The sequence below is a fragment of the Mytilus edulis genome, chromosome 2 (genome assembly GCF_963676685.1).
Source record: "Mytilus edulis chromosome 2, xbMytEdul2.2, whole genome shotgun sequence".
NCBI lineage: Eukaryota > Metazoa > Mollusca > Bivalvia > Mytilida > Mytilidae > Mytilus > Mytilus edulis.
In genome coordinates, this window is record NC_092345.1 from 37,700,819 (window position 1) to 37,761,614 (window position 60,796).

The 60,796-nt window shown below is 32.8% G+C and overlaps 3 protein-coding genes and 1 long non-coding RNA gene across 8 annotated transcripts in view; 2 read left to right on the plus strand and 2 right to left on the minus strand.

Moving 5' to 3' along the window:
* Nucleotides 1-7,802, minus strand: part of LOC139512108 (uncharacterized) — an 18,232-nt gene extending 10,430 nt beyond the window's left edge. For all 3 annotated transcript variants that reach the window (XR_011662159.1, XR_011662158.1, XR_011662160.1), the window contains exon 1: nucleotides 7,381-7,802. This is a non-coding gene — a long non-coding RNA (uncharacterized lncRNA). The remainder of the gene's footprint in view (nucleotides 1-7,380) is intronic.
* A 2,661-nt stretch (nucleotides 7,803-10,463) lies between these two features.
* LOC139512109 (D-aspartate oxidase-like) lies at nucleotides 10,464-37,120 on the plus strand. Of its 3 annotated transcripts, none has more exons than XM_071299502.1 (11): nucleotides 10,464-10,614; nucleotides 15,738-15,973; nucleotides 19,131-19,245; nucleotides 20,259-20,344; nucleotides 22,319-22,384; nucleotides 23,008-23,062; nucleotides 24,905-25,006; nucleotides 25,738-25,799; nucleotides 26,908-27,025; nucleotides 28,505-28,603; nucleotides 36,055-37,120. In XM_071299502.1, the coding sequence occupies exons 2-11, from the start codon at nucleotides 15,780-15,782 to the stop codon at nucleotides 36,163-36,165; spliced, it is 1,008 nt and encodes a 335-aa protein (XP_071155603.1). In that variant the 5' UTR covers nucleotides 10,464-10,614; nucleotides 15,738-15,779; the 3' UTR covers nucleotides 36,166-37,120. The 3 variants fall into 3 exon arrangements, with proteins under 3 accessions (XP_071155603.1, XP_071155601.1, XP_071155602.1); XM_071299500.1 differs by having other exon boundaries at nucleotides 10,530-10,586; XM_071299501.1 differs by lacking the exon at nucleotides 10,464-10,614 and adding an exon at nucleotides 11,055-11,174.
* A 481-nt stretch (nucleotides 37,121-37,601) lies between these two features.
* On the minus strand, nucleotides 37,602-39,238 carry LOC139512110 (complement C1q-like protein 2). Its single transcript, XM_071299503.1, has 3 exons — nucleotides 39,091-39,238; nucleotides 38,828-38,968; nucleotides 37,602-38,050 (listed from the first exon to the last, which is right to left on the minus strand). Exons 1-3 carry the CDS (start codon nucleotides 39,194-39,196, stop codon nucleotides 37,641-37,643), a joined length of 657 nt encoding a protein of 218 aa, XP_071155604.1. The 5' UTR covers nucleotides 39,197-39,238; the 3' UTR covers nucleotides 37,602-37,640.
* A 3,510-nt stretch (nucleotides 39,239-42,748) lies between these two features.
* LOC139512111 (L-proline trans-4-hydroxylase-like) lies at nucleotides 42,749-57,481 on the plus strand. The gene is made up of 10 exons (XM_071299504.1): nucleotides 42,749-42,849; nucleotides 43,712-43,746; nucleotides 44,135-44,213; nucleotides 47,923-48,004; nucleotides 48,755-48,865; nucleotides 49,524-49,618; nucleotides 50,044-50,134; nucleotides 51,967-52,096; nucleotides 52,735-52,886; nucleotides 57,137-57,481. The coding sequence occupies exons 2-10, from the start codon at nucleotides 43,734-43,736 to the stop codon at nucleotides 57,245-57,247; spliced, it is 864 nt and encodes a 287-aa protein (XP_071155605.1). The 5' UTR covers nucleotides 42,749-42,849; nucleotides 43,712-43,733; the 3' UTR covers nucleotides 57,248-57,481.
* Nucleotides 57,482-60,796: the final 3,315 nt, after the last annotated feature.

The window sequence follows — 60,796 nt, forward strand, 5'->3', positions numbered from 1 at the left end:
CAGACCTGAAAGCTTTAAGCCTTTAGGAATAAAGATTTGGCCGCTACCTACATGTACCATCCAAAATGTTTTGTAACCAAAAGAATCCAAATCTGATATATATAATTCATCAATATAAAAACGTTTTAGATCTTGGATGGCAGCCAAGTTTAAATATGCCAAAAACAATTAAAGTTTTACCATAGTTATCTGTGGTATAATTTTCACAATTATTCAATGGTTTTGTTGTGTCTGATTTTCGAATAGAAAAATAAAGATGGCAAGACCTGAACGATGCCGCCTAATTTTTTTAAGTAACATATGAACAACAGAGTCAGTGTGGGGCCACTAAGCTAAACTGCCCGCTTTGCACCAGCCAATATAAATGAATGCCTAGGGTGGGAATCGAACCCACATACACCAACTCTGTTGTCCCTATATTTTTTTTAAAAATAAACAAAAAATTGTCAAGAACAAATTTAAAAATATAGCGCTCATAGGTTTGTCTCAATAAAGATTTGCTTAGTTTGCTCATGCAGTATCCCAATATTGCTCTCAATAGTATAAATAGGCTCATGTGTGCTCAAATAACCATTTAGATTAGTCTCAATATTGATATATATCTAACTCAATTGAGTAGATCTAGCTCAAATTTTACTCAACATATAACTGATCATATTTGCTCAATTTAAGATCTCATGGGTGCATTCATAGATGAATTATAGTTAACCCGTACCATTGTTAACTCGTACCAACGTTAACTCATACCACTAAAAAAAAACTCGTACCAATGCAAACTCGTACCAACTTATTTATATATGAAATGGTTCCTAAAATCATCCTCAGCTTAGTCTTTCGTTCGCTATGTTGTCACGGTCTTGTGTGCTATTACTTGCCTGCTTGGCTTTTTATTTATTAGCCATGGCGTTTATTTCATTTTATGAGTTTGACTGTCTATCCGGTAAATTTTTGTTAATTATGGTTCTAATGGTATTGTGAATAGCCAGTAGACGTAATGGTAGTGTTGGCAGCATAATATTTTATGTTTATTTCTATTTATGAGTTACGAGTTTGACAGTCCATCTGTATTGTGAATAATGGTATTGTGAATGGCCAGTTATAGGCTTACAAAGGAATATACATGTAATATTAATTAGCAGGGTAATTAAGAAAATAACGTATTTTTGTCTAAGTTTTCATTAAAATCCAGTATAAAATACCAGTAATTCAACTTTTCATTAAGTTTACAAAGAAAAAACACCATAAAACATTCGTTTTTTTGAAAATATTTTTAATGGTACGACTTCCCAGTGGTACGACTTTTCGTTGGTACGAGTTAACTTTTTTGGTACGAGTTAACATGGTACGAGTTAACTTGCTTCCCTCATAGATAAAGTTAACTGATATTTCTCATCTATAGATATAATTAACTAATCATATTTGCTCAATTCAAGTTCTCATATGCACATATGCATGTATGTGTGAACAAATGTCTAATATAAGTTACTAAAATTTGACATGGATATGGTTACACATTTAAATTAAATAATGCTGTAGAGAATAATAAGCACAAGTATGTCATCAAATTATCATATAATTTTGGCGATACATGTCATATATGGTCAAAATAATACAATACTACAAGCTAAGGAAGACTTAAAAAAACAGGACAGTTAATCTATATTTATATCTCCAAAACTGTAAGGTTTCTCCCAATATATCTATAGTAATTCAGTAAATGTGATTAACCCAAATTCTGACATTTCAGTGTAAAGTAAGACTCTTGATTTTACGAGCAAGAGTCTTTAATATACACTCAAAAAGAGTCCAACTCTATAGGAAGAAGAAAAAGTCTTCTCTGAATATTATATAAACAATAAATTCAACCAATAATTATATATTAGAATTACTTACATAGACAAAGTCATTACAAATTCCGCGTATTTTCCAGTCAAGGGGACATAGTCACATATATACTAATGCAACAAACTAAGTCGGAGAAGGAGCGAAAATCCGAAACAGTATCTTAAAAAACAGAAAATAGTTCCGTGTGTGTGTCCAACTGATCAATCTACTTGTTATTTACGAAGGAAAGAAATTTAACTCAAAAAATTGTTGAGATCTTTATAAAAACAAATTGTTGTTATAAAAAATACACAAATAGTAACCTTATCTTTAAAGGCCTTGCAGGTTCTTGTTACTCCTACCCAATCTGCTGGTATTTTCAAAATGGCTGCGGGGGACGTGACCTGATAATTTATTTTAATATTATGACAGATTAAATTTTCCTGGTTTTGCTACGTTAATATTATAGACAAATATATGCTACAAACGGTTTAAAAAGGTTACTCCAAATCAAATGATTGAAACATAATTACCTTTCTGTGTATAAATGTGTGAATTGATTTCCTCTCGATTTTCTACACACTCGCTCTTGCCCTCTTGCGCACTCGTGGTATTCATCCGCAACAACAATTTTTTGATATTGATGATCGTTTGATTAAAATACAAATATTTCTAACGACAAAACATTTTCATATTATAAATTTTGCATTAAGAAAAATTAAAAAAACTGAGTATCCATTGAAAACATGAATTTAAAAGAAGTGATACGGAATTTTATTCTGCACTATATAGGTCCGCGGGTCTATAATGTCGGTTATTATTCCAAAACTAATTATATATGCATCTCTTTGATCTTTGCGCGAATTGAAAAGTAGGCGATGGCAATACACCCGAGGCCCCTCAGGGGCCTCTGATGTAAAAATCACAGTGGAACTGGAATTCCGTTTCTGGTTTTTGTAATTTACACTATTTCTATGAACGCAAAACTTAAATGCATAGAACCTTTATATATATGTTAATTAAGTTTAAGGTTTGTTATCGGTTTATTTTAGCAAGTTTTCTACATGAATATTTTCTCTTTTTCGAGGAATGATTGATTTTCTAAAAAGGAATAAGTGTCGATGCAATAAAAATAGGTGGTGCTTAACGTTTGTCGGACTGTATATAATCGACAAACATATTTTATTCCGTGCAAACTTTTCGTGCTAATAATATTTAACTTTTGAGTTTTAATGCCGAAGTGTACATACATGTATAGTGACATTAATAAACAATCGACACAGAATCATGAGCACGTGAAACATGAATATGCAATATAGCCATGTTTGTTTTGTTATTGTTTTATTTTTCATGCGTCTCGATCTTTAAATTAAACTTTGTCATAACAGTTGTTTAATGATTTGGTGTAATAAGATATGCTTTTAGAATCAATTGACACTGTTTTACTTCCTCGTGTGTTTAATCTTTTCCTTCATCCCATGTTTCACCTCGCACTTGAATTGTGTGGATGCCAAAGTACCAAAACAAGATGTCTATAGTTGTTAAGGCCGCTGCATACAGAAAAGCTTACATCGAAAAGAGTACGGGAAGACAATAGTTAAATTGCAGTACTTTTGCGGGTTTTTTTTCATATAAGATAAAGAATTTTCTTTTAAAAGTGAGTCTATGTACACGGTCTCTTAGTAAATTTTAGCCTTTCATGTAATTAGATGTATCAAAATCTACCGTAGGAGCATACGTGTATGACTATTTAGCCACTCCACATTGAAAATTGTCAGCTTTACCATATTTGGTTTCATACAATATCTGCAAAAAAAAATTCTATAGAAGAAATGAATAAATTGGTGGATCAAATTAGTTTCGATTTCTGCTCATTTATATTCTAAAATCTATAATCTAAAGGTGTTATTTAGAAAATGTTTTGTGTTGCTTTGTTTTCTTTAATTTTTTCAGTTGTGGACATTGTATTTTTCCGTCATGCTTTTCTCGAGAAAAAAAAATTGTCTGAAAGTTTTAGTTTTACTTGTATCTTTTAATTTCCTTATTCACCATGTTCACCTCGTTATGTCTTGATCTATTTGTGAAATGCGGCGAAATATTACAAAGTTAATTAAAAGGAAGATAACTCCACATTTATCTCTTTGTAATTTCGTTTGTGAGAATAAAGATAATACATCGGCGAAGTAAGATCATGGATTCTATCGGTTACCAAGGTCTTTAAAGTGACCGTAGATGCGACTTAGAAATAATTATTAGTAAATGTAAATTCGCAATGCAAATCGAATCATTTAAGAAAAATTGATAATGAAAGGTGAAATTTCAAATTGAATTTTGAAATAATGGACTGTGCTGAATTGAACCTTGGCAACATGTTCCCAAATCATTTACATGAGAAACTGCGTTATAGATGGAAAGGAAGATTAGATGGATTAATGTTCTAAATTAGTTTATAATAGAGTGACAAAGTTCATCGGTACTGGTGCAGCCTTTAAAATCCGCCCCTGCCATGACCTCTGCTAACAGACAGTCATAACGTGATTTATTGGTGCACTTTTTCTGTTAATCAGCTGGATGTCGTACTGTGGTTAATTAGTTTTATAGACTAGATGTAAATCCAGAAGCCGTTACAGGAGATTATTCTAATAATCCGTTCAAAAAATTATATAATATCATGCAATGATATCCGTAATATGTATTATAATTTTTCGAATAACTTTGATGGTAATTACAAAATTTCAATTCTTGAAATTATCTTTGTTAATCAAAACCAGCAATCATGGTAGGCACATTATCACATATCTATCGAAGTGGTCAACATGGGTAAGTTCTCAGACAAGAAGTATCGAGAGAGATAAAAGGGCTAATTATGAAAGAGCAACCAAAATCAAAGGACTGGTGTACTGAAGATCGGATGACCGCAAGTTCTTGTGGATGGTCCGACAAGCACTTGCCTCACGGAAACAAATCCCACCTCTATACCTGAAAGTGAGGTTAAAGTACAGATATATTGTTTTTATGGGACAAGTTCGTGCATGGATGATAAATAAATGACAGGGAATTCAACCTCATCGTAATGACTATTATATTGTAGTGATACAAATCAGTATACTCTTTTTTATTTTAGTTTCGTGTGTACAATTTGGAGTTTAGTATGGCGTTCATTATCACTGAACTAGTTTATATATTTGTTAAGGGGCCAGCTGAAGGACGCCTCCGGGTGCGGGAATTTCTTGCTGCATATTGAAGACCTGTTGGTGACCTTATGTTATTGTCTGTTCTATGGTCGGGTTGTTGTCTCTTTGACACATTCCCCATTTCCATTCACAATTTTATCTGTTTTATTGTTATATATTATATTAATACTTACATATATTACAGTTGCATGTATATATAATGTACATGCATTTTTATATCATTCTATTATACTATATTAGTAATATTGCAGTGAAAGTGCATGGTGGACACCCTTCTGTAATAATTCAATTTTTCTAATAGAATGGATTTGAGTAGGCATTCGTATTTTCCCGCAAAAAATGTTTAATCATTCATGCAGAGTTATCGTTCCTTGAGATTGCAAACGTTCTTGAGATATTCTTCCGCATGCGTGTGCATAGATATTAATGATTTTTTACTTGTATATACATACAACAAATAGATATAGATCGGTTAAAAACCCAAAACGAATATTACGTAATGGAAATCTAGGAGATAGCAATACACCAGAATGCCCTCACGGTCATCCGCTGTAAAAAAAAAAAAAAAGAAAGAAAAGAATACTAACAAACAAAAGATGAAATCAACATTATCTGAGTGTGCTTTAAGTAAAAATGTCTATAAAAATAGCAAAGATTAAAATATAGAGTTTGTTTTCACATTTCACCCTTATTTGACACTTAGTCAAAAAGAAAAAAAATGTGTCGTTTCATCTTTTGCTCGTGCAATTTCTAATCAGCCTTTTTCAAAATCTTTTGAGTAGCGTTAAATGTATAAAAGATTTGATCGTTAGTTTTCCCGCTTGTATGGTTTTACACTAGTCATTTTTGGGGCCCTTCATATCTTGCTGTTGGGTGTGAGCCAAGGCTCCGTGTTGAAGACTTTGACCTACAATGGTTTACTTTTACAAATTGTGACTTGGATGGATAGTTGTCTCATTGGCACTCATATCACATCTTCTAATATATCGATCTATATAGGAGAAAACAGCAGTATTTTTTCTTCAATGTGCGACACATTCTAAATTTACCACTTCTTATATTTATAGAAAGCTGGACAAAACATGTATGTGTGATATTTTAATTTATTATTCTGTTTTAGGAATTAAAGTCAAATGACATCTTTGAACGAAGTCTGTTTACAGTATCCATAGCCCCCGACATTTTACTTCACATCTATTAAATTGTGGAAGCTTTTTCGAATAATTCTCAAGAAAATATGTCCCTGTGTTTGAGAAAATATATATTGTACATATATACACTGCAGTTGTTCATAAAAACATAAACATATAAATAATACCCTTGTATATATACTACAAGCAAGGTATTCCAACATTGACTTCCTTCACCTGCCTTGGGTACAAAAAAACGTGAGATGTAATACTACAGTCTACTTTCCCTATAACCTTCCGCTAATGAGAAAACATGAATGCGTGAACGGAATATTGTAGACTTGTTTACAGTGCATACGTACTTACTTAACAAAATATCAATATTTTGTAAACTATTGTTAAATCAAGGACACAACGGAACCAGACAACATCTGAGCTATATCACTTAAGGTGAAAGCTATACTGGCTAATAACATTTAATTTAAACTAATTCTAAAACAAATTCTTTGTAAAAAACTTCAAAAATATTTACGTTAGATCACATTTCTTAATGTTGTGTTGGACATTATCTGTAGCAGAAAAAAAAACAAATATTATACAATCATGGTGTTGATTTCAGAAAGATATAAAACTTTTAAAGGCATCGGCACTTTTCAGTTCCTAAATAGAAAAAAAATATTTTAAAACAGTTTTTACTCGAGTTGATCCCAACCTTCGGTAAATATCTTTTCATTATAAAATTTAATATATTAAGTCGGTATAAAAAAAAAAAAAACAATGTAACACGGGCGTAGCAAATATGAGTTCCTTTTTTTAAGATTTTGTTTAAATTTTCTGTAACAAGTCATTTTATTTTTTATTTTATTTTATGTGCTCTTGTTTTTTATAAACAATAACTGTTATTTTATTCTGCAGTCTGCTGCACTTCGACTTATTTTCTTCAAGGTCGAAATTTAAATTTATTACAAAATTTATATTTGCCTGCGTTACATTGATTGCACTATTTTCTTTGAATCAGAAAAATAAGAACAATATGAAATAAGAAAAATTAAATTAAGTCTTACTCTTTCGTTTCTGATGATAGTGTGTGTGTTCATTTTACAAAATGTTTTAGAAAAAAAAAGACATATTAAAACCCTATCAATCTAACCTGTAAAATATATATATTAACAATACAGATAAATATAACTTTACTAAAAATTATTCATGATATTTAAGTCTTTTTATTATACCTTCGTCCTGAATATTCTGAGGCCCAACTCCGGTTGAGGGATTTCCTCGCTGCGTTGAAAACCCATTGGTGGCCTTCAGCTGTTATCCGTTCTTTGGTCGGGTTGTTGTCTCTGACATATTTCCCATTTCCATTCTCAATTTTATGTATGAAATATGTGCCACTGGACGTTATACGAAACTATCAATCAAGCATTTATACACAAATGTACATAAAACAATCATTCATGTCATCACGTCTATTTTGCACTCAAGCATATTTGTATAACATTAAATTTTAGCCATTGAGTCAGTTCCTGGAGCGCATCAACCCCGGGTGCTTAAATCGACACTGAGATATATTAGTTACCAGATTTAAATGATTTCATGTCTGTATAATCTGTACAACCTTGATATAACAATGTTGCACGTATTTCAACTACAGAACATACAGCCCGTAACAGAGTAGTGATCGAATTCGCGTTTCTTTACCGTCAGAATAAGTTACGTTATCGACAAACTTATTTCAGAAGTGACATAATTTAATTTTCTTCATCGACAAAATATTTCATGTCCAACGTGTAAGTTTTCATTGTTCAAGTCGAAGACAAGTTTTTTTAACACAGTAAAACATTTTTTTATAATCAACCTCTGTCATTGGCATTTTCATTTTAACGGTAAAGGATCAAATACGGGATCTCCGAAATTTCTATCATTTGTTACGAAGAAATCATTATTCAATCGAACATATGTCTTTATTCATGACACATATTATGAAATACAAAGGAGTTGAAATGATCAAATACGAGAGAGTTCTTCAATGGGACAGGAATGTTCAATGTTTGATTTATTGGTAATTGTCACAGTGACTAAAAAGAAAATAAAAGCGTTCATATATTCTTTATACCGTCTATAATCTCTATACTTTCGTTTCCATTAAAAGGTAAATACAGCTTACGTTTACATACAACAAGAACGAATTGCACTGTACATGCTGTAGTTTATACATTGTTTCTTTGAAAGTTGTTATAAAGAATTATTTGCATCTCTGTATCCAGGTTCATTTAATTTTAGAAATCACCGATTATTGCCAGTGCGAATCGATTTTATATTTACTACCACAGAAACAATGACTGCGACTCAGATAAATTCATTATGAATTGCATAAATACTCATTGATTGAATGACATTGATCATGACTTTATCGGGGTCGCATCCATCGTTTCTACAATAAACATGACCTCATCGATTTGCTCAATGTAGATATTATATACTGCTTGCACTGTGAATATTTATGGGATTCAACACTGTAATAGTTTTTCTTTCGTCTGATACAGAATACCCCATATCTTTTCTTTTTCATACCTATCTGTTTATTATGTCCCCGGGATTATGTCAATCATACATTGTGGCAATACCGACATGCTTGTACTTTGTCACAGAAAAAACTGAAATAAATTTCCTTCAAATCGAAGTAAAAAATACAAATGTACCCTTTAACATTTGAAATGTTGAAGACAAAATTGCTCTATATCTTAAGTTATTGACGAATATTTGAAATTTAAACCTCTATAAGATGTGATGTACGGCATTTCATTTTATCATTGGTAATGATCCATATCTGACACAGAAGAAATATTCATAATTCTCAGAAAGTTTTCATAAATATTGTTAGATACCACTAATCGTTCCAACAATCAAGACAACAGAGACAAACAGGGAAAAAAATAGGAAAATGAAAAGATATGACTTAAGTGTTAGCATGTTCAGGGAGACGGGACTCAATTTACAAAAAAATAATTGATGTTTTAAGGAACTGTAGAGGTCTCCACAGGTTTTCAACAAGGGTAGAATTCAAAACCTTGAATATGAAAGCCTCGAAATCCATGATACTTTTTCTGTGCGGTAGTCATATCTACAAAATCCAATCATGTACACGACATATAATACATGTATATTCATACATGTATATTTATATATTGGGAATTTATTTTTGTTTCCAAACAGAATTATAAGGTTATGTATAAGTGCCTCCGTTCACTGCACAATTGTAAATTGTCTCCTAAAGTCATAAAAAAAGTCGTATAATTTACGTTATCGAACAAAAAATCAGAAATACGGAATATTATATGTGAATGGTTAGGAAATCCGTTTCCCTACATGTTTTAAAAGTCAAAGAAAAATGTTTTCCCTGATACAAACGTTTTAAGAACCAGCTTTGTGTAACCTATAGACAAATTCGACTGGATATAAGGAAGTTAATATGTTTACTCTGATTTGAAATTAACTTTTAAACTTTTTTTAGTAATTGAGAACCTATGTTGTTTATGGGTAATAGGTGAATATCCCTCAAAATGACAGCAAGCGCAGTTTTCCGGACGATTTTCATTGGTACACTGCTAAAAACTGTCAGGTCCTGGCCATGGTATATTTTGGAGATTTTTTTTTTACTGATTTTTACTAAAAAAAAATATTCTCTGTGTGTGCCATTGCAAGAAATAGTTTTGCTCGTTATTTTGTCATTCTAAAAAAAATTCTCAACAAAATTTTCCCGTTTAAACTGTACTAGAAAAAAGTTTGGCATGTGAAACGGACGAAGACATATTCTAACAGAAGTACAAATACTAGTCCTCCCTTTTGTGTATACATATGAGAAAACATTTCAAAGTTATTGATTGAATTCAAATCCATCACACATAAGGTACACATTGTAGTCCGAAAAAATAAAGGACTTCATTCCTATCAAACACCTTTTTAATTGTTTACCAGTATATTTCTTTTAGTTTTGGGTAAAATTGTAAAGGAAATAATACTATCAAGACGTCCTTCCATAAATCTTTTTTTTCTGTTCTGACTTTGAAGAAATGACTACTTTTCGCCCAATCGAAATGGTGCATGGACATATTTTGTTTCATATTATTAGAATTATTTTCAATATTATCGGTATTAAACTTGATTATCGACACATGAAAGTTTGTCAGCATTGTCAATCTTTTTAACGTTAAAGTACCAATAGTTCGGTCACTACTCAATTAAGTTTGTCGATAACGTAGCTAATTTTGACGGTAAAGAAACATCAATTCGATCACTTCTCTGTTACGGGCTGTAGTTATACGTGTGTCGAACAAATTAAGAAGAAGGTGATTAATGTATTGGCACTTGCAGTAAAGAGTTTTTAGTACTTGATATGATATACATTTTCCTGTGTAAATATTACGTAGTTCTTCAGGTATACACATAGTTAATGAAACTAAACAGTAAGTTTTTTTTTAAATCTGATTTATTTATAGATCTTTATATAGTTTATTTAGTCTTTATCCATCAATACATTATTATATTAATTGAACAGTGGCGGATCCTAGATATTATATAGAGTGTATCTCGGGAGGGTGTTTGCCGCCCTATGATCGTCTGAAAATATATACATATACATATATATCAGTTTTCTAACAATTTATATTGCATTAATTCGTCTAAAATTTTCAGTATCAGTATCTATAACGTTTAATGGAATTACGCCCCTCCCCCTTTTTAAAACTTCTGGATACAACCCGATTAATAATTCCTCTAACTGTTGTATGTAAAGTATGCAAGACTGTTAATTACAAAACTACGTGTCAGATATCACATATTATTCAGTTTAAGCCTTGAAATGGTCGCTGAACCTGACGTGGAAATTTACCTGAACTAAAAATAAACACAATCAATATACATGTGTATGACCATGTTTAAGTAATATTATTTCAAGGGAGATAATAATTTTCATAAGTCGTTCTTTTGAAGGACATTTATATAAACATACTAATAAGGAAATAAGGTAATTTTAAATAAGCAACTATTTACAAATGTATAATTGACAGTTCAAACAAATATTTCATATGTTGTATTATTGTATTGTTCAAGAGGCTGATTATCTTGTTGTCTGTACGTAATTGATAACAGTATTTATTGTTTGTATGTCATATTTATAAACAGCTATAGATGTGAAACCCTTGACAAAGTGAGGCGTCCAATTGGCTTTGTGGGAACTTTTTACATCCGACGTCCCGTAAAGATACAGCATCACACTCTCGATCTACATTTTATCAAAAGGACATTGTACCAACTCTTTGACGTCACGGGTTTCTAATTTCTTATCTCAATCCACTATAGATGCACCCACATTTTCCTGATGCATTTCAATTTCATCTACCTTCATCCCGAACGTCCTTAATTAAGGATCAATTATACCTGATGTATTTTAAAATTGTTCATTTGACATCGTCCTGAACATACATAAACTATTTTTTACTTGACATTTACAAAATTTACAAATGACAAACGTATGCATGAACTTATTAATTGCAATAACTCTTTAAATGCCTTGCATTACGGTATGCCTTACAATATCTATTTTAGTATTGTACTTCCAAAATAATTAATATTTGAATGCTTCATTGCTTCTTATACGTCTAAATCTACTAGTGTGTTGATTGATTCATTGTGTTTGGATACTGTCCAATGGCAAATAATGTTTCAAGAATTTGCAGACCGAGATCAGAGTGAAAGTTTCCACTGAAATTTGTGATGAGTGTACACAAGGTCAGAAATATGTCGTTACAGAAGTCACGAAAGAATCGAGACAATATCCTTTAACGACAACGGGGTGTTGCTAAATGGCAGAAACGAAATACAGAACGAAAACGGAAAACGTTTTAAACGGGGTGTTGCTAAAAAGCCCTCTAAAGTTAAACAGGACTTCAAACGAAGCTGCGTATTTATATAAACCGAACAGCTAAGTGGAAATCATTCTTAATTCAGTATGTGTTTTATTGCAGGAAGTGGAAAATTTATAAATGACCACATTGAATACCCATCTCAACATGTCAAGTTAATATCAACATGATTTTGATGCATTGATGGAAAAAAAGAAGTCGAAAAATTATATGTTATGACATTAAAATTCTAGAACTATGTGTGGCGATGTGCATATGTATCATATCTCTCATGTTTGCAATGCAGTCGTGTTGGAGGATGATGATTGATTGTTAATTACTGAATGTTCAGTAGCAAATAGTTCATGCATATTCAGGACGAACGTGTTGGAGGAGAATTTAGACATAAACAAATACTGGAAATGATTATAAGTTATTATAGATGAATTAATCTCATATGCCTGAAAGTATATGTACACAGGTCTTGAAGTACATCATGTATAATATATTGTGTATTAAAAATAATAAATAAATGGCAATCAATCAGTTATGAATGTGTTTAGGTATGCATATATAAAACACATGAATAAATGTTCATAACAGACAAAATAATTTAACTAAATTAATTTTAAATAAACCTTAAAATATAGCATTAAACCCTTTTAATGAGCACATTTGCATGGCAAATATAATCTCTTAAGAAGTAAACATGTCTATTTCTAAGTTGGTTCTCTATGTTTGTGTGTTTGTCATGACGTCTTAGATTTCGATGAATCGCTATACATTTTCATTGCTTAAAAAAAATTGATATCACAAGTTTTTCTAAAATTTGTGATCACTATTATAGAGATTTATTAAGGCTCTGAAGTAATAATACCCCAGTAAAATGCTATACATGTATAAAGTTGTTCTTGGGAAATCGTTTTACAAAGTCAAATGTGACGTCACTTTGTGCTGGCTTTGGCTAACTCGGCTGTGCATTTTTATGTGCTGGTATTTAGGTTGCTTTATAAAATGTATCCGATTTTATTCTGTAAGTGGTCACCACTTTGGTTTTATCATGTATATCTATTATATATTCATTTTATAAAATTTACTGTTTGCAAAAGTATGAATTATTCTAAATAATAAGGATGTTCTTATCCCAGGCATATAACCCTAGCTGTATTGTTCACAACTTTTTGAAACTTTTGGTCCTCAGTGCTCTTCAAATTTGCACTTGTTTGGCTTTCAAATTTTTTTTATCTGAGCGTCACTGGTTGTGTGGACGAAACGCACGTCTGGCGTATTAAATTTCAAACCTGGTACCTTTTGTTAGCTATTGTTCGTGTGTTTCTCTGTCCTATATTTTCTACCATTTATTTTCATTGTAGTCCTGTCATGTAATGTTGTCATTTTAATTTTATATTTAACATTGTCATTAAAGCGGGAGGTTTGGCATGCCACAAAACCAGGTTCAACCCACCATTTTTTCTTCTTAAAATGTCCTCTACCAAGTCAGAAAAATGGCCATTGTTATATTATAGTTCGTTTCTGTGTGTGTTATATTTTAATGTTGTGTTTCTGTTCTGTCGTAGTTCTCTGATATTTGATGTGTTTCCCTCAGTTTTAGTTTGTAACCCGGATTTGTTTTTTTTTCTCAATCGATTTATGAATTTCGAACAGCGGCATACTACTGTTGCCTTTATTTACTTTGCACATTTCTTATTGGCTTTATAGTCTTATTGTTAAAGGTTATGATTATTGTTGTTGATCAATCATTGCATCAGGTTTATTTTTTGGGATGCACACCTATTCGCTTATTGGCAGTTTTAAAAGAGACCAAACTTTTTCTTGTTTTTCTTCATTGTTTCCTATATTTTTTCTGATCGTTGTACATGGTTGTCTTCCTGTGATGTTTATAAAGTTTCTGAATGAAATCCGCTGTTATGAAGTGCAATCACTGATATAAGCGTGTCAGTAGATCACACTAAGGCCAAGACCGTGAGCGGTGAATAAAAGTGTTATCCCTTTGGTCTTCTCTCGACCTGCAGTAAAGCCTTTCCCATTACGTCAGTTAATGTGCGGGATGTATAAGTACGCAGCCACGTCTTGGAACCAGAATATGGACGTTAAATCCAATACCTCGTGAAGAGATAGTGCCATGGTCTCTGCACCTCACAAACTCTTGTTACAACTCTTTAAGGGGTCCGTAGGTGGTCTGCTGCAATGTAGCAATGTAAAATTTCTGCTCTATCCAACATAACATTATTTTTCATGATCAATGGCAGTCCAAATTTTCCGCTATCATCCCAGACGGCCATTATTACAGAGCCTATATATTGTATTGACTTTTTAGTTTTTTATCGGCATGAACATGTATGAAACATTTTCCATTGGACGTGTAACAGACATTATTCAATCAAAAAATACTTTGAGCAGGTTGAAGGGAAGTACACCACTAATTCATGGTCCCATTGCTTTCTATGTTAAATTCGTCCATTTCAAGCAGGCACACCTCTTTTGTTTTAAGTTCAAATAAAGTGACAATCATTGCATGTCAAAGCAACATTTTGTTGTGACTTGTACTCAAAAAAATCAACAATGGCATATAAGAAAGAACTGGTTCCCGGAAGTTCGGATGTACCAAAACAGGTACTTCAGATCTGACAAACAAACAAAATGTACCCTCTTTTTAAAAAGTGGTGCAGTTTTTTTAATATTCAAAATTAAAAGTAAAGAAATGCTCAACAATGATCAACAGTCCTTTATCCTTCATTTGAAACCAAAAATACCTAAATATTCTACATGTTTTGAAAGTTACACTCATGCGTAGGAACTATTTTGTGTTAAATGTGTTCTTCTTTCTGTGTGCTTTCTGGCCGGGCCTGAATTAGTGGTGTTACATCTTAAATGTTATTTTCGCGACGTCAAACTGTGACATATCGGGAAAATATGCATTTTTCGACTGATTTTTATCATTCAAACTTATTTAACTTTTCAAAGAGTTCATGGACCCCTCTGTTTTAAATGACATTCGGTTTGATTACGTTAACTATGAAGATTATTTGTACCAAATTTCATGAAAAAGTCAATTATGCAAAAAAAAATTAAATATATGTGCAAAAAAATGACGGTTTTTTTTCTACATTCTTGAACATTTGATAAATTTTAGTTATTTCTAAACAAAATATTTTATAAATTTATAGGATTCTTGTATAAAAGACAACTTATCAATAATTTAACAAAAAACAGCTTGTGTTTATCTTTTAAAACAAAACAGTTATGCATTTCTGTCGGGAGGAAAAAATACGTCCGCAAATCCGAATTTTGAGCAAATGTCTGAAACGACCTCAATTTACTCAAGAAGAACCACTTGAATGTATATTTTTTTTATTACATATTTGATTTAAGCAGGTAAAAATAGCCTAAGTATATATCTTAAAGGAATAAATTCTCACCGTCAGAGATTTTTTTATACTTGTGTATTTGTTATTTATCATATCGTACTTAATTTAAACTAACGTACCTTCTTTTCCAGTATTAGTTGTTTAATGCATCTTTTTTTTTTACAAAAATGTGTGGAAACTTGAAATGCACAAAGTTCAGATCTCAGTGAAGTTTACGATTAAGATTAATTTCAGTAAACTGTTATTGATCAATTTTGATGGAAAAATATAATTAATATGTGCATAATTTCATTGTAGAATATTGCAAACCCGTTGAAATTAAACATTCATAGCAGAAAAATGACGAATATTGCTGTTCTTGGTGCTGGGGTTGTCGGACTATCTACTGCAATCAATATAAAGAGAACCCTTCCACATGTATGTGTCACAATTATAGCCGATAAGTTTGGAACTGAAACGACGAGTCACGGTGCAGGAGGTATATTCAAACCAACAGCAAAACTACTTCCCGGTGTACCAGAAAGCATTGCAAGGTAGTGATGTTTATTTTCCAAGTAACGCAAACCAGTGTTAAAGTTATTTATTGATAATATACCATAGTGCATTATCTTTCTAAAACTCCACTTGAAAATTTGAAACATTGTGATAAGATCCTAGAATAAAAACATTAAAATTGTACACTTTATGCTAGTGCCCTAGAATTGTTTTCTGTTTGTTTCTATAGGATATTACTATGCGTAAGCTTTATTTCTGTATTGGTATTGTCATCAGATAAAGTCATGCCGATTATAAGATGTATAATAGTTTTCTCTGCTTTCAAAATCTTTCTGTTTGAACCCGTCGACCTGGAACTTATCAATTATTGGTAATATTAATTATTTGGAAAACAAAAGGGCCTGGAATGGAGTATTTATTAATCAACAGCATTGTCCTATATGAGTTATAAATAAAGTTGAATTCTTTGATTCTCTGTTTTACGTCATTCCGGCTAACAAATCTGAGGCATTTTTAAACATTGAAAATTTTTAAGTCCAGATTTTTAGTATTCGTATTGTCATCTTAGGCAGTCATACTGATTTAAATACTACAATAGTGAACAATGTGACAATGATTGAATTTAGTAGTGTGATTATAACCCGTGTATATAGCAAAATCCTAAATACACCGTTTGGTGGTGCGCCTGTTAGATGCGGAACGTACATGCAGATAATGTAATAGGTAACAGGTGAATAGACCACTTTCGAGTTCATCCGTCACCGGAAAAAACTCGTCAATTATACACGCCTTTATGACGTCATTTACCAGATCGAGGGGCTCGCCTGTATCCCTGCACTATTTACGTTCATCAAGCGTCTTAGTGATCGTCACTGTGAAGGATAAACTAGAAATAATGGTTGTTCTGTAGGTACTTATTGCCAATTCCCTAATGACAGCAGTGCTGGTTGTCAATTTTGAGAATTCAATTTGCCGAATAATTCGTACAATATAGAATTATAGTTTTCCAACCACTCGCTCAACATTGGAATGGAAGTGACGACGCCCCTAAACGCACAAATGACGGTGATAAAGGCGCGTATAATTGACGAGTTTTTTCCGGTGACGGATGAACTCGAAAGTGGTCTATTAGGAGATAACTGTATTGTATTTTAAGCTCCGACGGCATCAATTGGGGATTTGATCGTCGCAAATAAAGTTTACTGGCGACGCGTTAACGGAGACAGTAAACGGGTATTTACGACCATCAAATCCCAAATTAATGCCGTCGGAGCTTAAAATACAATATTCGTTATCTCCATTCTAATGAAACTGACAGAAAACAACGTTAAAACATGTATTTAAAATCTGGTATATGCCGTCTGCGCTTGCGCGTACGTCCGATAGAATCAATTGTCAATTGGTGCCATGTAAATAAGTGACGTTATCCAATCAAAATGAATGTTACAAACGTTGTTGCATTAGAATATACTATTGATATCGGTATCGGATTCGACCCAGAACACTGTCATGTTAATTATTGCCAATATTTAATTATGTGGAAAACAAAAGGGTCTGGAGTGCTGTAATTTTTAATCAACATCATTGTCCTATATTAGCTTTATATAAAGCTAGTTGAATTCTTTGATTTGTCGTTTTTACCCATGACGGCTGACAAATTGGACCTCGTTATTTTAGTATTATAGATGATTTAAATCCGTTATAGCACATTTTACCGGATGATAATTTTTAAGTCTTCCTGTCATTTAAAATACACAAATCTACATTTAAATCTCAATTATGTACACAGGCACATAAACTAACAAAAAACAACTAATAGTATGCAAGATTAATATTATTAGATATTTATGATGTTTAACTTATTTCAATACTTAAAATGTTGCCAAACTTGAAAATACGGTCATGATTTTTGCCAGAATGCACCGAATTGTTAGGAAGTGAACATAACATATATGGACGTCTTCCGACATACTGTAAGAAATAAACACATGCTGATGGTCATTTAGGATAGTGTTTATTTTGTGAGCGAGATCATTCTGGTCTCTTCTGTAGACCTATCAAAGAAGATATTATTAAAAACAAACTATCCATTTTCTCTGAACTAGTACTTATTTTAGTTTAAAGACCCGCTAATATAATAAGAACATGTGATATGAGTGCCAATAAGACAACTCTTTCATCCTCCTCGGGTGCTGGATTTTCCCGCTATGTACATAAGAAGACCTATAGTGCTCAGGCAAAGTTGGCTTTAGATTGATTTGGCTTTTTAAAGGTCCGGCATTTTGGTCATATATAATACCTCTTCAACTCGGTTCTCATACATCATTGGCTTTCAAATATTCGGCTGTGATCGTTCCTGCATGATGAAGGTTAAGAAACAGACATATCTTTTCTTTGAAAAGGGTTCTTTCGGTAACGACTTCAAGATGAATTTTTGGAGTTGCATAAATTTTGAGTTGCTATCCCGTATTCATATATCAAGACAGAATTATTATAAATGTACAATTTATTATGTAAATAGATATAAGGAGATGTGGTATGAGTGACAATGAGACAACTCTCCATCCAAATAACAATTTATAAAAGTAAACCAGTATTGGTCAATGTACGGCCTTCAACACGGAGCCTTGGCTCACACCGAACAACAAGCTATAAAGGGCCCCAAAAATTACTAGTGTAAAACCATTCAAACGGAAAAACCAACGGTCTAATCTATATAAAAAACGAGAAACGAGAAACACGTATAAATTACATAAACAAACGACAACTACTGTACATTAGATTCCTGACTTAGGACAGGTGCAAATATTTGCAGCGGGATTAAACGTTTAACTGGTACCAAACCTTCTCTCTTTTCTGACACAATTGTATAACATTACAACATAGAAATACACACGATAAAATATCAATTGGAAGGCTTAACTCAATCAAAAAACGTAAATTAAGACATTATGAACGAATACATTTGATCTGCGTTACCTGAATGCAAATACAAAGTTAATAAAATTATTAGGGATAAATAATTAAGGTCAAAATTAAATAAACATGTTTAAATAAAGTTAAAGTAAGATACCAAGTTGTGAAATATAAGATGGCTGTATGTTGATAATCATTGATGAATACTGTACTCATACGTCTCTTTATCAAGAATTTCTAATATAAACCTTTAATGATCATTATTCATTCTTTTTAAAGAAAATGGACGGTTGATTCCTGGAAATGGTTTTCTGGTTTAACATTATCGTCACAAGCTGGTATCTCCGGAAATCAAATGGTAGCTGGATACTATTTTAGTAACGAAGAAGTTAAAGTAAGACCATATCGACTTATTTTTATTTTTATTCCTAGTTTTGTCTTTTTAATTTTCATTGAACACTTGTCATATTACAAATATTGATTCTTAATTATTTATTTTTTTAATTGAAAGACGTAAATGTTGACTTACTTTTTACCTTTACTCATCTTGATCTGATCGTCCTTTGGAATCAAAACATTTTGTGTCTTCTTTTTTTCTTATGTTTCAACCCTCTAGATATCTTTTTCTTTAACATAAATCTCCTGTTTTTATACGCGAGCGATTTAGAGCTTGACTAGTTGTACATGCACTCAATTATTGTTGGGACTCGTATGTTGACCTCTAGATTTCGAAGTCGTTGCGTAGCTGTGTCACTGTCATATATCCCGCATTTCTTTTTTCATTTAGAAGTCAACTAGAATCACAACCCCTCCCCCTCCCCTAAAAAAAGAAGATAAGTTCATTTTTTTTCTAACAGTATTGTCAAATACAACATTAGTGTAGGTCAAATAAAAATTAATAAAAAAAAAGAAGAAAAAGGCCTATAAGGCGTCAAGTCGAAGAGAAACTTGCGAAACCATGGCAATCAAAACGAAAGGCGACGAAAGGACAATTAAGTCAACAAAACACTGCATACAACGATTAGATATGTTAAGAATACTTCTATGATGGTCTGAAAGGGGTTTACAGAAAAGATAATTTTAGAGAAAACATGCAGAATGGGCAAAAAGTATAATGAATTAAAACAAATAAGCCACAAAAAAAGAGAAAAACGGTGCTAAAACATAAAGAATGGAGAATACCAAGAAATAATTATAAAGGATAGAGAAAAATGACTGAAATTACTAAAGAAGGAATACAGAATTGAAGCACCGACCCCATCTAGATCCTCTTTTATGTTATATTGCAAAAATAAGGCAACGACAGAAAAATAAAATTATTATTGAAAGTATATAAAGTAAGTTTTCACATCCTATTATTGTTTTCTTTTAAATAAGTATTTTATTTTTTTCTATATCATCTTTTAGAATCCATTGTACGCAGACTATGTATATACATTTTCAAGAATGACGGACGATGAATTAAGAAGTTTGAATATGTATAACAATTATAAGTAAGTGGTAAATAGCAAGGATTATTTTTTTATAATTCTTATATGATTTGCATACATTGTATCTATAAATACTTGAATAAATTGGATTGGTCAATAAGAATTTTTCTCTAAGTTTACACTTCGATAAACCATGTTTCCGAAACTACTTTTGTAATCTATTCATGTGCGATACACAAGTTTGCAGTGATACCGGGATTTTCAGCAAATTGAGATATAAAAACAATTGCATAACAGTTGTGACTATCCTAGTGCATATATAACCCAAAAAAAAGAAATCTCTTACTCACAAACTCAACATAAAAGTCCGAAGACTTTTATTCAGTTTGTGAGTAAATCGCCCCGATTTACACATCAATAACCTCTAGAAAAAATGTGTTTAATCCTATAATGTAAAGATAAGAACTCTTATCGTTGTAATGCGTAGTTTTTGAAACGTTAACACTGCAAAAGTTCATATCTTTCAAAACGGTTTCTATTCATCTTACTCGTATTTTGTTATCTTTATTAATATCGTTGAGGGAATCTTTATATTTAGAGTGCATTTCTTTCTAACCAAAATTAGGTAAACGTTGTGTGGCGTTAGTTGTTGTTTTCGAAACGCTACAAAAGTAGAAACAAATACATCGTTTAATTAGTGTTTACTGACCCTGTTTGAACTTTCAATAATGCATGCACATGTTGTTGGTAAACAAATTTTTTACAAACGTAGAAACAAATACATCGATTAATCAGGTTGAAGTTAGAAACAAATGTAGTGTTTGACTAACAAACGATCTACAACAAACTGTAGAGGGGGTCTCATTGGGGGTTCCGATCCCGGATCCCGCTTACCGTTTTTTCAGATTCCCGTATCCCGCTTACACTATGTAACTAAGCAATTTTCATTTTTTTTCATTTCCCGGGTCCCGCAAGACCTCATTTCCCGTTTTCACGACACAATAATTTGACTTTCACGTGTCGCGCTTACAAAAAATCGGCAATCCCGTTTCACGCTTAGACCCCAATGAGCCCCACTGTAGACGCATTTCTAGCGAGTGCATAGATTGTCAAAGTTTATGTAAACTTTGCAAATGTATGTCAAAAAACAAATGATCAAAACATGTGCGCGCTTAGCCGTTTGCATCGTTTGTGTTAGAAAAAAAATGCACTCTAAATATTATGTTAACGTGACCGAACTTCAAAAGAACGGCGTTTTGAACAGGCATTTGGTATGTCGCTTTACTTTTAATAGTCATTTGAAAATTACAATTTGAAAAAAATGAATAATGTTTGATATACTTGTTCGTTCTTATGTTGTACTGTTATACCACTGTACCAGGTTAGGGGGAGGGTTGGGATCCCGTTAACATGTTTAACCCCGCCACATTATTTATGTATGTGTCTGTCCCAAGTCAGGAACCTGTAATTCAGTGGTTATCGTTTGTTTATGTGTTACCTATTTTGTTTTTCGTTCATTATTTTTATATAAATAAGGCCGTTAGTTTTTTCGTTTGAATTGTTTTACATTGTCTTATCGGGGCCTTTTATAGCTGACTATGCGGTATGGGCTTTGCTCATTGTCGAAGGCCGTACGGTGACCTATAGTTGTTAATGTCTGTGCCATTTTTGTCTCTTGTGGACAGTTGTCTCATTGGCAATCATACCACATCTTCTTTTTTTTATATTGAATGGCTATTTTTTACAATAAAAGAATTGTAAGTGAACTTTCTTGTAAATTATCAAAATCTTCATAAATGTATAAATGCTATTGAATTATTTTCTTCCCCTACCTTATTCAATTATTTCGATAACATTATAATTACAAGTATATATATATAGCTTTTTTACGAGCTCCATCGTATCCCTTATTAAAAGCACAACAGAAATGTAGGTACTTCAAACCATTGAAGACACAAAAACAAACTGACCTACGAATTGAATTAAAAAAATTTAAAATATATAAGTGTGTTTCACAGTACTGATATTTATTTGTAGGTATGGTTACCATATAACAACAGTGATAACATATGTAAAGAAATATCTTCCATGGTTAACAAAACTGTAAGTTGAAGCAAAAAGTACCGGACACAAAAAGGTCACGACCTTTTGACATTTGTTATGACTTATAATCGTTTGTTTTAAGTTTCATTAGACTTTAGCTTGAAAAAAAATGACAGGAGATAATAGATCAGAAAATCAATCCGTCTTATTGCCGCACTATTCAGTTAGATCTCGTACGTTTGATGTGAAATCGAATGAAGTCTATATCCGGAATAAGATTTAGAAATTATAAGCCTTAAACAATAAATCAGGAGTTGCGCAGGCGGATTAGGAAAATAAATGACCTGGCTTTGAAAGAACTAACTGGAATAAATATTCTGCATCACAAAATGCAGGATACAAATTTGTACAATAAATAGTAAAAAAAATCTGCTTCGCGAAGCCTCGAATAAGAAACAATTCGTAGCAATATATGAAAAAAATATTCAATCCGGACAAAATTACCAGGAGTGTAAAAGAATTATCACATTATCACATTATTTTTCACTTCTAAATTTTTACTGTCTTATTAAATCAAATGCAGGGGAGGTTGGCCTTTCATCCACAACCTTAATTTAAAAGAATCCCTTGATGCACACATTTAAACGTGATATTTACTGAATGAAATGAAATTATATTTTTAGATATTTAGATGATGGAGGAAAATTTGAAGGAAGGCGAGTAGAAAATTTAAACGAGGTATTATTAAAAAGTTTCTTTACAAATCACTTACACTTTATTTTCGCATTAAATTAAGAGTTGAATACTTCTTTTTGTAAATTTATTGGGGTTTGAAAATGTGCGTAAGCGCTTTATTCTGAACATGTGCACATGCACGGTCAACGGCTTTTACAACCCCATAAAATTACTAAAAGAAGCATGCAATACTAATAATTACATTTTCTTGCTCAAATCATGAAAACACGATTTTATAAAGTTTTCTTTTATTTACCTGCTCATTTTATTGTGGAAGCTCGTGTCATCATGAATGTTACATTTCATTTTGAAAGAAATGAAGGTTAATTTCAGAATGATGCGAGATTGCTGTTAGCCAATCAAAATAACGTATCATAAAGAAACATACATGCAATGTAATTATTAAATCATAAGAATTCGTACTTTTGATTTGCCAAAATCTATAGCGAGGCATCATATTTTATTTCTCAATAATATTTAATATTCCAACACGTGCTTCTCATGATATCTCCAATACAATGCATACAAAAACAAACGAACAATTTGCTATTATTCTTAATTTCGGGGTTGTAGCATAAAAATGTAATCATGATAATTGAATGTGTATTTGTTATTTTGAAATGTTGTAAAAGCGTTGATTGTGCGCGCGTTCTGTGTTTCGATCATCCCGTTGGACAAGTATGGTGCGTTGTGTAAAGTAATGCTGCATTTTATGTTATAATTGTCTTCCTTTACTTACCGAAAATTAAATATGGTTTACTGTATAACGTTACACACATTATATTACTGACAGATGGAAAGATGAAAAAAATTGTATGTCGTATAAGAGGGTCTGGATGGGCTTTACAGAAAAGAGAATATTCGGTACCGTAACTAGTGTAGAATAAAGGGCAACAAATAAAATGAAAAGAGAAAAATAGGCAAAAAATACAGAAAGAGAATAATAGAGTCACTGTGATAAAAAATAGAAAATAACAGGCAAATTTTATAAAGAATATATAGAGTAAAATGGCATAGAAAATTAAAGACTACAGAAATAAAACACCCCCTTCAAGTTTAAACTGAACAAACTCCAATGACTCCATAAACACATAATATATTAAATCATCAAGGGATCCCTTCATGTAGACAAACTAACTTGGTACAGACAATATTCCATGTAAATCTGAACTAAGTCTTGTCATAAAACTTAAGGCTCGATAGAGTTATGTTTCTATAGACTTTTTTTTATTATTGAACATCTTCATGTAGCTTTCTTTTCTAACTTAAAAGGGAGACTTTTTTGCAACTTGTATCTATGATGTATTAGTATACGTATACTGCAATCTTTCTAATCGCGCAGTCAACATGGTCAATATAGTTTTACTATATTTTATATGTGATATACAGGCAATGACCGTATATGACCTTAAGCTGAGATCAGTCGCATGCGTTCAACAGAGCCTCTAACTTCATCGCTTCTAAGCCTAGTTGTCGTGTGGTGAAAAGTTTTTGTCTCCTTTGCAATCATACCATATCCTCTTATTTTTATAGATATTTTTCTAAAAGATTATTCTATATTTTTTGAAAAATTAAGTGAATACACAGTCTGTCAGCTTTTCTTTAGGATATTACCATATCCCATGGGGTTTGTTTTTCATATCTCAAAGTAAGCATGGTGTAAACTGAAATATGTTTTTTATGAGTAAAAGTCATACGGCCTACTTCTATAACAAAGATATTTTTAAAGGAATCCAAGCGTAAATAAATCAAGCATACATGTATAGTTTGAATATATACGGATATGTTTGGAAAAGTAAATAACCGTAAAAGAAAATAAAAGAAAACATTATAATTATTTAACAGCTTGTAGGTAAATACGATGTTGTGGTGAACTGTACTGGACTAGGAAGTAGGAAACTATGTAACGACGACAAGATACATGCAGTCAGAGGTCAGTTGATAAAGGTATGATCATACTAGTTAAAACAACCCTAGTGTATCAATGGGCCGTGGACGCAGCGAGAGGTCAGTTAATAAAGGTATGATCCTGCTAGTTAAAACAGCCCAAGCTTACCAATGTGCCGTGAACTCTGAGGGAGGCAGGCTTCAGCTGGCTTCTACACACTAATGTATAGTAGTACAGCATAATGGACGCCACACTGAACTCCGAAACATACAAATGATCCCAAATTTTGAATAACACAAGACTAACAAAAAATATATGCTCTTGCTTTGGTACAGGCGCAAAAATGTGGAGGGATTAAATGTTTCGGGAGATCTCAACCCTCCCCTATACATGTAGCCAATGTGTAATGTCTGACTGATTAAAAAACATACAAGACTAACTAAGGTTTCTGAATTAGAACAGGCGCAAAAAAAAAATAGTACAGAAAAGAATCATTTTTCACAAGCACATAACGGACTGGAACAAACTACCTGATAGCATCATAAATTGCACAACAGTAGACGCTTTCAGATCATCAATCTCAAAGCATCAATATGAAATTCAGCTATTCTCATCAAACTTATTACATACATTAAATATTTGCAATATTTCTTTTTCTTTTTTTTTTTATTATATAAATAAAATTAACCTATTATAAACGTCTTGTAAATTATCACGAAGGCGCTCACTATATATGGTAGATGTATACGTACAAAAGTGTATATGTAAACAGTTGTTGTTGTTTTAACAGCTGCGAGCTGATTGGATAAAATACTGGATGTATACAGACGATGGAAAGTACATATTACCAAAGTATGTATCAAAAGATATAAGTAATGTATAATACAAAAATTGTGTGCAACAAGCATTTGAAAATTAAAACTTTTGGAGGAATAACTTTTTGATAGATTTTTTTTATAATATGTATTTAAAATGCATGTCAAACTATACAAAAATATATCTCAGAAATAATAAGCAATGATTGTGTGTAATAATAACTTCCGTATATGTTTCATGGTCTTAAATATACATGGAAAAAAAATACCCTGTAAAAAAAAACAATCAACATTCTAACAACACAAAAATATGAAATATAGGAACTTGTCAATTTAGCACTAATGGTACACATAGTAAAAAAAATAAGACACTGTGTCAGGTATTTGAATTTGGAAAGTTTTTATATTGAGTGCCTGTAGAATCACAACAAGTACTAGGATCAGCCCATTTTGTTCCCACTTATATTATAAGTTTTTATTCATTCCATTCCTCAAATAATTTGCTACGTGCTACTCGAACAGATTGGTTTAGCATCGAATGTTTAGTTCAGAAACTTTCAATTAGTCTAGAAGGGAACATAAGGGTACAAATCAAAGCTCATCTTATGTGACCACTCAAGACTAGTTGCACTTGCAAAGAACACATTCTCATTGGCATTTCTGTTTGTAAACCTATCCTATTGGGTTTTGGTGGATATATTATTTACCAAGCAATGCAAAATAGAAAAGGGAAGTGGGAAATGTGTCAAAGAGGCAACAACCTTATCAAAGAGCAGAAACCAGCAGAAGGCCAACAATGTGTCTTCAACACAGCGAGAAAATCCCGCATCATGAGTTGGGCTTCAGCTAAGCAAAATGTGTACTTGTTCAATGAAAATTGTCGCATTGTTTTGTAAAAAGTGTGAAATTTGCAAATGTTAAAATCTAAAAAACAAAAAATCTCAGACTGAAAATTTATGTAAATGTTCTATTTTACAGTCATTTCAAAATCTTAGAGAGACTTCAATTTACAGAAAAGATTTGTTCGCTCGAAATTATATAAAATGGAAAATACACTAAGGAGATAGGTTTCAATTGGTACTTGTACTTACTTGTATATATAGGTACTAAAAGCATTATACTAATTTTGAATTTATCCTTTATAGTGGAGATTTGACGATAATTGGTGGCGTCAGACAAGCTGATAATTACAGTCTAGAATTAGACGAACAAGATAAGCAGGAAATTCAACAAAAATGTTATAAGTTTTGGCCTCCACTTCAGGTAAAAACGAAAATTATTCAGTACAATTGTTCCTTTAGAGTTATAGTCCTTGAATGATTGTTTTTTTATTTTTAAGTGATCTTTTTCGTTTTACATTTTGTAACAACACATGTACAGACTGTTGCACATTTTCTGTTGATCTGATATTTATACAGTGATGATGGAAAATTTCTTTTAATAATAAAATAATGCAAAAGATATTTCCACATTTTGAGATTTAAACATGATAAATGGTGTGGCATGCCAAATACGGAGTGTCTATTCGTCCGGCTAGCCGGACGAATAGTTAAAAATCTCTATTCGTCCGGCCATCCGTCTGCGGATGTGCAAATATTCAATATCAATAAAAGTGTCATGTGACGCGGAAAGTGTCCCGGATGAGGTGTCGGATAACAAAGTTAACGCGCGTATGCAATGGACGTTTTGAGAATCATATTCAGATACATACTATATATCTTTATTTACCAAAGTCATAACAACTATAGGCATAGGATATCGTGATTTATATTTAAAGGTGTCATAAAGAAAACAAGAGAGAATGTGATTGCTTTAAACAAATTTATATAGGAGTGATTCCAGAACAATAGCGTATACATGTTAACTGTAAGGAATAAATCAAAGTGAAATTGATAATTTACCCCCATTTACTTTATGGAGGCAAAACCGTATTCGGAAAAAATACTATGTCAAACTTGCTTGGATGCATTTTTTTTAAGTTATACTACAACGGAGATCTATGAACATGCACTGATATTCCTGGACTGGGAATATGACACCACGGGTTGGGATATCCCCCCTTTTTTTCTGTTGTAACTTATATACATTGTACATTTGTTTCTAAAAAAAAATCTATCGAAAACACAATCCTACTTTTGGGGGCAGGTTACACGTGCCTACCCTTTTCTCTAATTTCCTATGAATTAAAAATCGCCGAACAAATTAAATCGTGCATAAGCATTTGAGGACCGTCTTACTTTAACCAAACTTCACATAATCAATAAATTCAGGATCTTTTGGATCATAGATGTCGAATGAAGCCAATAATCATTGGCCTGACTATTTTCCTAACAGGAAATTCATAGGCAGAACAACAAAAGAGAGAATCATTTTTGCGATGTTATATCTTCATCATTATATTTTTGGTCGGACAAATAGCGAAAAACCGTAAAAATGCTATTTGTCTGGCTTGCCGGATGAATAGACATTTTTTACTATTTGTCCGGCTTGCCGAACGAATAGTCACTGCCTTCAAAATATTACAGCAAGACACTAATAAAACTTTCAGATTTATCAAAAACATTGCAAAGACTTTTTGAATAACCTATGCAAAAAAGCTATAAATAATATTAAATTTACAAATATATTTACTCCATGTTTTGTAAGCGAGAGATTCTGGCACTTAGCAGCTTCTTGTTATTTGTGACACTAAGTTCTTTAGCTCAATACAACGTAATGCAAAGTTTAATTTTCCTGTTTTAGGGGGCGCAAATAGACAGTGAATGGGTAGGTCTGCGCCCATCAAGGAGTCCATTACGTTTAGAACCTGAAATAATGAACTTGTCAACTGGAAAATTAAAGGTATGATTGTAAAATTTCAAATAATGATATTTAGTCGTTTTATAGCTTTCTTCTGTTCAATTATGTATACAATGTACTCTCGTATGTTAATAAATGACAATAGGAGCACATTTTCTATTCTATTCTATTTTATTCTACAATATAGTGACCGCTTTCAACAAATTGAAGATTATGTCACAGGAGGAAACTCACAAGACATAGATTGAAAAATGTACATTTTTTTAAAAATACGAAAAATAAAAAAAATAAAATGTTTTGTATAATAAAGTAAGATGTTGTAATTGAGTTAATATTGATGCTTTGAAATTGAAGATTTGAAAGAGTCTACTGAAGTGCAATTTACAATGTTATCCGGTAGTTTGTTCCAGTCGGTAATAGTTCTTGGAAAATAGGATTCTTTTCTGTACTGTGTTATGCAGGATGGAATTTGGAAGCTGTTCGAGTTAGAATGTCTTGTTTGTCTTTTTTGTGGAATTAATTTATTATTTTTAGGAATTGCAACCTTTTCGTGTTCAATTTTGTAAAGCATTATCAATCTGGAGTCTTTTCTTCTGTCAGAGAGACTGCTCCATTCAAGATGTTGTAACATGTTACCAACGCTTGAGGTGTTTCTGTATTTGTTGGTAACAAAATCAACTGGTTAAATGAAGAATCGTGCATAATCATTTAAGGACCGTCTTACTTTAACCAAACTTCACAGAATCAATAAATTCAGGATCTTTTGGATCATAGATGTCGAATGAAGCCTTCTCTGAAGCTATGAAATATTGTTTCACTCCCCATTACCAGTATTATATCATTAAAGTGTTCAATTCAGAACACTGTTCTTGAACATATGCGTTAAAAGACCAAACACGATAAATTGGAACGCGCCAGGACGCCGCAATATTTACGGTGTACATGAACGCCAATTCACAAGATTTTTAAAGCAATGTTATCATTGATTTTAATCATTTAATTACATGAAATAAAGCAGCATATACTTTAACCCAAATAATGTCAGTTGTTATATTTAGTCGAACTCCGATTGCTACAGACCGATAGAGGGCGCAGAACACAACGAATTAATGAAACATTTTCTATGAAAACATAATGTTTAACTATTTTTCGTATATCAATTTCACCGACAATTGACAAATGTGAATAGCACATATTGCCTAATTTTGTTTGTTTAATACAAAAATGTATTAATGACAATGCTATAAAACTAATTGGATATATCTTCTTTGTATAGTCAAAATTTTACATACTCAAGTACAGAATTTACTTTACATGTTCAACTGGCGTGTATATCTAACTTTTAAAATCTTATGATATTAACTTTGAAGTTTCTAAGACTATAATTTTTTTAAGTCAGTAAGATGTCTTGTGACTATAAGAACGCGGCAAATTTTCAACATCTTGATATTGAAAATTTTGACTTCTGTGAAATTTATGTTTTCTTCTTTAAACCTCCATCTTCTTTTTCTTTTTACATTAAAACTGTAGTAAATTTTCCTTCTAGTATCTCATAATTTCTATGCTGCAAAACATGGATTTTGATTGCATAAAAAAACAGCAAAACTTGTTAGTTATATTACATTAGAATTGAGAATTGTCACAAGGAGTTAACAACCCGACCAAAGAGCAGAAAACAAGAAAAGGCCACCAATTGGCCATCAAGACAGCGAGAAAATTCCTTATCTAATTAAAAACCAATTTCTCATCGATCCCGTTTTCAGATATGTCGCTCCAGGAGTGACAAGTTAAGTTCGTTTCTGTGTGTGCTGCATTATTGTTTGTTTTTGTTCACGTCAGTGTTTCTGTTGTTTCGTTGTTTTCTTTTTATAGTCAATGTGTTCCCCTCGGTTTCAGTTTGTAACCCGGATTTGTTTTTGTCTCCATCGATTGATGAATTTCGAACAGCAGTATACTACTGTTGCGTTTATTAAATTATATTGAAAAATTCTGCACCCATTTAGTCTAGATTAAAGGATCTTTAAAAAGTCAAAAGGTTTTTAAAAGTTTTTTTAATTGTTTTAAGGAACACGTTCTCATCTAAAATTAGAAATTCTCATTAACGGTAATTTGTCATAATTCGTACTCAAATAGGTCGAATTATTGCTCATAAGACAAACTTATGCAAAAAGAGAAAAATAAAGGAAAAAACACATTTTTATTTTATCGAGCACTTGGAAATCGTGAATCTGGCATATTTAACACCTGGTGTATGCTGAACTGAATTGTAATAAATTAACTTGCATTTCTCAGGCCTGTATGCTAGCATACGTACCTGGTGTATGCTAATGTCTACATTTAATTAATACATTGTATTTCTCAGGTATGTATGCTAGCATACGCACCTGGTGTATGCAGAACAGCAAATATTGAATCAGATGTTGTATTTCACAGGTCTGTATGATAGCATACGAACCTGGGTGTTTAAAAAAATCCTTTACGTCAGTATAGTTGTGGTTTTACTTTATTGCCGATTTCAAGTTTTTTTTTTTTAAACTAGGCTACCACTGACCTTTTTATTTTCTCCCGTTGGTAAACAGAAAAGCGCCGGTTAATTTGCAAGGCAAACCGGTAAAGCGTTCACTGTTGTAAATCTATAAATGAAAACCAATTCTTAAGTTCCATGACTATGATCGATTTATTGACCTAGCAGTTATCGGTTTTGTTTGCAAATTAAAATTACGGAAAAATGAGGCGATCATAATTTGTACAAGGTTCCAAGTTCGAAGTTGTTGACAAAAATTTATATGACGTCAGGGACCTTCTGACGTGAGGCGGAGGGATTTAGACGGATAGCCTTGACTTACACAAGTTACTTAGCAGTACTGATGTTAGAATAATAGCAATTGATTACAAAACAACCTGTTTTGTTTATACTTGGTATTGGTAATTATTAAAAAGTCAAAGAAAAAAGGACTATTTATCTGCGGAGTCACGCACTCCATCTAGATGACGTCATTTATAAATGTAAACAATTTGAATGATCAATGAAGGAGTTACCCTCACGGAGAAGAAAATGGACAAAAATACGCTCTATTATCTTGATTTGAATAAACCAGAAGCAAAACAGAATGTCGGATATATTTATGGTAAGTAAACCTAGCTGTTTTTGTACATTTTTCACGATTTCATTTAACCGTTGTGGTTATTTTTATACATTATTATTTCTTATTTTTCATGTTGGGTCCCATAGCATAGGCGGATACAAAAGGTACCTGTCCCCCTTTTGTGGGAAAAATTTGGTTGATTATATAGGAATTACTGAACCTTGGCTGGAACCCCCTCCCCCTTTATGAAAATATCTTAATCCGCCACTAGACTGTTTAAATCAATAGACATTAATACTGTAACGGGGTAATTTATGAAGATCTTTTTGAAGATATTTCAGATACTTTATTTCACTAATACATAGGCGTAGCAGGCCCATAAGTAATGGTACGTTTTTTGGCAAATTAGACATGGGGACACGGAAGTGTTCCGCCAGCGTCTTACGGCAGAGGGTATGGGGGCCGCTCAAGGCCCCCAGAAGCTCTGGGGTTCATAGCGTTAAAATCCTGCATTCTGCGCGTTTCCTGGCACTAAAGATCGTTTCTGAAAAGCAGCATTTTTTACTCGACAATTTGAAAAAAATTAAGTATATTAATGTCTGTGTCTTGCAGGTTTTGCAGTTTGTTTCCATTTTTGTGTCATTTACAAAGCATGCAATTATTGCGCAAAATTCATTATAAGAAAAAAAAAGGCCAGAGGTTCCTTGCTACAAGTTAGGACAGGCGCAAAATTGCTGTAATGTGGAATTTTAAGACAACCACTTCGTCAGTAGGGTGTCGTCTTGGCCTTGTAAGTTATTTTTTTTTTTGAAAATCATGCAGCGACTGTCAAGATGAAGTACTTAAATAAATCACTGACTATGTTCTTGCAATAATTTGCATCTTGTCTATTTGTCAAGAGTGTTTAAATTGGAAAAATGAATGTTACTAAGGAAATGACATATTTCATTGATCTTCAATCAATCACATGCATGGCGACAATTTGTTTTTCAAGGGAACGAGTTCAATTCAACCACTATAAAGAACCCTTAGTTCATATAAACTTTAAAATCAGTAATTGTGATATAAATGTAACGCTAAACGGGTCTTTGTTCTGTGTATTTTGGACAGTCATTATTTTGGATATATATATCTGGGATCTAATCCTTCTTGCCCGTTTACATAAGGAAATAGCTATTAAATATTTCACCAAATATATATATAGACACACTACCGTCTATATACTAGTAACGAAGTCTGTTTAATGTTCACATGTTTAATCACATGTACATGTATATACGATATATTTAACAGGTTCACAGCCCAGGTTCACAGTTATAAATTCCAATACAAAACGTTACTTAGTTCCAACTCTATAAAACAACATGTTACTTCATTATAATCTATATCGCAACTTAATTGATACTTCAAGCTACTACACCAATATAAGTGATCAATGCAAAAAGTTTCTTACAAAATCGTGCTATGAACCACTGTCCTTAAATTACATTAAACCTTGCTTTGATAAACGTCCAAATGTTATTACAATTCTACTGTGCAACTAATGTACCGTACATGCAAACTGTCACATTTAATAATCAAGATAAAAGATCATTCAACAAATTAAGTATAATTGACCATCAAATCTTTGATGTAGTTGACCACGCCACATCAATGTTAAATTTGTGAAGTGTAAAATATTTACTCGCATATGTATATATATGTATATAATATGTAGTTTCCATTTCTCGTTTCAGCATTTTTCAAACATTGGCTATACCTTTCATGTAACTATTTATGTGTTGCTTATGAATTTAATTGTAACACTTCTTAGTGACTGGATAGGTTAAACCAATGCCTTCCTAGAAAACTATGACACCAATGAACAACACCAGTCTTTTTGCTGTTCCTGCTAATAATGTATGCATGGCTTCACTAGAAAAGGCATCAATTCTTTGGCTTTCCTGGTTGAAGGATTTGTTTTTACAACTCCAGTGTATACACAATTGTTACCATAGTATATAGTTGTTTGACCGTTATGGAATAACCGTTTCACAGATGATATCGGATATATGTTTCTCACGTCATAACTACAATGCCCTTCTCTTTTCATGAATTTGACTTACTGTATAAAGCTAGTTATCAGATTTGTAAAAACATGAGCAACCCGACGGTGCCACTGTTGGACATTTGGAGCAGTATCTGCGTACCCTTCTGGAGCACCTGAGATCATCCCCAGTTTTAGGTTAGGGTTCGTGTTGCTCAGACTGTGTTTGTTTTCTATGCTGTTTTTTTGTGTACTTTAATTTGTATATTTCATGTCATGGTGTTGTCAGTTTATTTTCGATTTATGAGTTTGACTGTTCATCTGGTATCTTTCGCCCCTCTTGAAGTCTATAACTTAGAGAATGATGAAAAATGATAGTTTTGCAATTCAAAATATGAATACAATATAAGGCTGGTTAGAATGCAAACCATTCAGCTTGCGTAATATCTAATAAGTGCCACCAAATATGCAGACATTTAAGACAGGGGCAAACCATACACAAGCTTACTGAACACCAGCTTGGTTTGACAATACTAGAATGTATGTAAAACTGCAATTCAATAAAACATAGATTGGTATACAAGCAATCAATAAAAGCTTGTATGTATCCATGCAAGAAAAATAAGCTTTCACCGTACACCAGTGTTGTATGCAAGAATACCGTGAACTGAAAATGTCAAACAAATATGCAAACTTTAATGTTCCAATGTGTATAGAATTATATGTTGGTATGCCGACAATCAAATCCATAAACTCCATTGTTTTACAAGAGTTTATTGAAAAGCGGGTTAGTATACGGGAATAAACCCCTGAGTGTTGCAGTTAAGAATTAAGAGCTTTCTTTCAAATTCAAATGAAGTTGAAGGCTATACATAAGTAATTCCTTACATCCATGTAATTCGACCTTTTCATTTCACAATCATACACATCTCCTTATTTTCTAAGGGAGGTATGCAAACATAATTAAATAAGAAATGTTACTACTCAATAAATACTTAGCATTCAGGCATACAGACTTGCCAATACAAACATGAATCCAGAATAAAATTTTAGAATCCATGCAGGCATACAAGTACCTAGCAGAAAAAAAACACCAAAATAAATTGGTTTACATATCCCAGGTTCGTATACAGGCATACAGACCTTAACTATGCCAAAATAAATATATTAAAGGTTCTAAATACACCAGATTTGTATGCAGGAATACAGACCTGACAAATACTTATATACGCAGAAAGTTAGAGTTCAACATACACCAGGTCGGTATGCTAGCATACAGACCTGACAAATACTAGTATATAACTCATAATAAGGATAGATTGAGAGTTTAACATACACCCGGTCGGTATGCTAGCATACAGACCTGAAAAATGCTAGTATATGCATAGAGTGAAAGTTTAGCATTAACCAGGTCGGTATGCTAGCATACATACCTGAAAACTACTAGTATATGGATAGAGTGAGAGTTTAACTTACACCAGGTCGGTATGCTAGCATACAGACCTGACAAATACTAGTATATATGCATAGAGTGAGAGTTTAACATACACCAGGTCGGTATGCTAGCATACAGACCTGACAAATACTATAGGATGTGCATAGAGTGAGAGTTTAGCATTAACCAGGTCGGTATGCTAGCATACAGACATGAAAAATGCTGGTATATGCATAGAGTGAGAGTTTAGCATTAACCAGGTTGGTATGCTAGCATACAGACCTGAAAAATACGTTTATATGCATAGAGTGAGAGTTTAGCATTAACCAGGTCGGTATGCTGGCATACAGACCTGACAAATTCTAGTATACACATACAGTGAGGTTTTAGCATACACCAGAGTTGTATGCAGGCATACAGACCTGACAAATACAAGTAAGAGAAAAAAGACTTAATTTAGCATACTTTTTATTGAAACATCTGAAATAAAGATGGGTAAATGCTACGTTATGTATATATTTAAAAAATGACATAAAAGTATAACAAAAATGCAGAATGAGTATCTTTTTAAGGTTTATTTACTTGAACTATTTCCTTGGTGTTAAAATAGTTCATTCTAGCATCCTATGAAAAAGGTTTATGATAAAATGATGAAATTTTGGTTCGCATTTACAAAGAAAGATCACAAATCTTGCCAAAAGATGACAAACAAATATTGTTAATGCTAAACAGTGAGTTTTTAACGCGAAATATATCAATAATCCCAAATGTTGTAGCCTTTTCACACAAAAATAAGTTAAGTGGCATATGAGAATTTCTAATTTTAGATGAGAACGTGTTAAGTATACGCTTCCGAATATTTAATACAAAAATGTGTGAAAATAATCATAAAAAATTATGAAATATGATAAATATATCTTAACATAATTTATAATACTTGTTCCAGGTCGTTCATAACTACGGACATGGTGGCGTTGGGATTGCTATGAGTTGGGGAACCAGTTTACATGCCACCGAACTGGTTAAGGACATGTTGCAGTCACATTCACATTTATGATGTTAACCAAATTTATAAATTTATTGATTTGCGATAATGTAACAATGCATATTGAGATTAGCTTTTATCTTCTATATATAATATATTAGCTAACCACACAGTATTCAAACTGCTTGTTCGGTCTCTGTATGTACACAATTGCAGTCAAATAACTATAGTTGATGTTCTAGAAATTCAATTACATTTTGTAACCACACATGTACAGACTGTTGCAATAGTTTCGTTGGTCTGATATTTATACAGTGTTACTCTATGATGTAAAATTTCATTTTATAATAAAATAATGCAAAAGATATTTCCACATTTTGAGATTCAAAAATGTTTAATGGTGTGGCATTTAAAATATTATAGACATTAATAAAACTTTCAGATTTATCAAATACATTGCAATGATTTTCTGTGGAATCACTTGACATTTTGTATTAAGATTTCGATATTGTTTTGCAATCCAAATCAGAGAGGATTTTCTCCATGGATCAAAGTTAACAATTAAAGGATCCTTTGAAAAAATGCATACACATTGCTTTTTTCAGAAACAATCACCCACATTTACAAAATCTTGCACTAAAATAATAGAATTTTCTCGTTTTTTATATAGATTATACCGTTGGTTTTCCCGTTTGAATGGTTTTACACTAGTAATTTTGGGGGCCCTTTATAGCTTGCTGTTAGATGTGAGCATATTATAGGTTTCTTTTTGTCAAACCAAAATAAGTATAAATTACCACTATGTTGCAACATAGTAGAATTGTATAGAAAACAATTTATAAAGCATCTCAAACATTAAAACCAAGTGATGCACGTGTATATTTCAGGAATCAAAGATTGACACCATCAGTGGAGAACAATATTTAAGTAGAACCATTATATTGGAAATACATAAAATTGGTTGCTTTTTTTTAACTGTATATTTATATACATTTATTTAAATCTTGAATAAATGATTTGAGGGTGATCATAGTTATATTAATTTAAAGAATTTGATGTCAAGTTGTCACTATGGAACACAGTTAAACACAGAACCCAATGAGAAAAAGAATCGAACCATATCATGCACATGTGATATCATGGTGAACACATAATAGCTACAAAATTTAATTGTAGTTATGCCAAGAAATTCAATTTTAAATTATATGTAAGTTCGGCTAAAAGGGATCAAATATAGTTAAAACCACTAGACTCAAGCTGTCTGCATGAGTTTAGTGTTAAAACCTTCTAAATATTACCTTTTTTATCATGTTAAAAGGCCGTACGGTGACCTATAGTTGTTAATTCCTGTGTTATTTTGTCTTTTGTGGAGAGATGCTCATTGGCAATCATACCACATCTTCTTTTTTATTCATCATTCTAAATTCAGCATGAAGGTTCCAAAGAACCGTTACGCCAACAAAAATTTTACTATCCACTCTAATCAGTTATTAGAACAAAGAAAAACAAAATGATCAATTTGTATTTGTATGAGATGCAAATTGATCCTACATTTCAAAAAGAAGTACTCCAGAAAATGTGTTGTATGGTTCGTTTGGTTTTCCAAGAATAGTAGCTGATCCTCCAAAAAGTCTTCTTACCCAAACTTTGTCACCTGTCTCAAGCAAAACTACAATAGTTTGACTCGCCATACTGTAGTCGTCATCATCGGAGTACATGGCAACCAACTGCACGCCATTTCGTACTATTTCCGTGTGCTCTGAGTGACCCTCAACGTTCATTATTGAAACAGACATGAGATACAATCCCCTGATAGGAGCAATAAAATGACCATCACTTGAATCGTATGCATTTCCTACATTGGTGAGTATTCTATCGAATTCAATAGGTGTATGGTACCCCAAAACTGCGTTGTGTGTTAAGGTTACAGAAAATGCTACTCTTTGAGAATCTGGACCTGAATAAGAACGGTGCTGCGTATATCAATAGTATCTTATAGATACATTTGTTTTTAACATATGGATATATGCAATAAGAAAATAAACTACATGTAGATATACATCATAAAAAACAATACATGTATATGAAACCACATCAAGAAAGCATCGTTTGCCATTTAATAATGCAAATTAAATGCATTATAAGATAATTAGTTTACTGTATACGTTTTACTAATCCAAACTAAGGCATCCGAATAATAACTAGCAAGAATAGATCATATATTTATAGATATATATTTATTTATCCATAATTAATGAAAAAAATAAAATATGTAAATCTGAATTCAATTTATAAAAAAAAAATATACGCTCTGCAACAATCATACTGTAAATGTTACATAACAAATATGAATGAGATTAACGGACTCAATTATTGGCACCAGACCACGAATGTCTTTACGTAATACTATATCTTTGAAATCGTGTCGAATAATGAAGAAGACCGTTGTCGTACGTAGGTTTTTTTTATTTTGGCGTATGAACTTTGTTGTTATATTTCATGACCGACGCGTTGGCCTTTAAAACTGGGTTAAAGGATCAGTTCCGTTTGAAGGTCAAGACAGTTTTATATATTTGACCCATGTTTTATATTTTGCATGCTCTGTTCTTGCCTTTTCGAAAGTAAAATGTTTACCTTTCAAATCCTGATATTAAATTGGCGTTTAGTATACTAATATTTTTTTTATCTCAGCTCTTGAGAGCCTCTTGTTTTATCATATTCTGTAAAGAATTACCTGCTAGGAGAATACGTTTGCGGGTATCTGTCATCTGCTGTTTATCTTTGGGTCGTAAACACTCCCTTTTTAGGTTCTCAAACTCATCCCTAAGATAGGTGTTTTCTTTCTGCATCATCGTCAGTCTATCATTAAGGTTGTCTAAAAACAGAAAAAGGGCTTTTTACTGTATACATCAAAAGTTTCGTCCTTCAAAAAATGTCAAACGACGTAACCATCAATCAATTATATTTAATTGGTTATTAACAAGTTTAGTTTTATACCCAACATTTCCATAACGTATTGTTCGGGATACTGGTAAGCACACAAACATTCGCGATACCATAGTTCCAGAATAACCACAATATAAACAAATTTATGAAATGCCATATCTTATGAATAAGTTTCGTCTTCTTATTGCGGTCAAATGTCTTGAAGGTTATCTCTAACACTGATAGATAGATAAAGTTTTGTCTATAGATCAGAGACGGAACAAAAACAATGCTTTATAACATGTGCGATACGTTTGTGTTGTTGTTGTCTTTTACCATTTAGCGTCCGATTGAACTTCTTTACTCCTGCATGACACGCATTCCTATCTATATAATTGTATGTACTCATATTACAAATTAAAGGGGCACTAGCTGTCAAATTCATGTTCACCGTTTTGACTCAAATTCTAATATTTGATTAATAACCATGTAAAACATTTATCAAAATTAAAAAAAAAAAGTCTTAAAATCAACAATTTACAGGGCATGGACTCGATAAAATGTAGCTTCCTTTCCTGTGTATTTTAGTCTTGACTATCAAGTTGTTCTCCGAAGACCTCCGATGGTCATATAAGAGATATAAACTGTAGGTATGAATAGAAAGCGCAACTCGTACAGTTGAATTTTTCTTTGTTTAATTTCATAATATTGATTAAAAGTATATGGTAACCATCCTATTTTACCGGTGCTAGTATGATTTTTTTTTTGTGGATCGAGTCAGTTAATAAAATGATTTACCTTTGTTTCACTTTCAATGTTGGTATTCCTTTCCCTTGAAATAACTGAACACGCACAATTCGTGCATAATCTATCTCTAGCTAAATGGTTTAATTGAAATTCACAGGAATACGGATTCAATGAGGTCGCATTATTCACTTGAAAGTGAATAATTTATCATCAATGTTTCTTAGCTTAATTTGACAAAATTGAACCATAGTGGTTGCTAAAATTGAATTGTTATTTCACTTTTTCACTTTCATTAATGATTGAACAAAAAAAATCATACTGTAGATTTTTTTTATATAATTTTTATCTCGTAGCTGAAAAATATAAGTCTGTAGTGCAGGGCGGGATATGTATTGTCCTCGGCTACACCATAAATGGACGTGTAATAATGTTTATTGCCGGGCCGAACTTTTTTGCTCCGAATTTGAAAATGCTTAATTTCATATTCAATAGGGAAATTTTCCCTGGTTTTTGGACAGAAGGAATCCTTATAACAGTTCCAAAAAGTGGAGACTTATCCGACCCAAATAATTACCGTCCTATAATTCTAGTAAGTGTGATGTCAATAATTTTTACATCTATTTTGACTAACAGATTGATCAATTGAGCTGATGACGAAGAAAAGCTTATTGACAATAAGTTCGGATTTCGACCAGGCCGGTCAACTGTTGATGTCATATTCATTTTACATTGAATCATATCACACATACTACACCAGAAGTCTAAAGTTTATTGTGCTTTTGTCGATTTCCGCAAAGCCTTTGATAAGGTAATTCGGAGAATTCTCTGGTACAAGTTAACTACAAAGTGGAGTCAGTGGGAAATTTAGAACAATTATTAAAGCAGTATATGAAACCGTGCGTCTACGAATTAGAACGAAAGACGACTTATCTGATGCGTTTGTAAATTTTCTTGGAGTGAAACAAGGGGAACCACTCTTTCCTCTCCTGTTCCTATTTTTTCATTAACGATATAATCAGTGATATACAAGTGGATAATAATGGTGACATATTCGAACTTAATGGTTACCTTATATATTTGATATTATTTGCTGACGATACAGTTCTGCTAGCAAAGTCTCCCGATGCATTGCAAATTTTATTAGATAAACTTTCATTCTACTGTAGGAGATGTAATATAACTGTAAATACGGACAAAACAAAAATTGTTGTATTTCGAAATGGTTGGAAGCCCGTAACTGACCATTTTTATTTCGAAGGCCGAGAACTTGAAATCGTCAAATCATATATATACCTTGGTATGCTGCTATATTTCAATGGTAAATTTGTTCAAACTCAAAAAAGAATGCCACAACAAGGAGCTAAAGCTCTATCATCTTTAATCAACTCGATGAAAAGAGAATTCATTGGGACAAGTCAACAGTGTTTTTTATTCAATAGTATGGTTGGATCCGTTCTGAACTATGCGTCCGAGGTGTGGGGATTTCATCGGGCCTACGATGTAGAATCTGTCCATAATCGTTTTTGTCGATATATACTCAACTTGGGTAAAACTGTACCAATTTTGTTTTTATGTGGTGAACTCGGACACTTCCCGATGTGTATTTCAAGAAAATATAGATTTGTTAAATATTGGTTGCATTTAATTAAGGACCAACCAAATATTGTGTATGATGTATATAAAGTTTTATGTATTGATGCTTCTAATGGCAAAACAAATTTGGCATCCAATGTAAGAGACCTTTTGTTTAGTTTAGGTTTGAATTATATATGGATTAACCATAATCATAAAATCATATATGGCGCGTGCCTTACACCGGCGTCACACATCAACGTATAGCTCTGACGTTCACCGGGCGTGTTAAAAAATCATGTACGCTGCCAATACGCTAGTAATTTTGGATGCATTCAACCTGTCAATCATATCTGTAACGTGTGCACAACGAGCTTTAAGCGTGTATTGGGCGTACGAGAAGCGTACCTAAGCGTTTATCAGCGTTCAAGAACCGTATGGTTGCGTATGCCTGGCGTTTGTCTAACGTTTAGATGGAATGCACGCTACGAAGAAAAAAAGTTTCTTGAACGTATTTGAGACGGGTCCCGGTCGTATCTTGGACGTTCTATTATGGGGTGGTTTTTTATACACACCCGCATAAGTTTTAGTTAAAGTCGAACGACCTTAAAGCGTATACAACGTGCCCTAAACGTGTCTCAAACTTATCTGTAGCGCGTTAAACGATTGCTTAGCGTTCCTCAGGCGTGCAACTTACGTATACCGACTTTGTCATTTTTCTCTGTACGTTTGGTGCACGCCGGTCTATACGCCAATGTGTGACGCCGCCATTAACTCTTGTTGGCATTTGAATCACTATTCTTGCGTTTCCAAATGTTTTAAAGGAGTTCAGACTAAATGGAGCGATGTGATCGTATAATGTCTGTTTCGACGAATTGGTATACAGAGTACTTTTTTCAAGGACCGACTGCAACCTGCCTGTTGTGTGTGACCTTTATGTCTCCATTTCTCGATCGCCATTTACAACTGCATTGTCATTTCAGAGTCATTCGTATCTTTGGTTGATTTTGAACCACTCACTTCCCTGGTTGAGTGGAACACTTACTTCCCTTGTTTGGTGAAACATTTCAACAATACATTTGGATAAAAATTGCTTTTTTTTGTCTTTCTTCCTGTCGGTCTTATTGTACATTTCATTAAATGTCCGTACATCTTGTTGACATCAAGAAATCTATGATGTTTAATTTAACAAAACAATGTCAAAATAAAAGTTCTCTCGGCTCGCCGAACGATTTCAATCTACGTCTTTTCCAAGAATACTGGATCCTCCACTGCAATCACGCGTTTCGTCAAATAGACGCTCGAGTTAAGCAAAATAGTTAAAACGGCAAAATAAAAAATACGAAGTTATAGTGACTTAGTTTATTTATATCATTTTCTGTAAGTTCATATGAATGATATATCTGATATCTAGTTGTTATCTAGAACAGATAACACATTATCAACACAGTGGATTACAAATAAAAAGTGCACTGGTCCAAGAGATAGAAAATGTGTTGATCCGAACTATATGTAAGTATATTATTAAAATACCAATAAAAAGAAGCAAAAATCTTTAGATTTAAGATTCGTACAATCATTTGACAGATTCAAATATCATACCATTTTATTTTTTTCGAACTTAATTTTACATCTAGTGGTATACGTGACGAGTACGTTTTTACTTTTATGGCGGACTTAGACAAAATATTGTCTTCAATCCCGATAGGCATTCAATTTGCATGAAAATGTGTCAAATCTTTCATAAATATTCCAATGGTAGATTTAATTTTAGCATAGGTCAGTTATGGATGATATACATGTACAAAGTGAATTGATGGCTTACAGGACAAAAACAAATTGATGTGGTTTGAGTGCCAATGAGACAACTCTCCATCCAAATAACAAATATGTAAAAAGTTCACAATTATATGTCAAAGTAGGACCATCAATACGGAGCATTGCCCAACACCGAACAGAAAACTATAAAGGACCCCAAAATGACTAGTGTAATACAATTTCAACAGAAAAAACAATTTTCTAATTAATATAAAAAAAATGAAGAAGAAAAACACTCACGAACCACATCAACAAACGACAACCACTGAAGAACAGGCTTATGACTTACTTGCGACAGTTGCAAACAAATGCAAAGGGTTTGGAGAGCATTTTGGAGTTCGATACACGAAGGTTAGACAATATATACTTATAGGTCGACAGCTTGTCGGTAAGTGAGATGTGAGAGTCAACAAGCAAGCCATGCACAAATAGAGGATACAAACCAGTAAACATCTTAGCAGTGTGTCCGATTTTTATAGCAAATCCCAAATCCCAAATGTCATATTTACCTGCAATAAATTTCACACTATACCACACATATCATCTGTTATTTCAGTAAACATAAACCTTTAAGCAACATGACAAACCCTGGTGAGTATTTTAATATATTAAGAGTTCGTCTGCATGGTGACCTTGCTTTCAAGTCACTGTCAGTCACGGTCTTTTTTTTATTTTCATAATAAACCACATTAATTATTTTAAAGAAAACTGGTTGAAAATACCATAAATTAGTAAAAATATACCTTTTTTTTTTATTCTGTGAATTTTTTGTTATATTTTGTGACTTGTCATAATTGAATACTAATTCAATCAGAGGGGCTTTATTTTCTTTTTCAGTTCTCTGTTTTAACGTAAAACAAGATATGAATATAATTTTATAGATGTATGGTATGATTGCAAATGAGTCCAAAGTGGATTGTAGCAATTTTATCAGTTTACATATTTTCAAATGAAGTTATTATTTTTTTAATTTTGCTAGAATATAAATATACCGAGACATTTGATATAACACCAGAGGTGCGAGCAGCCTATAACGACCATGGATACATCATTGTCAGGTAATTTTTCGAATACAATTATGAGGAAGTCAAGTATACTGCAGTGTAAACAAGAGTGAATTCTTAGACAGTCAGCCTTAATGCATAAAAGCATGATAAAATGCTAATAAACATTGACAGTTTCATTTTAGGTACTTGCATTTAAACGAAACTACCGGGTTTTTTTTTCACTTTTTAAGATGGTGTTATCAATGGTTAACGATTATTTATGAGAGCAGGGCCGTAACTACATTGAGGCAAATGAGGCAAATGCCTCATGTTGGAAATTTCCAAAAAAAAAAAAAAAAAAAAAAAAAAAGAAACAGGATTGTCCTTATATCAACTTGAATTGTTTTTCACGGAAAGTGTCTTGCAAGTCTCTCTGATGTCTCCCGTGCATGTTTTTCGAGATCCATGTTTCTATTTTACTTTTAGTTTTCAGAGTTGATGGTCTATTGTTTGTACTTCTGTGTCCCGGGTTTGTCTTTTGTTCATTTATTGTCCTACTTTATAACTATAGTCTGCAGAGTGTTGATTTTCATTCGTAAACTGTGGTTTTGCCATGTTGCATGTCCACCGATGTCCAGACATTGTACGAGAAACTATTTTAAGAATATACGATGCTACTGGACATAAAAAAAAATTGTCGTTTCTGCATGGAGAATTGAACTTTATATCAAATAAAATTGAGAATGGAAATGGGGAATGTGTCAAAGAGACAACAACCCGCCCAAATAAAAAACAACAGCAGAGGGTCACCAACAGGTCTTCAATGTAGCGAGAAATTCCCGCACCCGGAGGCGTCCTTCAGCTGGCCCCTAAACAAATATATACTAGTCCAGTGATAATGAACGCCATACTAATTTCCAAATTGTACACAAGAAACTAAAATTAAAATAATACAAGACTAACAAAGGCCAGAGGCTCCTGACTTGGGACAGGCGCAAAAATGCGGCGGGGTTAAACATGTTTGTGAGATCTCAATCCTCCCCCTATACCTCTAACCAATGTAGTAAAGTAAACGCATAACAATACGCACATTAAAATTCAGTTCAAGAGAAATCCGAGTCTGATGTCAGAAGATGTAACCAAAGAAAATAAACAAAATGACAATAATACATAAATAACAACAGACTACTAGACATGCCAGCTCCAGACTTCAACTAAACTGACTGAAAGATTATGATTTCATCATATGAACATCAGGCACAATCCTTCCCGTTAGGGGTTTAGTCTCTTTTTGTAGATGAAACTAGATAGCTGACATGGTTTAAATTAAAGTAAGACCACCAATTTCCCGGTATCAAATCATCTTTAAAAAAAGTCAATGTATTGCCATATGACCTTTTACATTGAAGGATTAAACTTGCACGAAGTCGTGTTAAGACTCTTAAACAGAAAAAAGGAATATGGAGTAAACGTGCACAGGACCTTATCTCACACGAAGTCAATGCATAGAAAAAATACGAAAGATCAATGGCCAAAGTTTTTTTTCCCTATTCTTCATCTTGATAGTTGATGGAGGGTCTTCAACAATAAAAGAATCATTAATACCATAAAACAAGGTCAAGATGGTCCTTAGTGTCGACTTAAGCAGTTCTAGTACTTAAAATATAATACTGCACTGTCACTCTATTTCAATCTAGCCATAAAAAAATCACCAAAGTCTGAATTAAGCACAATACAAGACAAGTACAGACAGACACAATGATTATGAGAATTTCGGTTTTTGCTTTATTCTACATATCCGTCTACTTTAAATGTTGTCCCCGTAAAACCTAAAAGTCTTAAATTACAAAGAGTTTTTGCTTTGAGACAAGAATATTGTTAAAAGAAATAGCTTAAAATTAATAGCGTTTCAATGTAAGAAAGAGTCCGGGAAACGCTCAGAATGCACGATCTTGAGTTATTTTTCTCAGAGCTTCTGGAGCCTGAAGCGGCCCCGAGACCCCACGCAATTTTTTTTTCACATCGCTACGCTCGGCGAATATATTTTGCCTCAATATTATAAGAGGCTAGTTACGGCCCTGGAGAGTGAATTGATTGCGAGCGAAACGCTTCTGAATAAAGCCTCTAAGAATAGAATGAGACCGTAGTCTTCATTTATAAAAAAAAATTAGAAGTTTGTATGGAAATTAAAAGTCTTATAAAGAGTGCAACTTATCTCGTTTAACGTCAAATTTTACACACGTAAATTAGACCCGTATACATTTGCACAAAATTGAACGATCATTATTCGAATCAACCTTTAATAAAAAGACCAAAGAGAATGTAAATGCGTTTGAAAATGATGCATTTAGAATTTATTGGCTCAAAAGATTGATGCAAATCCGGCGGAACCAATTTCTTTATTTTATTCTAAGGGAGCTACCATTTGATTTTTATGGGGGGGGGACAATTTAGGTAAAAAAAGTCAGGATAAACGAAAAAAAAAAGGCAGGACCGATTAGAGTGAAAAATAAAAAGGCAGGACAGAGATTACATCTAAAAAAAATGCAGGACAAAATTTTTCATCCTAGCCCCCCATAAAAATCAAATGGTAGCTCCCTAAAAGTGATTGGTCGATCTTTTTTGTCCGATAAAATATCAAATTTTTCGTTAACATTATAGTACTGCAACCAGAGTTCTTTTTTTAAAACTTTAATGTTCCGGAAGAACACACGTCTAAATCATATATCGATAGAAAGAGGAAAACGTGTACAATAAGAAAAATTTGACCGTAAAAATCCAGAGTGGTCACATTTTTGTAAAATTGAGGTCAAAGGTCAGACCTAAAAATATCAATTGTTCAACGACAAGGACAAAAAGGAGAAATTTTCTGACATATATTCAATAGAATGCTACAAAAACGGTTTAATCATTAGAATATGCTATAAACGATGTTAAAATGACAAATTTGACTACTTATATGAAGAGCTGCCATTACAAAGTGGCGTTGATCTGGAACCTTCTGATTTTGTTTCCATTTATGACATAGCAAAAGAAGAGGTGGCCTTGACATTTTCATATCCATAAACTTTCATATTGTTTATACTTTTTCACTACAGTATATTACAAAATTATTTTCTAAACTTTAAAACACCAGTTTATCAAATTATTTCAATTTTTTTTTCTGTCTTTGAAAAAAACAAAATTCAAGCACTGAAACAGTGTTTTTAAAAGGTTGTGTATTTTGTGAAAATTAGCATCTAGTTATAGATAAGTACATATTGTGTATTTGCAAAGTCTGGACAGATCAGTTATAACACCAAAAAATACCAAAGTCAACCGAGGCGAATGCGAGGTTTAAAAAAAAATCATGTTTGACTTGCATTGAGTAAGCGTTTGTCCGAGTGTAAAAAAAGTCAGTTTGGTGCATGAACATTGTCTTAGTTGAATTATCTGTGTAAAAAAGTGTAGGCTTATCAATTTTTTTAGAGAAGTGATGGAAAAGAATACAATGTTATGCCAATTTGCTAATGTTGTAATTTAAAATCAGTCTTACCTCTGAATAGGAAACATAAAAGACATGCGAGTACAAAGTTTCTATCAATAGTCGTGACCCATATTCCCATATTCATGATATAACTGCACGGTCAATCCCAAATGTAATGGGGCGAATGTTGATACAGAAACGATTTCTTTTGTAATAGTCATATATTTACGAATTGTTGTTATCTTTCAGTATATGATAAATGTTCCGTAACGATTCTAGTTATAGTCTTTATGTTGCTTTACTTATATCTTTCAGGAATATGTTTGACAAAGAGGAACTGACTAATGTGAAGAGGGTTTTAGAAGATAGCGATATTATTGAGAAACATGGTTACGGCGTATGGTCAACTTTTTCACTTATCTTACAATATTATATAATTATCTTAATTAACTTTTGTAATATTTATGAAAATAATGACATTCAGAAATAAATTGTGCATATATTTGATTCATGGTCTATATGTGTTTATGTGACTAAAAAAATAATACATACATCGTACCAAAATTGCATTATCTTAAAAAAGTTCATTTTTGTCATGTTTACAGAGTAATGGTGTGTTCAAAATTTTCACAAAAAAAACTTCATTCAACATTCTTACCTCATTAAAGTGAAAATATACACCAGAGCCTTTCAATCAACATTTAGCTAAATTGTTTTAAGGATGTACTTAGGTGAAGTTTGGGAATTTGTATCAAATGTTCGGACTCCTTGGTGTTTTTCCATACAATACAATGTAAAATATTTTGCCCCATAACACCCATTTATTTTTTCATATAAGACTTAATATCTCATGAAAGGTCATTTACCAAAATTGTAGAAGATTCTTGATTTTCTTTCTTTTGTTTTGAGACACAAATGATACCGATGCAATTATAAGGTAAAAGTCCGAGTCAGTCTTTTCCCGCCATATTTTAAATCTCAAATATCTCGAAAAGGAGGTCCATGACCTATTAAAATTTTTAGCTTATCTTTATCCTTAATTGATGCTCTACCAGTTTATAGTATCAATTTTAATTTCTTAATTTCCTTAATTTTTACCAAATATCACCTAAGTACATCCTTAAGAGTGCATTTTCGAACATTTTAGATTCCCGATGGAAAGGGAAAAAACGCCAAACTTGTAATATGGAGTCATCCAGGAAATGACGTCACAGGTATTGTGGCGAGAAGTAGAAAGGTTGTAGACTCCTGTCAGAAGGTAAAATCATTCACTAGCTATTGGTTAGGGTGGGGAGACATATGATAGCGTGCTGAAAGTTTAATATCCAAACGAAATGCAGATTTTGTATTACATGTAGCAAAATGAATTATAAAAAGAATATATGTGTCCGCAGGATCATCTAATGATACGAATACTAATAGTACGCATATTAGGTTGAAAAAAAGCAAGATTTGGAATAGTCCGTGATTACTCTGACCTCCAACGGCTGTGAAAGTAAATAAGATAGGACTAGATATGAATTTTGAAAATATTTTTTAATGTTATCCGTGATTACTCTGACGTCCAACGGCTGTGAAATTAAATAAGATAGGACTAGTCTAAGATATGAATTTTGAAAATAGTTTTTAATGTTATCAGAAAATGTCAACAATACGTTTCAAGCAAAACTGTCCACATTTAGAAAAAGGTCGGTTGTTAATTCATTTTGTTTATCTACCACACATCTGATAGATCATAGATTGACAATCGATTTTTAGAGTTCAGTTGTAAATAGTTCATGCATATTCAAGACAGGTAAGAACAAATTCAAAAAGTCAGTTCCGCAAAATGAGTTTGACGTCTGGATTATCCTGACTATGCCAAGATACAACCATTTGTAATTCTATGTGCAATTACATATGCTTTACATTTCCAGTTGCTTGGTGGTGGTGAAGTTTACCATTATCACGCTAAGTTTATCCGCAAGGACGCATTTACAGGCGGAAGTCATTTATGGCATCAGGATTATGGGTATAATAAAATCAAAATATTAGTATGAACAAGATATTAAAGATATTTCTTACTTTACAATTCCTTGGTATGAAAATAAGATGTTTTTTTATGTAATGAAAAGGGGCGAAAAATTTATCAAGATCAATTCTAAATAACTAAAATTCAAGAAGCAAGAAAAGTTTTTAAATAGCTGTGCTTTCTAACGCTTTTATCAATCTTGAGACTTGTCGAGACTATATATGTATATTCAATTGCGATTCAATAGCATTTTTTATAATTACTAAAGTACTTAAAACACAAAGTATTGGCCAAACTGGAAATTTATAAAACGACATCAATTGTTTAAAATCATGTTACCAAAATGTAGTACGACGACAAAAAATAGTCACATGGCAAGTAACATTATTGTTATCTCTGTTATTTATCATTGGAAATCATTTTAGCTACTGGTACAAAAATGGATGTCTATTTCCCCAAATCAACACTATATTCATAGCAGTCGACAAGTGTGAACCATCCAATGGTTGTCTTCAGGTAACTGCTTCGGCTATCTTCACTCTGCATGTACTGCAAGTTAAGCCATCAGGTCTAAACATAATACAATTACGATTGATAGTAGTGCCAATCATACATTATCTTATATTTTATGATAAATTGAAACTGATGGTTTTAAATGTTTAATAGTCATAATTTGCATTCACATGATAAAGTTTAAAACCTTAAGCATCAAGATGTAACAATATGTATTCATGCAGTTAACACCATATTAAATATGTACTTTTCAAGATGACTGAGAAACATTATTAGTTACATAGTGTGTTAATGACCTTATATGATATATACGGGGTCAGTAAATTCCATGTGGGGTGAGGGCGAAGTCAGTCACTAGCACACACTATGTAACGAATTTATCTTACCGACTATCTTTATTTGGTGAATTTAGACTAGAGTTGTCTCATTTGCTATCATAAAACATCTTCTTACTACTAACCGTGTATTTAATTAAGCCCCGCCTCCCTGCTAACCTAATATTGAATATACACGGTATCAACGCGGACGCCTTAACCAATCATATTCCTAGAAATGTATAGGAGGTAAAATAAATTATAGTACGGATCAAAGTAATATATCTGTGCAAAATAACTCGTAGCCGATCCAATTATACAGTATATCGCCAAAAACTGATATCTGGTAACTGGCTTTCTGATTTCCTCAAGTGTAAGAATATCGAAGCCTTGCACGGTCCCTCCCCAACTGTGTGTGGTAGAAAAAGTCCTATTGCAGGGCCGTAACTACCTATGAGGCAGTTCAGGGAGGCAACTGCCTCCCCTGAATTTTCTACACCAATTGTTTTTTAGAAGTAATAAAATGAAATATTGACAAGATGCACACAAAGAACTCGAATTTGTATTATAAACAACACAAGTTTACAGTTTTAACAGTTATCATGATACATGATATATCCGTCATTTTCAGGTTGTTTTTAACCATTTCAGTATTTGTTTTAGATTTTTTTTTCGTGTGGCCATCTATCTGTCATTCAGTATTTCCTATGTCGTACGAGAACGCATATGAAACTTTGCTTTCAACAATTTTAAATAAAAATTCAATAATTACATTTATGCAGGGGCTCAAGCAGAGGAGCTTTAGTTCCCTTTGTATTGTGAATCTTTAATGAAATCGGAAATTTGTAACCGGCTGAATCAGCTGTTCGATAATTTGTTATAGTGTCTAGTCGGACAACTACGTCTCACGATGATATGAGAACGTTATGGTCAATGCCTTAGTAGTTGAACACTCCTATCCATTGTAGTACTATACATGTCTGTTCAGCTTTCAACAAGATTGAAATTCAAGGTCCTCGATAAAAATAAAATATCTTACGTTCTACTATCTTGCTTTATATGTTTTTTTTTCTAACTTACCAGTTTGATTTCTAACAAAAATATCTTTATATACAGATAATAATTGTTTGCAAAACAAATTGCTTCCCGGTTCAAGCATTACTGATGAGTCTTAAATTAAGGAAATCTTCGGAGTCTTAAAGTAAAGAAATCGAAGAAAATCTGGTCATTTTAATCGTAATTGAAGGAAAACCGGTCATCGTTTATATAAGCTTTGGATTTCAAATATTTTGGCCACGAGCATCACTGAAGAGACATGTATTGTCGAAATGCGCATCTGGTGCAGGAAAATTTTTACCGTTAATTTTATTAAACCATTTTACTTAGGGAAAAAAGTCGGCGGCCCAAAAACCCTGCCTCCCCTGAATTCGAACCCTAGTTACGGCCTTGTATTGTCATGTATCAAGTTTAACTTTTTTATTGTTATTTAAAGATTTGATAGTCAATTTGGAAGTTTTTCAGATTTTACCAGGATCCCAAAAATGTGGTAGAATAGATCATTTTCCAGTGGCAGGGCAAACAATGGCTGACATAGAAAGAATCAATGAGATAAAGAAAAGACATCCACTAAAACATGTAGAGCTTGATCCCGGTATTACTTTCAATACTGTTATTTTATGTAAAAAGTAAAATCACTAAAAATACTCTGAGGAAAATTCAAAACGGAAAGTCCCTCATCAAATTGCAAAATCAAAACAAATTTTAATCCTCAAACACATCACATGAATGGATAACAACTGTCATATTCCTGACTTAGTACAGGCATTTACTTATGTAGAAAAAGATGGATTGAACTAGCTAAACATCTCACTTGTATGACAGTTGCATCAAATTCCATTATATTGACAACGATGCTTGAAGAAAACAAAAAGAAATAATAGGTAAAATGTCAAAAATATCTTTCGAAAACTCAAGGTTTGACGAATTTCTTGTTCATGTATGTACAATGAGCAAATAGATCCAACTACTGGCGATTTTATCTTTATACACGAAATTTGCACATAAAAAAGACTAAGTATAGTTGTTTACGAGCTTTGGATTTCAAATATGTTGGCCACGAGCATCACTGAAGAGACATGTATTGTCGAAATGCGCATCTGGTGCAGGAAAATTGGTACCGTTAATTTAATTGAATCATTACAAACTTATTTGTTATTGGTAATGAAACTTAATATTTACATGTATCTTTACTTTAATGTACTAAAACTTTTTGAACTTTTGTTATGACAGGCGATGCCTTGATATTTGACGCAAACTTGATTCATACAAGTGGACCAAATAACAGCCCTCATCGACGCTGGGCACTCTTGTATTCTTATTGTCTCAAGTCTAATAATCCAGTCTACAAACACCACCATCCTAACTATACACCTTTAGAAAAGGTTTGTTTAGCGTTAATGCAGATACATCCTTCGTTTTATTAAATATCAAGAGCTAACCATAACAACTATCTTAACGATGTTCGCTCCTCTTGGTTTTTTTGGGATACGATTGCTTTCAAGCAATCTGTAGACTTATACCGGTGGCTCAGAGCAATTTCTCTAACGTCAATAGTTTTATTCTAAACATTAAGGAACATCTCAGATTCTTATGATTGTATTGCTTTAAAAGGTAAAAACAAACAAAGGGATTGAACTTAATCAACTTTCCTATAATGTTCTTTTCATAATCTTCATGTTTGATAATTCCCTTGACTTCGATGCGTGTTTTTAACAACACAGAAAATCAGAATTAAGCAATATTTATATTTTAACTTAGTGTAGTTATAAATTTAGAAACACGTCAGAGGGAATTCCCAGTTTTGATAAAATGCGAGAGTTCTCTGAATACCGATAAATCTATTTCTGTCATATAAGAACTGAAGTGGAGTTTTTCTTATATGTTACCGTTATGAAACTGATATTTGAGATTGTACTTCCATAAAGAAATTGAGAACCATCTAGGTCGTTTAATAAGCATTTAATATATCTTCCCAGGGTTTGATTTGGAAATTATGCGCATGCGTATAGTTTTTTAAGGGGTTTTAGATTGAATGGTTGCTCTGGATTCCCCACTCAATTAATTAATTTATAACCCATGGGATCTTTTCTATGTATGTCTGCTATTGAGGGTTATTGTTGTTGCCAGTGGCGTAGCTAGGTCATTTTTACGTGTACGCCCGAACCTCGGTGCGGGGCCTGAAGGCCCAAGCGGGTCCAGGCCAAAGAACCTGCTGGTAGTGGATTAGCAGAGGCGAATCCTCCTGAAGTTTAAGAGTTATCGAGAATGACATAGCATTCCTCTCATTGAAAACTGATCAATAACAACATTCTTTAGATTCAAAATGGTTTATTTTTTATGTTTAATCTATTCATTGTGTTTATTTAGAATCTAATGACTCTCATTGGCTTAACTTGGAGTAAACGTCCAAACCAGTCACTTTAAAATATGATTGAAGGGAACCGTGGGGTAAAGCACCCAATCCACAAAGCACATTTTTATGTGTAAATGTCGTAAATGAACATGAAATAATTAATTTTCTGAGTTGTTCAGGTGCAATACTAAAAGGAGAAGGCCCAGTTAGACCCCTTTTTGGTCCCAAAATATAGCAGTTTTACAAAATTGTTAAAATATAATTTTTTTAGCTGTTAAATGGCAAGTAGAATACTTCTGTTACATAAATATTGGTTGTTTTTGAGCATACAATGCACATTTATCGGGTACTAGCATAATTAATTCATAGCGCTAAATTACCAAAAGGCATAACAAGGACTAATTAAGTAAGTAAATTACCAAATCGTCGAAATCTTGATATTTTGTTTATTTTTTAGACGGTTTCCGTCTGAAATGGAAGTGACCTCATTTGTGTTCATTCTTTATAATATTTGATAGATTTTTCATATTTAAGCTTGAGTTTGAGAGTCTTTAATGGCTAAATGAGTTCAAATCTTTCACATAAACTAATTGAATCGACTGAAGTAGACACTTTAAGTGTTTAAAAAGTGTTCAAATCTTTCATCAAATGAACCTGCATTTTGAGGCCAAAATCTGTCTTTACCCTACTCCCTTGTAAAGAGTTCTTAATGGAACCCTGGTTCTCGCCTTGGATTTCTCCCCGCGAAAAGTATATTCATTTATCAGTCTATTACAGGATTTAAACAAATGAAATATTATCTTTAGATATTTTTTCTTGGTCTGGAATATTAATTTCTGCACTAGTTTCATGACAAAATATGGAGGTTTATAAATTTATCATGTAAATTAAATCATCATAGATACAAGGATTGAATTTCGCCCTTGTGCTAGACGCGCGTTTCGTCTACAAAACACACACCAATGTCGCTCGAAACAAACGTTTCAAACATTCCAGATCGTCTGATTTAAATTGCGTATAGAAAGCACAGAATAATACCGAAAAATGAACGAAAATAATTTTGCTTCAGAAATTAACCATGAAAAAAAAATCAAGAAAGTTTAATTAAATTCGACGAAGGTTTAACAAAGTAATTGATAGGTAACAAATTCTAACCATATGATAAACTGTAAATGTAAAAAAATCCCTTTATCCATAAAATATGGATTTCATCATTATGACCATAAACAGTTTTTGTACAGCTAGCGTAAAATTTTACGAAGGTTTGATAAAGTTATTGATATCTTAAAACTTTAACCACATACTGAACATATATGTACATACATAGTTGGCACCGCCGACGAGATTTAGGATCGAAATGTCTCGCTTTCGCGACATATTTCAATGGCTCGACAAAAAATGTAAACCACATATCGAATCTTAGCACATAATGAATTGCTTGAAAAAGGAAAGTGAGTAAAGATTTCACGAGACAGAAAATTAAAAAAAATTATAATATGATACTAATTTTCGTCACTCTTATTTGCAATTACAAGCCATTGAAGAAAGGTTGATGTACTGTGAACCAATTCTTTTAATTTAATTAGATGAAAATATTTTTTTTTTACCAAATTCAAGTGTACGCCCGGGCGTTTTGACGTACACGTAGCTACGCGCATGGTTGCATAATTTTAAATCATATGCATCATTTAGATTAAAATAAATATATTCCACATCGTAGAACACCCCTTCAGGCGAAATGGAGTCTTCCATATTATCGTTTCGAGTTGTCTCCCTTCCGGCAGTAACTTCCGTGAATTCTGAATATAAACAAGACGTCGAGTATTAGCGCGTTCTGTCAATAAACGTCGTATTATATTAAAAACGAATGCAATTTAAACCGATAAATGTGTACGGAAAGGAGCCATGATGACTGACCCAAAGGAAATTAAATATTTAAAGAGTTAGGAATGGGGTTCCTCCTAGAATTAACATAGGAAAAAAGGTGATAAGATACGAATTGAAATCTACATCTACATCTACATCATACGACGATCCATCAGCACATTGATGACTATACGTCGGCGCATCGCTAACAGACACTTAATAAAATATAATAACCAATGATTGAAATAAAATACCTTCTCTGACATCTCTCACTCTGAGTCAGTCAGTGACTGCTGTGGAAAGTAAACTTGGTATTGATAGTACAAAAATAAAACACAATAGACCTAATTACATTGTTCATACACTTTTATCCGGGTTTGGCTATTTTGTAACTATTTTACATGTCTGTTTGTCATTTGAATTAGTTTTGAAAATAATATTATCCAGCTACATGCATACATGTGTCAATGACAATCGTATCCCTCAGAGCAATCTGCTCTTTGATTAGCTCACCTAGCCCGAAGGGCCAAATGAGGTTTTTTTTATCACTGGCGTCCGTCGTCGTTAACTTTTACAAATATTCTCCGTTGAAACTACTGGGCCAAATTTAACCAAACTTGGCCACAATCATCATAAGGGTTAAAAGGTTGGTTTTTTTTAAACGTAGAAGCGAACATCCTGGTTATAATGAATTTAGTGCATATCGATACCGGAGTACTTCTGACTGTTACTTTAACTTCCTTGGTGGTATCGTGGTAGAGTGTTCGTCGCTACACGTACGGGAGGTGGTGGGTTCGAATCCCGGCATAGTCAAACCCAAAACAAACTTGTATTTGATGCTTCTCCGCTCAGCACGCAGCATTAAGAATAAAAAGTATTTTAGGAGTAAGAAGATTTAACTTGTCACTGGACATTTAAAAAACATCCATCAACATCATCTTCATGCATCTTATTCATTGGATAAGTTTTACAATTAAGGTAAAACAAGCTGTTTTCATGAATTCATTATGTCGGGTCATTCGGCATACGACATTTGAACTGTGAATTTGGCATCAAATACAATGTAGCAGTCATATTCATGTTTTGGCATGTTTTTGCGTATATTTGTTTTCTTACCGTAATTGGCATAATCTATTATAATATATGTACCTGCAATACCGGAGCTGACACAATAAAAAATGTCCGATCATTGGAGAAAAGAGTCAGTATTAATTAAAGAAAAGAATAGAAACTTTATCATTTTCATTCATTTAAAACTCTCTTGGGTATTGGTCGTATTAAGAGAAATGTAATAACTCAAGTATTCCAATAAACATAACCCTCCCCCAACCCCAACCGACAAAATAAAGTTAATTAAAAAAAGTCATTATATTCATGTTTTGTTTACTAATGCAATATTTTTGTATTTAATAGGTTCCCAATTCTGCAATTAAAGACTGCAAAAATTATACCGATTTCTCTGGTAAAGATTTCATGGACCCTGGTGTGGATAAAACCGTGAAAGCAGATACTCTGGATAAGTAAAATGCAGTTGAACTGTCAGCAAGGGAGACAACCAGACTTTTACAACTAGTCCTCTTCGACACATTTTGTAAACGGTCGTTAGTAGAATAGTGTTTAAACAATTACACTGTAAACACTTAAATTTTTAACATAATGATAGTTTCCATGAATAAAGTTTATATTTACTTCATTGTCTCATGCTCTTGAATGATATTTGTCTCATTAGTTTATAGCATACCACATCTTCGTATTTGTTTTAAGATTTTTATTCTATTTCAATCTACAAATGGCTTAAGTTAAAATAATAATGTCCAAGCCCTTACATCATTGTCTATGATTCTTTCTGTCTAGTGAGCGGAATACAATGACTAGATAAGTCCCTCTAAATACAACTAGATTAAAATTTTTGATAGCTTGAAGAAATTAACTTACCTCAAGTCTAATGAAACAACGCAAATATCTTCATATTTAAGACGAAAAAATAGGTATATTGGCCACAAGTAACACCATACTGCATGGAGCTTTACAACTTAAAACAAAAACAAATCAGGCCGCCGAGTATACAAGACAACTCAGACCTCCTACATAAAACTAAGCCAGGCCGGTGTTTTGACAGATATATAGACAAGTAGGTCAACTTACGTACAATGACCAGTATTTGGTCGATTTGGGGAAATATAATTGTCAAAGACAACTCTAAACAAACTTAACCAAGTCGGGTCCCATTTTAAAACAACTCGGACCGTCTATATCTGATAGATATCTCTGACGGTTCAACTTACAATGTTGGCTTAATGTTTTATTGAATTGAAGAGAAATATTAAATAGAATAGAGATGGCAACATGACACTTGTAAAACAGACAACAACCCGACCAAAGAGCAGAAAAGAGACTATGGATGCACATGGGACCGTCTAGACAATTCAGTTCGTTTGGCATTCCTCAATGAGACTCTTCTTGCAAAATGCACCGATATAATAGATTAGCAGTTACTGAACATAATTTCAAAGCTTATAACAACTAACAAATAAGTCATGTTTTACCAAACTTAAAAATCAGTCAGTTCAAATGGAATGAAGACGTCATACTATGTCTGAGTCGAATAAAGCCAATTATGATTATTGCAATGCCAATACTTTAAAAGTATTGACATGGTATAGACAAATAAGACTTAGTGTTCAAAACTGAAAAGCAATGCACACTAAGATATTTATTTATTAAACAAAACTTATTATAACTTGCCCTACATCAACCCAATTATTTATCTTTCTTAATTATGAAGCTGTGCGATTGCTTTAAAATATAGAGACGACATTATAATAAAACTAGCAGATAAAGGCATCAGTGTTGTATAGTTGAGGACACATATGATTACATTCAAGAGGTAGAACGTCATCTTTCTAATGAGAGAAATTAGACTCGGACCCAACCCCTCAATTCAACAAAGAGGTTACCACCAACTTGAAAATAATGTGTGACCAGATCATATTAATGAAGACATAGTTTTAAATACCAAACCTGAAAAATCAAAACCGGGGTTTTTCTATCTTCTGTCAAACATACACAAAGTCAATAATCCTGGGAGACCTATTGTTTCTGCCAATGACCACCCTACAGAGGAAATATCAGAATTCATTAATTTTCATATAAGACCACTAAGATACAACACACTATTTTTAAAAATGGAATCCTTGATAATGCTTGTCTCGCTTGATGTGACCTCTCTCCACACTAACATCCGCAATAATCTCTTTACCAACATCACCCATGAACATGGTTTATTTCATATCGGTTGAGAATATTAAGATTCTCTTATTGGTTTAAAAGGGGTCACATGACATTCATTATTCTTCAATAATAAATTCCATCGGTCATTAAGAGAAAAAAACGGACCAGAAAACCGGTCGTTAACGAACTTTACATGATAATGACCGGTGGGGCGTGGTTTCCGTCTGATAATGACCGTTGGTGCGTGGTTTTCGTCTGATAATGACCGTTGGGGCGTGATTTCTCTGTTAATGATCGATGGGGCGTGGTTTCTCTGTTTAAAGAGATGTACCTTTTATAAAACATGTTCCTGGTTTTAATATTAATATATTTATGTTGTTGAATGGTTTATTATATGTTTTCATAGACATATCATAGATACCATGATTGATTTTTTTTTATTTGCTAAGTTTACCAACCAAAATATCACACCTTATCCCCAAAAATTGAAAAGAAACCGATCCTTATAGAAATAATAACATATTAAGCTGGTTGTCTTAAACTACAAAATCCTTCTTCGTCGGTAATACATTAAGCTGTTGATAAAAGGATATAAGAGATGACATATTTAATTTATATATGACATTAATTGTCGAAATCCGGATATTGTGTACAAATTTTCATGTTTGCGGTTCACTAATTATGCAGCAGGTTTAAACGTTTGAATATATACAATCTATTTTCCCGCGTTATAAGTTAAACAGGCTGTCAGTAAACACTGATTAAACGATCCATGTGACTTTGGTTCAGCTGATTTGGTAAGAAAGAAATGCACTCTAAGGTAGTGAGTTCATTTTTGTTTTTCGAATTTGTAATTTTTTAATTGATGACTGTCAGGCCACACGTATTTGATTTCTTGTTAATTTGCAAATTTAATAAAAAATAAAAATAAAAAAAAATTGGCGCGAAGCTTGGAAGGTAAACACAAGCGATTGTAAATTTTTTTTGGTAAACTTTGTATTTTGGTATGATTTCTTACTGCTAAATGTTGGGAGTTTTTCTGTTCACCAAGACATGTAATGCCCACCTTTTATGACTTCTTGCATTACTGTTATATTCTGAGGACATCAAAAAAATTAACCTGAATAGATAATTAAATAATTATTTCAATTACTTTGAATGATCTCCATTCAATGGTCATAGCTCTCTTCCCTCTTTCACCGGACATGACTTATAACTAGAACCAGTCCACGGTTGGTGTCTTGCAAGAGGCAGAAACTTTCCTACTTCAGGGACATTTGTGCACAACTTCTTTATTGTGGGGGGGGGGGGGGGGGGGGGGTCAAGTTGTTTGTTGTTGTATGTACATTTTATTTTTTGTGTAACATGTAACGATTGTTGGTTGTGCGCTGTGTCATATTTTTTCTGGCTTTGTCTTTTTCGTACTATGTATATAAATACAGGAGGCTTTGACAAAGACCAAACAGCAAGCTTTAAAGGACCAAAATGACTAGTGTAAAACAATTCAAATAGAAAAAAAACCCGATTTATTCTTTCAATGATACAAACGGAGAAGTACCTATGAACCACACAAACAACCGACAACTACTGAACAACAGGCCCCTGCGCGGGAAAAAGACACGATTACTTTTCGGGGTGAGGGAAGCGGGAATATAAAAAAAAATGGTTTTGAAAAAATATATGCGGGCGGGTCCGTCGAACAAGGAATTGGTGTGGCCTGAACAGCAAGAAAATTGAAGTCAATATCCAGACAAATTGTCTATACATGATTGTAAAAGTCAGTAAGACGTTCATCAAATTATAAACTCTGTATGTTATAATGATTTTGTATGTTTTAATGAC

What these genes read in the sequence shown, in the direction of transcription:
- LOC139512109 (XM_071299500.1), top strand. Translation starts at nt 10,545, where the DNA reads ATGATATACATTTTCCTGTGTAAATATTACGTAGTTCTTCAG. An exon ending in AATATGTATAACAATTATAA is followed by an intron (nt 20,345 to 22,318) that starts GTAAGTGGTAAA and finishes ATTTATTTGTAG; the next exon opens with GTATGGTTACCATATAACAA. An exon ending in GAGTAGAAAATTTAAACGAG is followed by an intron (nt 23,063 to 24,904) that starts GTATTATTAAAA and finishes ATTATTTAACAG; the next exon opens with CTTGTAGGTAAATACGATGT.
- LOC139512110 (XM_071299503.1), bottom strand. Translation starts at nt 39,196, where the DNA reads ATGGCATTTCATAAATTTGTTTATATTGTGGTTATTCTGGAACTATGG. An exon ending in ATACGTTATGGAAATGTTGG is followed by an intron (nt 38,969 to 39,090) that starts GTATAAAACTAA and finishes TTCTGTTTTTAG; the next exon opens with ACAACCTTAATGATAGACTG. An exon ending in CAAACGTATTCTCCTAGCAG is followed by an intron (nt 38,051 to 38,827) that starts GTAATTCTTTAC and finishes GTTCTTATTCAG; the next exon opens with GTCCAGATTCTCAAAGAGTA.
- LOC139512111 (XM_071299504.1), top strand. An exon ending in TTGAGAAACATGGTTACGGC is followed by an intron (nt 48,005 to 48,754) that starts GTATGGTCAACT and finishes CGAACATTTTAG; the next exon opens with ATTCCCGATGGAAAGGGAAA. An exon ending in TTGTAGACTCCTGTCAGAAG is followed by an intron (nt 48,866 to 49,523) that starts GTAAAATCATTC and finishes TTACATTTCCAG; the next exon opens with TTGCTTGGTGGTGGTGAAGT.